The sequence below is a fragment of the Microtus pennsylvanicus genome, chromosome 5, assembly GCF_037038515.1.
Source record: "Microtus pennsylvanicus isolate mMicPen1 chromosome 5, mMicPen1.hap1, whole genome shotgun sequence".
Lineage (NCBI taxonomy): Eukaryota > Metazoa > Chordata > Mammalia > Rodentia > Cricetidae > Microtus > Microtus pennsylvanicus.
The window spans coordinates 127616613-127688701 of NC_134583.1; positions in this window are offsets into that span (position 1 = coordinate 127616613).

The window sequence follows — 72089 nt, forward strand, 5'->3', positions numbered from 1 at the left end:
TGGAGTTCTACTAAATTAAGTCCCTAGGTTGGTTTCTCTGTCTGTTTTGCTATTGGAAATGGTCTTGATTTCTAGAAATCTAATTTCAGATAATTTATTATTGGCATATAGCAAACCTAATGATTTTTCTATACCGATTCTAAGCAATTCTCAAAGTGATGATATTGGAGTCATTGAGATTAAGCATTCTGCTAAAGAGCTACAACATCAGGACAAATCTTCTTTTGTCTATATTGCTGGTAAAACAATGCTGGCCCAATTAAGTTTGCAGATAATGTGATAGTGGGGATGAAGGATGAGTTCTAATTGCATCAACCAACAGTGATACATGTCACTTTCTCTGCAAGTATACTGAATTGGGAAGAAATAGTGACGTCAGTGTCTTGAATGCAAGAACAGTGGAGATGAGTATTTCCACCACGTCCACAGGTTCTAATATTTTACCCTCAATCCATAATATATTGTATATTCTCCAATTTGAAAAATCGATTTTGTTAAATACAGGAAGCCATAGGGATTACATGATTGTTGCAGAGCCTCTGAACCTCTGATAATACCTAACCAACATTCCTGGACTATTGAAGTGTTTCACAGATTGCTATGTAGAAATAACCCAATGATGAAGCAAAAATAGAAACTAGTGAATTCCATGCTTGTAATGGCAATTTATGATGAAAATGATAAAAGTATGATCAAACGCTTCTGAGGCTGTAGCATCATAGGGACATCTCAAAACCTAACCAAACCAAAGAAGCAAGAGGTACAATTATGCATTTATCAGTCCTTCTTATTTGGTCTCTCCCTCTTTCTCCATTCATTTTTTGCACATATAGCATAAAATATACTCAGCAAGTCTATTGTATTTGAGTTGAGAGCAGCAGAAGAAAAAAGGTCGAGGAATCTAATTTTAAGAACTGTCACAGAATTAATGCTGTTCTGGTAGAAACTTATCTATGTGTAGCTTTCTGGTCCCTTCTGTGAATAAATATGAAAAGCAGCAGAAGAAATAGATTGTTATAGGCAATTATAAACCAAGAAAACAAAGCCAGATTCACCTTCTTTTTGTATTTCAAAACTGTCTACGATGATAATTTGTTATGTGGCCTGATAGCTTTATGATAATCTGTCAAAAGGAATTATAGAGAACCAGCTTCTTTTGTCTTTGACACTACCTTAAAGATTATTTAGGTCCATATAGGCTAACTTTCAAAAGGAATTTCCAATTTTAAGGTCTCATGGAATTGAAATCTGGCCTTATTAAGTGACTACTATGTCCCAGGCACTGTGCCAAATGATTTGTTCAATTCCTTCTGCCAAATATTGCAATAAACCAGTGAGTTTGGTAGTACTATTATTATTTTATATAAATCAGAACATGGTCAGAGAACTATTTCATAGTTTGGAAAATATTGAAGAAAATTAGATCTTAATACAAGTTAATAATGTGTATGCAAAATTAAATTGTGCCTAAGTGTGCACACTTTGAGTGTTCTCTGTTGAAATAAATGGAACATGTATTCTTTTATACCCATTCCACCAGCTGCAGGGCATTTGGCTGATTAATTAACATCTTGAATATTGAGTTTTTCTCACCTATAAATGGAAAAAAATGATAATGTTAATTGTGTTTATCTTGTAGGCATATCGTGATTGCTAAATAAGATGGTTAATGGAAAGGCTTACCAGGCTGTCTAGCACAGTATGAGGATGTGCACAATGTTGCTGATCATCACCATTGTCATTGCTACCATCATCATCAGAATTGCCATAGTTGATTGTAAGTACTTTTCACTGAAGCCACTGACTAAGCAAGGTCAGTATCTGAAGATATGTTTTAATTTCAGAAGTATGGCTGAATTCTAACTATTTTGTCATCAACTTTTTGTTAGGTTTCCTCTCCGCTAATTTTATAATTAAGACAGGGAAAAAACAACAGTGATTCAAAGACAGACACTTATGCTAATAGACTATAATTGCAATTTAGCAGATAAGAGCTCAAGTCTTTTGAGGCATAAGCACAGGATAATTAGAACATTTTGTTCAGATTTTGGACAGTGCTGTTGTGTTGGGTAAGGCATCAAAGAATATAAATAATGAAGGAAAACCACCCCATGATATTTGCTGTAAACAAAATGGCATTTGATATTGTTTACAGGTACCTTGAAATTTCAGCTTTATTCAACTACAAACCTATTTATTTTCTGGGAATGAGAAGCTAGGCAATTAAAGTAACAAGGAAAAAAATCAAGACCTATTAGTGGTATTGTGAACCAAGCAACAGTGAAATTCATAAATTATTTCATTGGATGTATTCTTGGCTGTGAAGTTAGAGTATCTATTTCTTCTTCCTACTTGGGAGTTGATATTCAATTTTTTCAATTTTTTTATTTTCCTTTCTTCTTTCTTTCCTTTGTGCAGCAGGGATCATCGCAGTGCTGGATCATCTGTTTTTCTGTTGCTTGTTAAACAGTTGCATAGTGAATAGCATCAGAGTAAAGGGGAAATTGCAATGCAGTGTTGTCTTAGAGCATGCTAGTAAGCATATTTATGACCTGGGTACATTGTGTGTGAAATGCCATGTGACAAAAGGAAAATGTACAAGGAAGAGCAAATATACATCACAGATGGAAAAGAGAGAGTATGCCATACCCTTACAGTTGGAGTTGGAGTCTGGAAGTAATAATAGATGATAGAGAGGAAAGGGGATTTTGAAAGTTCATACTTTTGCTATATTTACACATTCTAGAAAGATTATTTTAGCTGTAATACAAAAAGTGAGTTTAAAGGATATGAAACAAGTATAACAATAGGATCAAAATTTCTATTATTAATGCTAAAGAATACTTGGGTATATGATGAGTGATAGAGAAAAGAAAGAAAGAAGGAAGGAAGGAAAGGAAACAAGGAAGAAAGGAAGACAGAAGGAAAGGAAGAAAGGAAGAGGGAGGGAGGGAGAGAGGGAGAGAGAGGGAGAAGGGAGGGAGAGAGAGAGGAAGGAACAAAAAAAGTAGAGTGGGCATTATCTGTATTAAGAGGTAGAAATGTGCATTTCCATGGAAATACATCCAAACATCTAGTCACTGGCCTTACATTCCCAGGAGAAAATTTTACGGCTTGCCACTATAGGACTTCGCATATGGGTTGGCTGAAACACTTTGATTGGTTAGGGAAACCTGGATATAAATGCTATATAGAAATTTGTTATTTTCTCCAAAAAAAGTATTCAGTTGACTGATAGTAATGGTAATGATGATAATGATACCCATAGCCCTAATAATCAATTTTAATCATATTTATTAGATGCATTTCTATAGTTCTACCAGGCAAAGGATTTTATATGCTTTTGTACCTGATGTTCCAAACTTCCTAAAGATGTAATTATTATCATTAGCCTAATTTTACAAACCAGAAGATATGATTATGGTTCTGAGAGATACCAGAGAACTTGTCTGAGCCTGCAGAACTGATCCATGCTAGAATAAGAGAACAATCTAGCTTAATCCAGAAGCATATAAAAAGTTATAAACTCTGGATCCACTTTAACAGTCAGGCAATGAAGGCCCCAAGCAGTTTTCATTCCTACTACCACATTTTTACTGCTCGTCTCTGCAATTTATAACACTTGCATTCTTGTACTCCATTTTGACACGTGATGGGAAGAGCTTGGTCATTCTAATAAAAGTACTGTGAGCCAACTGAGATGGGAAGATCAGGAATTGTTCTAAATGACCTATAGCTACCATTCCATTCAGTACTAATGACCACACGAGGCAAGCACTATGATATACACATGTGGACAGCTAAGCTCCGGAAACTCAAGTAACTAGTAGAAGGTGGTAGACTATGCACTGGATATCTGATATTTTATTTAGATTGTCTAACTCCAGATCTAACACTCGGAACAACTTCTACTTATTACCTGTTAGCATGTGCTTTGAGTGAAGAGTGCATGGGTCCTGAATTGCACAGGCAGGTGTTATGTCATAGTAGGGATGAAAAATTATGTGGAGACCTTCAAAAGGTTCTGCTGTCTCTTAAAGTAGACCTGGAGTTCTGATCTTTCATTAACTGCATAAGGTAAGAGAAATGTGTTCATGTGGGATCTGAGCACCAACTGTGGCCAGTACTAAACTTTAAGAGACAGAGTCAGAAAGCTCCCAGAGAAGGTAAGGAAACCCTATTCTTTGTAATAGATTCAGAACCACCTCTCCAATTGAAAGAAGTTTTGGAGTAAACTTGTAATTCAAGTAGGAGGTTGCTAAATAATGTCCAACTCTACCTTTGATTCTAGAAACGACCATCTTGATTGGTAATTTGGGCTGAAGAATGGTCTGGCCCAAGTTTTTAAAGATTTTTTTTTGTAACTGAATTGACTAAAAATGGTGTAGCTGCTGATTCTCCTTTAGGAGTGTTTTGGTCATAAAGGACTAATCTGCATAGTCCTTACTGCTACAGAAAGAGAAAACGAAGCTAAAACCCTTCTAACTTTCTACCACTTACTGAGAGCTGATATGCAAGGGCTGTGATGTTTCTTACCTAAAAGTTGAAGCCGGGAGAAAAAGGCCTTAAAAATATCATTATCATGCAATTTACACTAAATAATAAATGTGGCGGGGATTCTATCAAGGATGCTTATTAGAAACACTGTCAACTTGGGTGCTAGGGAGCTCTGTGAATACAGTCCAAATATGACTCATGCTATATTCTTCTCCGCAAAATAATAGGAGTGACTTTGAATACCTATTTTGCTATTTCCATCTGTTACACTGTGTACAAGAGTCAAAATAAAGGCCATCCTATAAGAATCATTGCTAAACTCTCCTTGAACTTTATATAAAGACCTGTGCAATGTCCATGTACACACACACACACACACACACACACACACACACAGAGAGAGAGAGAGAGAGAGAGAGAGAGAGAGAGAGAGAGGCAGACACACACACACATTTAGCCACACTGACTCTTGATTTATTTTCTGTAATTCAAATGAAATTTATGGACCACCTTATTCTGATCACCCACTAGATGTTATGGGTGATAAAACGATGGATAAGATATGGTTCTTAAACTTGAGGAGTTTATTATTTATTGAGGCAGAGTATACACTTGAAGAAAACAGAGTGTGCCAGTTGTTATTCTACTAAATATGCAAGCAATATATGTAGGGAGCTCAGAGGATGACATGATAACATTTTAATGGATTAGTAGGTTGTTAAGAGTTTTGATCCCCTGCCTCTGCCTGTTTCCTAATCCTTTAACCTTGTACAAGTTCTTAACTGCTTCAATCATTAATTTACTAACTTGTAAATGAAGATAATAAAACAAACCATTTTATTGAAGATAGCACAAAAGCTCAGCAGCTAATTTATATTGGGATATTTGAGAAGATTTTCTTGGAATACTGATCATTTGTTTGTTTAAACTTTGAAAGAAACTAGTAGCTTTGATCTGGAAATAGGTGTGATCAAGATATCCAAGGTGAATGTAGAGCAATATATATGTATATATATACATATATATATACATACACACACATATATACACATACGTGTGTGTGTACTGTTACTACACAAGAAGTGGAAAGGTAGTGGATATGCTCTAGCTCAGGCTCTGCTAGGATTAGGATCACTGCTCTAGTTCTATGTAAAGTGACAGCTTGTAATGATCACAAATTGATGTCAATCAGTCTCTGAAAAGAGTGTAATTCTTTATTTTGAATCATTTATCTGTCATTGACTTGATCAGTTTGTTCATATCTTAAACTAGACCTATTGGGAGCAGAATGGGGTCTAAATAAAAAGAAATCTACAGTTACCTTTCTTTTGTGATAAATCACCAAAAGCAACTCGTGGAAGCATTTATTTTGGTTTATAAAGATAAGAGTCCATCAAGGCAGGCATGTATAGTAGAAAGCAGGCATGGCTGCCAGAGAGGAAACCTGAGAACCTACATCCTCTAATACAAGTAGAGATAGTGAACTGGAGGTTGTATGAGACTTTAAACTCTCAAATCCTGTCCCCAGTGTTATCCTTGCTCCAGGAAAGAAGAGCCTCCAGCACCTACCCAACAGTGCCAACAACTAGAGCCCTCTTTCACCAATTATCTGAGTTTCAGAAGGACATTCTCACTAAGGTCACCATACTCAGGGGCAGGATAATTTAGCTGGAGTTCATCAGTGGAGAGGGATGGGAATGTGAGTCAGGGTTCACAGAGGATCAGGTGTCCAGGCAGTGTAATGTCCATACAAAGTGGTAGGATTGCCAGAAAGGAAAGATGATTGACAACTTGATAGAATGTAGAGTCTCCCAGGAAAGAAACCTATGGATGTGCCTTTGAGGGATTATCTAGACTAGCTTACCCACTGGGGTTGCTTGAGAGAAACTCTTTTTAATTTTAATTTTATTTAAATAACAGTTTTTGCGTTTACTTTACATATCAACCTAGGTTTCCACTCCCTCCTCTCCTCCTGCCCCACCTGTTCCCCACTTCCCACCTACTCCCCTCCCCTTCCACTCCTCCTCCATCTTCCTTCAGAAAAGGCAGGCCTCTCAAGGGCTTGAACATAGCCTGGCAGATCAAGTTGAGGAAAGGCCTTGCTCCTCCCCTTGCCTCAGGGCTGGGCAATGTAATTCAACATTTGGTAGCAAGTTCCCCAAAACAAGCTAAGCTCCAGGGACAGGACTGACCTAAGCTCTCTGCCTGTGTGTGACAGTTGGGTAGGTTGGTCACTGTGTAAGGCTCCTAGCAGTGAGATCAAGGGAGAAACTCTTTTGATTAGGCTCACAAAGGTAAGAAGACCCACCCTAACACTGGACAGCACCATTTTCTGGGCTGGAGTCCTAGGGGCGTAACAGGTGGCTAGCACAGTATCATCATTCTTTGCTTTCTGTTTCCTGGCTGTAGTTTTAATCGAACCAGCTGACGCAAGCACTTGCTGCCGCTTCTTTGTCGTAATGGACCATTCGCAGAACCTGGGGCCAGAACTAACCCATTCTCCCTTAAGATGCTTTGGTAACACTATTTTACAAAGCAGTAGCAATAACAACAAAACGACTAAGACAACCTGCTTCCACTTGAGTGAGTTTTATTCATCTTTATTGACTATTTCCAGATGGCAGTGAAGATCCAAGAAGACAGAGGAGTTAGGAGCCCCTCGCAATGGCCACCCTCAATAACTTTCCACTTCCATTTCGTGCTGAAGAAGATTCCCAAGTTGATTAATGTTGCTTTTCATGTAATTTCCTGTAATTCCTAACAAAAGCCTTGTAGCTGTGGTGCAGTGACTCCACCCTTGGCTCGGTTTCCATTTCTACTCTTTTACCCCCAGCAGAGCTGCAGTTTTCTTTCATGGTTTCACTTCACTCAAGCATGGTTCCTTTTTTGTCACTTGGTATTTCTTGCCTCTGAACTCAGTTCATGCCCCTTCTCAGGATTAAGAGCAGGCTGTCTAGTGGAGAAAATAGTATTTTACTTACTTTGCCCGTTCTGCCCCATTTTTCCCATTCCTCAAACTTGAATCTATGCCCATTGAGATAAATTTTTTTATTTGTTTGTTTTATTTTTCCATTTACAACACCTAGGCCAGACCCTTGAAGGTTCTTTTGGAGATTTTGCAACCGACTTATTACACATGCCCAAAAAATGTGGACAGAGGGTGCCTTAGATAATAAGAGGACTTGCACTGAAAGCAGGAGAAGCTGAGTTTAAATCCCCGGTGTCTATATAAAGTCTGATTGTTGTCTGTAAACCCAGTGCTGGGGATGAAGACAGACAGATCCTGGCCAAGGATCCTAGTCAAAACAAGGAGTTGCAGGTTCAATGAGAGACCTTGTCTCAAAAATCCAAGGTGGGTAATAATAGAGGAAGACAACTGACAATATCCTTGGACCTTTGCATGTGTGTATATGTGCACATAGCCCAACCCCCCCCCCACATGCACATGAATACACACCAACAAATCACTAATTCCACAGGTTTCTTTCAATTATTTTCATAAATTTATTTGAAGAATTTCATAGCAAAACAAACTTCTTTGCTTTTATTTATAGGTATTTCCCTTTATCCTTTCTAAAATTATTTCTTTCATAAAATACAGAAGGGGTGGAAATTAATTACCAAGAAAATTTCAAGTATAAATATATACCTAGACTCTGCCTTTCTTCTACATGTAGGAAGTTGCCTATATATGATTATCCTAGTTCACCCATCATACATAATATCTAAGATGTTTTCAGTACCACAGACCAAATATCCTCTAATGCTCACCACCTCCATTTGGGAAGGAAGACAGTGAAGTTAAGAGGTGGTAGTTAAATTCCCCATTATACAGACTATGCTTAGAAGTCAGCCCTCGTCTAGTACAAGTCAGGGCTCAGACATTGAACCTTATAGCTTCTATAGTAAAAATTCCATAATTCAGAATTTTTGTACTGCTATGGGTACCTGTTATGCAAAATGAAGCTCTCCTCTCATAAAGGAAAAAAAAGAAACTGTCAGAAATAAATCAATACTAGAGTCTTAGAGCAATTCTTTATGCTCCTTCTGTATGACACACCGGTGAGTGTTCAGCCCATTCATCCTTTCTTAAATAGCCTTATGCGTATGGATTGCCGATTAAGAATTTTGTTGCCAACAGAGCAGTCAAGACCTAAATTGCCCCTTCACTTCCTACAAATCTAGGGCACCAGGCCAAAGAGATATTTATGACTACTTTAGATCGGTGAACTGAAGTCAGGCATGGCCCAGAGCTGAGTCCAAACCACTCTTCATTCTGGAAACACAGCTGTGGAATAAGCATGCCTGAGAGAGATGGCAAAGTTTTTCTTCTGGTCTAATACCCACAAAAGGAGGGAACAGTAATTACTAAGTAAATACTTAGCAAAATAATTTCCCTGTGAATCACCCTGTGAGTCTCAAGCCTGTTATATATTTAATGGTTATAATTAATCAAGCAGTTGTCAAACAAAACAAAATGTGAAAACAAGTATTTTATATCTCAGAAATAATAAATATATGTGCATTGTTTCCGTTTTCCTGACAAAGTAGTGCAAAGCTCAGAGGTTGAGAGCTCTCATTGCTGTAGGTCACATAAATCATTATTGAAGGAGCAGAGACAAAAATTCAAGGTGTTAATGTATAGTATGTTTATTTACAGCACTACAAATTCACTGGCCAAGGGTCTGGGGAATAGCAGACCTGGGTGTAAGGTACTGGTGAAACAAGATGTACTAGTGAAAACACAGTCCCCCTCCCCTCACACACATACTTATTATTTTACAGTGCACATATATTTATTATTTCTGAAGTACAAAATTGTTTAAAAGTATTATCTAAGTATTAACATCTCCTTGTTATTTGTCTCCCCATTAAAAGTTAATGCAATTGTTAATGTGCTGAAAAGGTTACCCAAGAAGTCTTTGGACAATCTGAAAAATACACACACACACACAAATTTGGAAGACATCTGGAATACTGTTGCCACACAGTTCTTCCCCCACATCCCACCCCATCCATTCCTCCCAACAGGTAAGGGCTCCTATGGGGAGTTAACAAAATCTGGCACATTAAATTGGGACAGGACCAAGTCCCTCCCTCCTGCATTAACGATGAGCATGACATCCCACCATAGTGAATGGACTCCTACAAGGTAGCTCATGCACCAGGTATAGATCCTGGTTCTACGGCCAGGAGTCCCTCAGATGGTCCAACCTTCAACATGGAGGGCCTAGTTTGGTCCCAGGGAGACTCCACAGTTGTCTATCTAGAGTTTATAAGCTCCCGTGAGCTTGGTTCAGCTGTCTCTGTAGATTTCTCTATCATGATCTTGACCTCCCTTGCTCATATACTCCCTCCTCCCTCTCTTTGATTGGATTCCTGGGGCTCAGGCTGTTGCCTGGTTGTGGATCTCTGCAACTGGTTCCATCAGTTACTGGATGACTGCTCTATAATAATAGCTGGGGTATTCACCAATCTGATTCCTGGGGAAGGCCAGTATGGGCACCTTCTCTACTATTGCTAGGAGTCTTAGCTGGGGTCATCCTTGTGGATTCTTTGGAATTTCCCTAGCACAAAAGGTTTCTCCCTAGCCCCAAAGCGGCTCTCTCTATCAAGATCTCTCTTTCATTGCTCTCCCACTCTGTTCCTCTCTATGCTCAACCATCCCATTCTCTCATGGTCTCATTGTTATCAGTTTCTTATCTGGGGTGCATAGATACCTGTTTCCATCTCTCTAGGAATAGTGTCAATCAATACCTTGTTACTTCCTAAGGATAACTCTGCATACTAATGAAAGGCATAAACAAGAGTTTGAAAAATTTCACATTCTAAAAATTAACTGCCCTCCTGAAACCATAAGTACCCTCTTGCAGCTTATTGGCATCTTATGAACTCTTTCATTTAACTATTGTTGATTTGCCACAGGGAGAATATTTTATGCCAGTGCTACTAGGCAATTCAGCAATTGCCTAGAAACATGGGCGATAGAACTCCCTTGTCAAAGGCTGATTTAATGAAAAGAGACTACACAGTTATAAGATAAATGACAGAAACAAAAGCTCATCATGAAAGAGTCCCAAAGAAGAGAAGGCTAAAATATTCTTAACAGTTCAGTGATTTTTGTAAGTCCCAAATTCAGACCTTCACACTGTATATAGCATGATTTCATCTCAATTTTTAACTCAGTAACTATTGACAGAGCATCTATTATGATCATCAAAGAAAGCATGAACTTAACAAGATTCTTTTTTCTTGAATCTTATATTAAAGTATTGAAAATATATGTTAAATGAGGTAAGTCATCAAGATGTACAGATCATACATAGGATTAAGCGCTGAGAAACACTATGTGGCTAGAGATTCAGTTTTGATAAGGTGAACAGTTAAGGCCTAAGGAGAAGGTATTTGAGGGTAAAATGAAAGAATGAAATGATGGCCTTCAAGACAAATGAAAGATGACTCTCAGGTGATGAGAATGGGATTTCCATATAGAGAAAACAACCATTACAATGCAAAATTCTGTCTAAGAAACCAGGCTGGGATAATCAATGAAGTGGTGGTGGTAACAGTTGGTAAGAGTCAGAAAGAGATGGCTGGCCAAATGGTTTATGGTTATGCAGACAAAAAGAACTCTCTGGTGTTTCACTATGAAAGCATTAGGAGAGAGCTACTTATTTAATGAGAGATAAAAAGGAATGCCATTAAAATGGTATATTTAAATTTTTACAGTTATTTTTCTGAAATCTGAAGGCAACAAGAGTTGGTTGTTTGTATTTAAAGCATATCATCAAACATTCTCTTACTAAATTATCCTTTTATATGTATATTTTTAAATTGATTTATTTTTAATATATGTGTTTGTGTCTGGTAATTCATAAGTGTATCACATGCATGTAATACTTGCAGGACCAAGAGAGCACATCAGCTCACCTGGAAATGAAGCTAGAACTGATTGTGAGCCACCTGATGTGCATCCTGGGATCAAAACCCATGTCCTCTGGAAAACCAACAACTACTCTTAACCACTGAGCCATGTCTCCAGCCCTAATCTGACTTTTAAATTAGACAAAGATTGTGGGTAAAGAAGCCTTATCTTTATGTCTTAAGAATTTTCCCTTCTTTCTTCTTTGGGCAGTGCATTGAGTTTTCTTATGTTTCTGAAATAACTCAGTACAGGCCTTTCATTCATCAATTTAAGAAACCGGAGAGCTAATTTCTGAATATTTATTAACAATGAAAAATACTGTATTATAATGACCTTCTCTGGAGTTCCTTGACCTCACATTCTTCTTCACTGGGGGTTCTCTATAACTTGGCAGCAGAAGGATCATGTAGAAAACAAATATATTTAGACATCAGCAAAGCTTTCTACATATTACATCTTTGAACTTTGTAGTAGGAAGTTCTAATTGGTATCAACATAGCAGTCTAAATCCACGTAAAACCTGAGAGGACTTGAAAACAAATTCTAGACACTAAAAAACAAAGTTTAGCTGCATTTTTCCCCCAAATGGGGTTTGCATGCTACAGCTCCTTTAAGACAGGCTGTTGCTACCCTAACAAAGGGTCAGAATGCTGTTTTGCTCCTTCTTTGTAATTAGGAGAATGCCTGGGATAGAGATGCTATTTCAGGCCTATGTGACAGAGCAGGAAGATAGGAAGATATGACAAAATGGGCATACAAATGTGTGGTCAAAGGTGTGGACATGACTAATGCCATTTATCTGGTTACCTAGGAAACAAAATGCTAATGAATTTCCCCCTCGGTTTATGTTTTGGTATAAAGGTTGTTTGGAGAAGAAAGGAGAGGATATATCAGGATGTGAATTTAAGATTTCATGAGGGATCACTGAGACTCTCCCTCCCAATAAAGTCATGTGAGTTGTGTCTTTATTACCACACCTCCATGTCGGTCCAGAGAGATAGTTTATGTTGGAGATGGACTTTGACAGTATCTTGATTTCAAAATATAGATCTAAGGATATGTTGCTTTGGAAAAGGGTTGTTCTTTTTGTTTACACAGAAGATGAGAATCTGTGGATTAATTCCAGGCTAATGTGGCTTGATGAACCAAGACCTCCTGAAAGGTATCTGTGAACACCCCAAAAATTACTTTGCCCAATAAACAGCAGGAAGCAGTTTGGAGAAGAATTATGCCCATATTCCCAAATATTGTCTAAATTATTTGTTTACATTTAAAGGAAGATATTCTATAAATATTTCATTGGTATGGATTTTAGTTTATTGATACATTTTTAAGGTCAATTTTTGTTACATGTATATTTCTGCTCTTTATTAAGGCATTGTGTTTGTGCAGTTCATTTAAAAATGTAATATATAATTAAGAAATATAGGTTAATAGATAATTATCTAGATTTTCTAGATGTACAGAAATATATTTCAGATGGACAGGGATTCTTTAAATCTTTCAAAGACTACAGAATATGGCATTTAAAGTGTTTTAAGAATTTAGGACTTTTCATGACAGAGAAACACATCTGATCTTGGCAGTATAATCTACTTCAAGAGGAAGATGGGCATCAAACAGGGGTCTTATGAAGTTGGTTAGCCATTTGGGCAAGAAATTGTTCTTGCCTGGAATGCTTGATAAACTGGACATGCAGCACCCACAGAGCAAATGACCACTGAACTTGCCTAAAGGTTAGACAATCTGTTTGGATTCCTGCTTCATGAAAGAATAGAAAGTGTCTGCTAGACATTCTTCAGGATACAGAAGAAATTGACTGACAAACTGCCAATATAGGCAGAACAGTCTTTGAAATTTCCTGCTTCATGGAAAAGTCTACTGGATACTATGGGCCTGTAGGCTGAAGATAGCTGCCCCAATGTTACAGAAGAACTTTGGATGACTGTCCAGGCAGCAAGATGTCTCTGACACTTCTAGATTTTTTGAATTTGTTTACAATGTACTTCCAGTTTACGTAGGTAATATTATATCCTTCTAGAATCTTTGATGGAGTTGAAGAATTTATAGTTATAATTTTTCTTAGTTTTGATAAAAGATAAAGTAGATATATTTCTTACTTGATACCTGTTTTTTATATGTAATTTTACTATGTTAAAGATAAAGCCTTCCTTTTAATTTAAACAGAAAAGGGAAGGTGATCTGGCATTTCCTTCTGTATGCTGTGAATACCATTGATAAATAAAGAAACTCCCCTGGCCTGTTGATAGGGCAGAAAGTAGGTAGACAGGGAAACTAAACTGATTGCCGGGAGAAAGAGAGGCAGTCGGAGAGGAGCCATGGAGCCTTCACCAGAGACAGACATGCTGGAATTTTGTTGGTAGGCCATGACCTTGTGGCAATAACAGTTTACTAGAAATGGGTTAAATTAAGATATAAGTGTTAGCCAATAAGTGGGCCAAGCAGTGTTTTAAATAATATAGTTCTGTGTGATTATTTCAGGGCTGAGCAGCTGGGAACATCCAAGCGGCCTTCCTACTACAAACCTATAGCCATGAAGTTACATTACAAAACTATATGTGAATCACAATGAAAAATGTATATTTTGGCACAGAAAGCCCAGAATATTTTTATAGAAATGTGTACTGTATACAGTGTAAGACCACTTACTGCTCTTACAGAACATTTGTGTTCAGTTCCCAGCAATCACATGGCAACTGAAAAAGTCAACTTTAACTCCAATTGCAGGGGATCTGAGGTGCTCTTCTAGAGTCTATCAACTGAATGCATACATGCAGATAAAACACTCATAAACATAAAAATTAAAAATTAAATAAATATTCCCAGCAGCAATTTTGAATTTCTCTGAAACGCAGTAATTTACTGAGGGCAAAATAAGTTGCTAAACTGGTAAATGTTAAATATTACAAATGAAGGACTATGAAGGGGTCCATACAACTTTCTAATCAATGCTTTCGAAACACCTGCCAATGTATGAACACAAATTATATAATAATGATGCTATGCTATTGCTGTTGGGGTCAGAATCTGAAATCAACTCTGCACAAAAATATTTGACAGTTTGTATTCAGCTATGACTCATAATTCCCAAAGTGTGGCATTGATGGTAGTAGGAATGGCTTGGGAACTGTCAGATGATTTTGCTTTGTAGACAGAAAACTAAGTGAATATTTCAGGAAGGCAGCTGGGGAAGAGAGGTTGTGACTCCAGTTGCTTTATTATTTTATCCAATTTGATGCCTACCTCTCTTCCTCTCACCTGGGGCCCTCTACAGTGACGTGTGCAATTTTAAAGAAAACCAGAGGGTAAAATGAATCAAACTAGGGTTTTGATCCCTGTACCCCAATCACTGCCAACTGAGAGTAACTGAGGGAACTTAGTCTTATTAAAGGGCAGTAGGTCAGACCACAGAATCCACAAGGAGGCTCTTAAGGCTCAGGGTTTTGCCCAGTATCATTATCATTGAGAACAGCAGTAAAATGACTGTGCAGTGGATCTGTTGCCAAAGAAATGCAGTAAATTGTGTTGCTGGAATTGAGAAAGCTGAACACATACAAATAGGTCTGGTACCATGGTCAAATACAAGCCTCCAAGCCTTTCTCTACCATCCTCTTCGCCAATTTTTTAAGATCTCTTCCTCCCCCAAGTTTTACCACACAAGCTGAGCCAGCACAAAGGGTGGTGGTATGTGTACTGTCCCATTAAACCCATGCTTGGCCAGAAACTTGACTCTAGTACACAGTTTCTTCAGCTTGGCACTATTGAAATGTAGAACAGTGTAGGTATTTGTTGTCAAGGGCTGTCCTGTACCTATATGACCTTGAGTAGTGTTCCCAGCTTCTATCCACCAGGTGCCAGTAGGGTATCTAGTTTTGACAATCAATCATGCCTCCCAGTATTGCCGAGTGCTCTCTGGTAGGAAAACATCACCCCAGGTTAAGAACACTGCATTAGTAGTTGAAACTGATGGACTGACTAGTGCCCTTCATAAGATAGTTCATGGTAGTCATTGCTTCAGACATTTCCCTTTAGTGTGAAATGGGAAAATAGCAAAAGTTGAACAGTAACACAACCGGGGAGCTACATTATTCACTATTCTTGAACACTGAAATGAAATTATGATTGTTCTTACTTGAGAAACATACAGTTTGGCAGGTAAGAACTATTGTGCATAATCTGTGGTCCTCATTAGAAGGGTAGGTGCCAGTCACTTGAAAAGTCTGTAGTCTTTCTTACCGGTTTATTGGGTGACTTATAATAATTCCTGTCGATTTTTTGTGTCAATGGCCATGCGATGCCTGATGCTATGCAGTGATTCAAAATGATCTTCATAAAAGGCTTTGAGTCCTTGGAATGAGAGTTCTATATCAAAATAAAATGTCACAAATGGATTCACAGCTAGCTACTTAGCTTAGCACTTGAACCTGTCAGCACCAGAGTAAAATGCATTCTATAGAGACCAAAGAAAGAAACATCAGTTCATTTGTACTAAGAAGAAAGATCTAAGCAAATGTGTTTTAATACTAATACTGCTGCAACTCTGCTTTGTTATATATATATATATATATATATATATATATATATATATATATATATATATATATATAGTCATTTCATGCCCATTTAAGCAAGCATTGCATCTTCTGTTTGCAATTAAGATTTCACAATTGCTATTTCCACCTTCTCACTGATGAGGGAACACAGATGCAGATTCAATAGGTTGACTACCAATTTCATATAGTTACTGCATTGTAAACTTGGCTTGTAAACACTCATTTGTGGTTCCTAATTACTATAATATATATTAGAAAATCAGGGAAGTGCTGGTCAATCAAAGATGAAGAATCTTTGCATTTTTCTTTCCTACTAGAGCGACTGAAATCTAGTGTGGAGTTTATTGTGTAAAAGTCATTCCTGAGAGCAACATGATACTTCTTGCATGATGTAGCAGCAGGTGAAAGTGAAGTAGTTGCTTTAGTCAGACTTTGTGAAGCTGTGGTGAATATCTGAAAGAAACAATCTAAGAGAGAAAGAATGTTTTTTTGGCTCATGATTTCAGAGGTTTCCACCCATTACTGGCTGGTTTCTTTACTCCCAGGCCTGTAAAAACAAAAAAATCATGGTGAAAGGAGATATTGACTTCATGACAACCAAGAAGCAAGGGGAGAAAAGGGAGAGAGGGTCGGCGACCAGTATAGTTCAAATCATGCTGTCCTGTGACTTGCTTCCTCTAACAAAGCTCAACCCCCATCACTTTCTCAAAAGACTATAAGGTTATAAACAGATAGATGGGCTGACCCATTGATGAGATCATAGCCCTCATGATCCCATCTCCTCTCTGTGATTGTGTCCACCACTATGATCCAATTATGCAATGCGTGAACATTTTAGCCTCTCTCTCTCTCTCGCTCTCTTTCTCTCTCTCATTCTTTCTCTCTCTAAAACAAAAGAAAGGAAGGTAATGAGGGGTACATGACACTCTATAGAGAAGGCCAGAGCAAGGCCTGTGGGGATAAATATGAAAGAATATAAAGGATATGCGGGAGCATGAAAAGATATTAGGGAGGAGGGCGTGGCCTGTACCAAGATTCATCTGTATCCAGTAGTCTCTCTGACTCTGGGTCTTGCTTGTTAATTTTAATGCTGAATTCATCTGCTACCTCATTTAGATGAGCCCTTCTAGGATATACACGTGCTTCCTCTTGTTCCAGATCTTGATGCTGGTACTTACTTCCATTTGTCTGTGTACACTGAATTCACATTATTCTACCTTACTTGAGTTTAAGCTTCCAAAAGAAAGTAGAGCTATTGTATGCATTGCCCTGAAGTAACAGATGCCAGAGAATTAAACAAATTATATAAAATAACTCACTCATTGTATCTTCTGATTTTTTTTAAGGTGTACTCTAAGATAAGGTAAAAATATACAGCCTTGAATACACTTTTATAGCTGGCATCCATGATCAACTCTCAGTCAACTTAAAGAAAATCTGGTTCAAATCAATTTGGAATCCCAGTAGATCTGCTCTTGAGTTTTCCAAGGGCATCGAGGGATTCTCAAACTCAAGCACACAGTTGTTTAACATATTCAAGTACAAGTTCTGTAGATTCTATGTAGATGGAAGTTTCTGTCCTGCCCAGTCCCACAGCCGTTCAGTCCCGACAAAACACACAGAGGCTTATATTAATTTTAATATGTTTGGCCTGTCACTCAGGCTTATTATTAACTAGCTCTTATGACATAAATTAACTCATAATTCTTGTCTATGTTTAGCCATGTGCCTTGGTACCTTTTCTCAGTGCATCATTTTTATCTTACTTCCTCTGTGTCTGGGTGGCTACTGACTCTGTCTTTCCTCTTCCCAGAATTCTCTTAGTCTGTTTGCCCCAGCTATACTTCCTGTCTGGCTAATCAGCATTTTATTAAACCAATAGGAGTGACAAATCTTTACAGTATACAAGAGCATTTTCCACAGCAATTCTAGGCAGGGATCTGGAATGCAGGACTAAGAACCCTTGTTTTCTGTGATAACTACAACAGTGTAAAAATCAAGTCAGTCTGGTGGAATAAGATAGGACTTTGGAGCATTAGAGGAGCAGGAAACAGCACCAAAATATTGATTAATTTAATTTTAATGATTCTGGTTATACTCTTATAGATTCAGAAATCCCCCAAATGAGCTGTTTCTTAAATAGCTTGACCTTATCTCTGACAGGAGCCCTAAAAGAGTAATTTTGTAGTCTGTGAAGATTAAAGTACATGAGATGATGATAATGAGACTTTTAGCTAAGAATCACTGTGTGGTATCTTCAAATTGACCAAATCCAAACATCTCTGAATGATCCATTCCTTAGTGAGTCAATGTTCAATCAGTGTCAGTACCTAAAGGTAAATCGTGTTAGAAGTTATTTCTTAAGACAGTCAATTGCATTGATTTTCTATAAGAAAAATGGGTTCGGGTGAGGGAAATCAAGGTGAACTCAGAAAAATATTTGCTTTCTGGAACTACACTGGGCTACAGAAAAATTCCAGGATGGAATATTTAAATAAAAAAGGAAGGAGTTGGGATTTCAGAGGCAGACAACGGCGTTCCATCAGTATGTTGCCTGAAGCCCTCAGAGTCCTTAGAAGAAACTGAATGAATGATGGATGTGTTGTTGTCAGTTGAAGAAGAAAACAAATTAATGGAGAATTTGGGGAACATAACTGTTTGTGCCTTGGGATTTATCAGCTTTGGGTAGTAAACTAAATTCCTGATCTCATGCTCTTTAGGTCTTTGTGTACCAGATAAACCATTGTTTTTCTCTGTTTGGGAGAGAACAGATGATGTTATAGGAGAAGAGGTGCATTCAAGGAAGAGTGAGAACTCCTTTCCAGTGAGGAAGGCGTATCTGAAGGAAAAGGCACTGTGGCTGTAATTATGACTCCGGCTGCAACTACACAAATGGCTTGTTCTGAACTGATATTTGTAGCTAATCACTTCCAAATAACAAATGAATAGCACAGTAAATGTTAGCAGGATAATTTTCTATTAATCAAGAATAATGAGTGAGTGCACTAATTCCCTCTTCAAACACCCCTAATTTTAATGCTGTTGCATGTTGCTTCTTCAGATTGATTACCAGTGATTTAGAGGGAATTAGATGGTAGGGAAACTCAAAATAACAGGCAGAAGAGTATTATTTCCCTATTCATTCATGGAGAAAGCAACTTCTTCTATGTAAATTCTTATAGATGCTGAAGATTGTATTTCCAAAAATAATTTTTATCCTGAGAGACAGAGAGATATAGATAGATAATGGATGACAAACAGACAGACAGACAGAAAGATAGATATAGATAGATGACAGAAAGAGGAAGCAGGAAAGCAAATAAGTCTATTAGCCTTTATTGTAGAATGAAACCACAAAATATGAATATGTAAAATTTGGAATAAATCTGTGTTTCTTCAACTTCATTTACTGTGAGGCATTTAGAAATGTGCTGAAATCCACTGAATTTCATATATCACTTATGGTAAAGAAGAACACACAGTTTGGTTATTCTGCAAAGCATTAGGCTGGGCTCTATAGCTTGGGTCTCAATTTTCCAAAGCAATGTACTTTCTGAGAAGTAAGAGTTGATCTTGATCTTCCAACGTGTAAATAAAATTTGAGGTCAACTACATATGAAATAAGAGCAAAGAATGAGACTGTATTCTCTCTCTTTGTGATTTTATTCTCATAGAAGTTCAGAGAAAGAGGGACTAGTTGGGCAATGGGTGTTTCAGGATACTTGTGGAATTATAGGATCTGATCTGAAGACATAGTGTGAAAAACACATTTGCTCTTCCAGACCCACCGTCTGCTTTCCCTTCCCCTCTTGTTTCTCTCACCTGGAAAGGTGACCTGCTTGGATGATGCTGGAGGCCTTCATTGCTTTCTAGGCTTTTGTAACCTTTCGTCCACTGAAGGGCTCAGGATGAACTAGGAGATGGCAGGGTGTGGAGGTGATCCCTGACATCCACTTCCTCCTATGTCTTGCCTTGATTGCTTTTCTCTGTTCAACTGCATTTTTTTCCTAATGTCAGGTGGAAACAGTAGAATGACTCTGGCAGTGTGTTGTCATCACCTCTGATTTCTCCAAATGCTGCCTATGCTTGTTTAGCACCTTTGCTAAATTTTTCTTGAATTATTCTATTGTGAGAGTATCATCACATTCCTTCTGGGTTACTGACCAAGACACAGGGTGAGGTAAAAATATAAGAGAGTAAGAATAACCTTGAAGATGCACTTAATTTTCCTTATTTCACTGTTTAATTTAAGGTGCCGTTTCACTTACTATTAAGTTAAAATCAAATAAGGGATGAAAATCATCTGAGTTAAATCATAAGGAAGTTTCAGCTACAGAGTTTTCATAGTTTTGTTCTCACTTCCGTTTTGTGTTCCTTGAAGGTAAGCATCAAGTTCATTACTTTTCTGCAATAGTTTTGAGCAACCAACTTGTTTAGCTTGATGGACACTTTCAAGGTGATAGACACATGTCATGTCTTCCAGTATCAAGACAGATCACAAGAAGCCAAAAAATGAAAGAGGAGAACCATTGCAGAAAGATGAGCAACAGGAAAATATCCAAGGCTAATTCCATATAAGAAAAGCAGCAAGGTCTTCTGAATGCCTCTATAATACTCTAACGCCCTAAAGTTATTTTCCTGGTGAAGCCTTATCTAAGGACCTATCATCTGGAACACAGGCACAGCTGATTCCTTTTAAAATACTGTTAAAGGATTGGCTATGTCTCAGTGGTAGGGTGCTCCTCAGCATGTGTGAGATTTTGGGTTCAATGGCTAACATGTTATTCTTCCCACCAAGTACTATTGACATGCAACTTCCACAACTTGACCATAAATGGTTGTAGCCAAGACAGAGAACCTCCCTTGCATCAATTAACGTTCCTGTTTCTCCATCTCTTAAATACCTTACAGAAACCTCAGATTAGCCTAACATCCTTCAGGACCAATTTGACCTTGTGACTGCTGCAATACTCCACAGAAAAAAGGATTAGCTTTAACTACCACTAAGGATGGGATGTCCATATGCTGGTGAGACCTATGATTGAGCTACATCCTCTATCCATAGGGACTTTTTTCCTGCAGGCCCCAAGCAACTGCTTCCAAGCACAGAAATATTATTACCCATGCAATCACACCTTAAATTTGGTGTGATTTTGGTATCAAAATGTTTTCTATGTTGCAAATATAAACCATGGTAGGTGGGGAAGTGTGGAAGTTTTAAAGCCACTCATCCACTGGGATGGAACTCACTGGTGCCATTTGCTAGATGAGCGACCTAAAAAATGAGAAATATCTTGGGTCTAACTTTGTCTATTCTCAAATAAAAATGGCATTTTAAATGAACAATGAATGATATGCAATTTGAAACTTTTTGTAAAGCTATTCCCTAATAACAAATACTTAGTAATTTTTTATTTTTATTTTCTTCATTCCATTGAAGAAAAAAAAATAGGCCTTCATACACAAGGATTTATCTTCCATGTGACTTGGGAGATCAATATAGTTCTGGTTAATTCCTCTTTTGTGATCAAGTATTCTCTTTTCTTGTGTATATCTTTAAGGGTGAATAACCTCTGGGTGCTATGCTGTTCCCGCAGGACTTGATTGCAGGTATCTCAGGGAAAGAAATTTCAGTGTTTGTGTAGGATTAAGGAATATAAATTGACTTTATATAATATTCAAATATCAGGTTTTGGAAGGCAAAGGACCTTCCAGAAAGTGCACTTTGGGCAATACATCTCTATGACTTACATTTCCAGACTCGCAGACATCACATTAAGATGGGAGAAAATGAGTGTCTTATTCATGCAATAAATCTTTCTTATGTAACCGGAACTCCTTGAGAGCCAGGCGCTAAGAGACAACACACAGTATTATTATTATCTGCCTCACAAACAGTGCAGGCTAATTTTAGTGACCTATTTTGCCTGTTTTCATCCTTCATTTGTATACTTGGCCTTGCGAATAGAGTAGTTTGAATACACATTATAGCCATATTTATGTGTGTTCTTGCTAAGTGCTTTTCTTGAAGATGCATTATCAGGCATTCACCATAAACCACAGAGATAGAGCCATTTGTCCTTGTTAGGCAGGCAAACAGAGGGAAGTTGTTCTTAGCATTATCCCGCGCCTTAGGAGCCTTTATTTAAGTTTAAGGTAATACAGAGAGAGGAAGCTGTACTAGCTTACCTAGGGTGTTATGGAAAGTAATAATTTTAGGCATGCAAGCTGGCCATTGTAAAGTTGAAAAAGAAAGCCAGGAAGTGCCAGAGAACTCATCTCAAGTGTCTTCAATATGCCAGGGTCTGCAGTGGATAATCCTTACATGGTGTATTCTGTAAGAGACAGATCAGAGGGATGGGTACTATTATCCCTTTTTGCATATTGGGGTAAAGGCTGGAAGATTTAGATTTTGCTTGACTGCAATGACAGTTTGGCCCAGTTGCAACTTTGGAAAGAAATAAAAGAAAGCTTGACATTGTACCAGTTCCACTTGAAGCATCAGAAGGTAGAAATAATAATGATGGGCATCGGTAAACAAAGGCATCTCTGTGTCTATATATAGGTGCTGTCTCAGGTCTATGCAAGGTCATAAAGCCCATGTCTGGGATTCTTAGGAAATTTTATAAAAGGAAAAGTATAAAAAGAAAGAGAGACACTGGTTGTTTACTCACTGGGAGTTTAGTAAAAGAGGTGGAAACTGCCAATATGCATTTCTTGCAACCAAGACAAGAACAAGGACTAAGTGTGGAAATATGTTGGAAGAGAATACAGGGTGAAAGAGGGGGAGAATGGTTCTGGGTTTGAGAAAAGAAGTCATCCATGGGGACAAGAAGAGGAAAAAAAAACTTCTCATTTCCCTCCCTAGTGTTTCTGTGTTGCCAATACTGCAAAGTCTTTGTTTCAAACGGACGTTGGTAATTTTTTTACCTTTTCAAGACTCCTAAGTATTTAAAGTACCTGTAAAATTAACTATGATATGGGCCAAATAGATTTAGAACAAAACAAGGAAGGGAAGGAAAAGGTAAGGGAAGTTGAGAAAGAAAAATGAAGGAATGGAGGGACAAGAAAGAATGGAAAAAGAAAAGGGAGAAAAGAATGGGAATAAAATGGAAGAAGGGGAGAAGAAAGAAGAGAAAGAAAAGATCTCGTCAGTGGTTGTTTCAGTATTGTTATCTTGGCAGGATCTTGAATAGCCTAAGAGACAAACCCGAGACATGCCAATCAGGAGTTGTACCCAAACTGCAGTGGCAGAGATTCATGACCAGGACCTTACATGCCGAAAAAGCAGAGTGTGAGCTGAGCACCTGCTTTCACGGACCAATGCCTATGGCCTGTGCATATGCTCTGTCCAGCCACCTCACTTGCATTCATGCATATTCGGTCATTTTCAACTCAATCTCCTGGAACTGGAAGCCAAATTAAACCTTCCTTCCTTCTTCAGTATCATTTGTCAACCAGGAGAATGCAGTCCACTGAATCAACTAAGCAGGGCTCATCTGGGCTCACAAAGATATAAAAAGCAAGCACAGGATCTTCATAGGCTTGCATTAGGTCCTCTGCATGTATAGTATAGCTGCTAGTTTTAGTGGTTTTGTGAGACTTTCAACAATGGGAGCTATTGAGTTGCCTTGTCTAGATTTAATATGAGGGCTTTTGCCTTGTATATTGTTTTGTGGTTTTGGTTTTTGGTTTCCCTTAAATGCCTACTCTCTGGAGTAGGGAGATGGATCTCAGGGAGAGCGAAGATATTGGAAAGTTGGGAGAAGTGGAGGGAGGGAAACTGTTATTGGGATGTGTTATATAAGAGAAGAATCTATTTTCATATTAGAAAGTTATATTTTGACTGTAGCAAGAAAAGTAACCAACAATGGGAAAATAGTGTCTATTGAATATTTGCTGTGGTAAGTGTTGAAGAGCTTACAACTTTGTACTAGAAAAATCTCTAGAATGTTATGAAGAGAGTTTAATGTGTTATTCTGGATGAGAATCTGGAAAACAAAAATGCCAAGAAAGACCTGTATGTCAGAGACCTATCCCATTAGTTATATATAAGAAACAAATATTCTATCAGAAAAAAGGGGTAGAGGCTACTTGTGTGATATTCTGGTGTACAAGCTGGCTTCACTTTTAGAGAGTCCCAAGAACCTAAAGAAGTTGACTTTGAAGGTAACAGATTAATTTGTTCAACAGAATACATTTCGAGACATGAAAACGTTCAGGTTGTAGTGTGACTGCTGCCTGCTGCACTTATTTATGTCCACAGCAACTAAAGAATAAAGCAGTGGACAGAAAGACACAAAAATATGTATAGCTAGTTAATAAAAAATGCATGAAAGATTTTTAAGTTTCAGACAAGGGAGATTCTGAAAAAAAAAGATTGTAATTATCATTTTAGATCTATTTTTATTTAAAAGTTTTTATACAATAAATTTTTGTCATATTTTCTATCTCTTAAATCCTCAGGGTTACTTTCAAGCTTCTTTTCTACTCAGTTCCACGGAATACACACACACACACACACACACACACACATATATATATATATATATATATATATATATATATATATATATATATATAACCAAACAAATAATAAGACCAAAAAAAGGAAATAAAAGCACAAGCCTGTTGCCTGAGATTTCTGTCCTGTCCAATTCTACAGCCATTCAGTACCAAAGAAATACACAGAGGTTTATGTCAATTATAAACTGGTTGGCCTATTTGCTTAGGCTTCTTATTAACTAACTCTTACATCTTAAAGTAGCCCAAAATTCTTGTCTGTGTTAGCCACATGGTTTGGTTCCTTTTATCAATGAGGCATTCTCATCTTGCTTCCTCTGTGTCTGGGTGATGACTGCAGACTCAGTCTTTCCTCTGCCCTGAATTATGTTCTCGTTGCCCTACCTATACTTGCTGCCTGGTCACTCCACCAATACTTTCTTTCTGATTACTGGCCAATCACTGTTTTATTAGAACAATACAAGTAACAAATTTTTACAGGTTAGAAGATCTTGAAGTGCTGTGTAAAGACTTGTTGCTTGTATTGCTTTAATAGACAGTGATTGGCTAGTAGTCAGGAAGGAAATATAGGTGGGGCGACCAGGCAGGAAGTATAGGCAGAACGAGAGAGCAAGTGCACACTTTAAAGTTACATTTATAACATAAGAGACCACAACCAAATGGGCCTATATCTTAAAGGCTATTGGCTGAAGATGCTCCCACAGTACAAGACAAACAAAATGAAACAAAACAAAAATCCCACAAAAGACATGGAATTTGTTTCATTTTTTCCAACTATTTCTGGGCATGAGGCCTGCCCTGGAGCATGGTTGATAAACCCAGACTTATTCTATTGGGGAAAATTGATTTTTTTGGTCAGTAGGTGACAATTGCAAATAGTTTCTTGATTAAGAATAGGACCCTGTATTTACTCCCCCCTTCTCAGTGCTGGCAACCCCGACTTAATCAACCTTCAACAAAGAAGCTTCTTATTTCACAGAGATCCAGAAGCAAACCATGTGCTGACCACTCAGTCCTAGAAGGATGTCTTCATCAAATCCCTCACCTCTGGCTCAGGATCTATGCAAAAGAGGAGGTAGACAGATGGTAAGAGCCAGAGGTAGTAGACAGCTCCAAGGAAATCGTCTTCCAGACTTGAGAGGATTGATGCACATATGAACTCATGGAAGAAGTGACAGCATGCACAAGGCATGCAGTGGTTGTAATTATTAAAGAGAAATCTTATATTAAGCACTGGTATAATAGGAAATGTGCCTTATAGAGAAATCTTATATTAAGCACTGGTATAATAGGAAATGTGCCTTATTGGTAAGACTTCACCTAGTGTCAGTAGCAAAACCTGGCAGCATCATCCATGTGGTAAAGGTTTAAAAAGCATTACAGATGCAATCTTGTGGAAGTCATGGAGTATTGTGTCATGACTTCATAGATTTGCTGAGGCCAGGTAATATGTGGTGGCAAGGTTGCAGATTCTGCAACAAGGCATGAGAAAACACTATGTAAAGCGTGGATGTGAAGCTTAAGATACAGTAGACCGTAGGATGTTGGAGGTGCCAGAGCCATGGAATATTTGCTAAGGAAATCAGCTAAAAGGAGAGGCTGTGTGTGCTGCAGACAGCAGAGCTTGAGAAGCATTGTCTTCTAAGCCCCTGGAAGCTTAGATGATTCCATCACGAGTAACACGTTTCTGGAGAATAATGTGGTATTTGTGTTGCTGGAATTTAGTCCTGTTTTGGTCCAGTTTTCCTGGCTATTTTTCAACTCTTTGCTTTTAGGAATGGAACATTTACTTTGTACCATTGTGTGTTAGAAGTCTATAATTTGTTTTCTGATGCTATGGGGTTTTAGAGATGAGTCTTGAACTTTTAAACAAGGTTAGAATTGTTAAAGATTACAGGGAGAAAGAGTAGAAGGTTCAAAATTGGTATGTTTGGGTGTTAGCTTGAAAAGCCAGGAACTTGTGGTAGTTAATATTGATTGGTCAGCTGGCAGGATCTAAGAGTTACATAGAAGAAAAGCCTCTAGGCCCAACTGTGAAATATTATATAAATGAAGTTAGTTGAGGTGAGAAGAACCCTCCACACCTTCACTTGGGTAGCAGCACCACTGGTGTCCTGGACTGAACATGAGTTCCCATGGATCATCGCTTTCTGAGTCAGAATGACCAGTCACCCCCACATCACCCACCTTTGGTGCAACAATATACTCTCTCTCCTACAACTGGGAGACAAAATAAGGCATGTGTGCCAAGCATTTTATCAAAACAGTAAGATAAGTTGCTAATAAAATCTGTAAAATATTTTCTATATCAGGATAATCTGAAATAGCTTGTGCAAACCAACACAGACCAGGCATAGGCTCATTCACTAGTCCCTCCACAATGACTAAATCAGTCTTTGTGAAATGCCCAGAGGAGAAGGATTGTTGATCTCTGATTCTCTCCTGTGACAATAGACTGTTTGTTACCAGATGCCTATTGTTCATGTCTACAGTCAGCACCTAATCATGTCTGAGCAGAAAAGAAAAATTCAATTCTGTTGGATCATAATATATTGTCAGTAAAATCGAGTATAACTCCAACATTCAAAGAAAAGTAGTCAATAAATCTAAGCAAACTCCTGGTAAAAAATATCTTACGGTGGTTATTTTTTTTCTGTTAAATAAGTACAATTTGATTTCTATAATGACACTAATTCTAATGTATTTCATTTCTTAATTCCATCTATGATTAGTCATCCTGAGAAGTAATCATTTGTCAAGTAGCTTGGGGTTAGATTTCTCATTAGGCATTAGTGCATGTTGTGCGCTATGGTAGCCTAATGCTTTCATCTCCAGGTAACCTACTCAGCGTCTTCAGCTCTCTTTATAGTCTTGCAAGGCTGCTCCCAGGCATCTGTGGGTTTGCCAGCTCCCTGATCCGAGCACTATTTCAGTTACACTTGGCATCTGAATGGCTGGTGTGAGATTTAGACTGACTCGTTAGTAATTTTTCTATTCAAACATGTTCTGTAGCAACTGCCATTTAACATTTCAATGACTCTCTTGCTTTGGATTTGTTCATAATCCATTATACTGCCTACATGTTGGAAGGAAGAAGGGTCAACTGATGTTTCTCTGACTTTGATAATGCCCTCTATATTTACTCTTCTTTTAAAATGTATGTATTATTGGTTTGTGTCTCTGCTTGTATATTGTATGCATGTGTTACTCTGTGTGTGTGTGTGTGTGTGTGTGTGTGTGTGTGCGCGCGCGCGCGCGTTCAGAGGTCAACTTTTAGAAATCACTTCTTTCCTACTAATGCAGGATTTATGGAATCAAATCATCTGGTTATAAGGTTTATTCTTCAAATGAATACACCTGTTGAACCATTTTGCCAGCCATTTTAAAACTCATTCACTGTGATTTAACACATAGCGGATAAAAATGAACACAAAGTTTGATATAGGTATTTTATTGGTCGATAGCATATGTATTTCTGTTCTAGCTTCAAAAAACTCCTTGTCCATTTGTTTATACTGTGATGTAATTTCAAAGTTTTTTAATCGGAGGTTTAAACTAAACCACTATGAAATTCTTAGTACCTTACATACTGGTTAGTTTACTGGACAACCTTTGTCAATTCAGTTCTTTTGAAGAGATGGCCTTAGAAGACTGTCAATTGTCTTGGGTTGCTTGACTTATTGGGGAGTATTTGAGGTAGTGTAAGTATTGCTGGTAACTTCAAAACAAATTAACCCTGAAATGTCATGATTTGGCCAAATAACTTCTCTAGAACTAGCCTAGACTCTGGTGTTCTCCCGGTAAACTGTTCCTGGATGCTGTAACTCCAAGATTTGGGTTCCTTTCACTTGCCTGGCAAATTCTATGCTCTGCTAGTCCTTGGATTTCATTACTCTCTGACTTCAGTGAGAGAAGGAAAGGAGAAAGAGAGAAGGAAAAAGAAATCCTTTATTTGAAAGACAAAGGTTTGCAAGAGGTCTTTTAGAGGCCATAGTTAAAAGAGACATGTTATCTGTCATTTAGCCTGACCATTCCTTAACCCACACCCTATCTACAGCATCATACCGTTTCAACAAATTGCAAAGATAGTTTGGCATTGTGTCCAACAGAAAAAGAAATGGTGGAAGGGCAGAGAGTGCATCTCAGCTACATTCTTCCCACATTGAAATGACATTCAATAATATGCAAAGGGAGACACCCCCACATCCTATCTAGACTCTACACCCAGAAGGTTGTCTGAGTGTAAATGGGCTTTCTCAGTCTTCTTGGCTAAGACTATCCTTGCCTGTGGCTTAACAAAATAGATAACTTATTTCTCTTCCTCAAATACTTAATATGCTTTGGTAGAATGGTGACCGGTTAATCTAAGTGATGCAAGCTCTGGGAAAACTGAGGACAAAAGCACAGATGTGTGTAGGCTCATTCATTTCCCTGCCACCCAGACATGAAATAATCACACAGAAACCATATTAATTACAACACTGCTTGGCCAATTAGCTCATGCATATTTCTAGCTAACTCTTACTTTTTGAACTAATTTTTATGAATCTATGTATTGCCATGAGGCTTGTGGTTTACTGGTAAGGTTCTCCAGCATCTGTCTCCTTAAGGAGCTACATGGCATCTCTCTGACTCCACCTACTCTTTCTAAATATATCTCTGTTCAGATTTTCAACTGGCTATATTCTGCCCTGCCATAGGCCCAAAGCAGATTCTTTATTAACTTATGGTAAGAAAACACATTTACAGATACAGAAGGGAATCCTACTTCAGATGTACTTGATTGCTCTATGCCCTTCTCCTATGCCTTGACAAACTTTCTCTGTGCCTGACTTTGTACAAACATCCTCTCTTTTGGGGACTGCCCACTAGGCATACTGGATTATGATGACCAAATGTTCCCAACTTAACTTCTCTCAAAGTAGGGGCATTCTTCGATGGTGTGAGGCAGATTTATGAGGATAGGAAGTTCAACCCTCACTGTTGCCTGTGAAGTTTCCTTACAGTTACTACCATATGCCAAAATATCCATATTTCTTTCCAAAACTTACTTTTCAAGCCTCCCTTAAGTTTGTAACCCTTTGCCTTTCTCCCTGAAGCTAATTGTGACTTTCAGACTGCAAATAAATGTTGTCATCTTAGTTTGATGTTTGTCTCCATACATTTTATTTACTTGAGTTTTTCTAAATTAATAGCAATAAAACTTTTAAAAATTATATATCTCACTGTTTTCGTCTGGATACAGCTAGCTTTTCTAGAAATACATACCCTACTCTCCGACTCAACAATTCCTTTTCTTTACTATTTGTAAACCAGCCAATCATTCTCAGGTCATCTCTTCCTTGCAATGCCTCGTCAAAGCAGCTGATAGTATCTACCACACAGTAATAGTAATAATTTTATGCTTCTAGCTGTTTTTTCTGCTACTGCTGCCTTAGAAGAGGTGTGGACTATTGCTGACACTCTTATGAGTTATAGTTATACCAAATATTGCTTTGAATAACAGAAGTCCTATGTTTCAGCTGTCAAATTAAATTTCCTTTCAGACTCCTGAATTTTCAGTTCTGTATTAAAACAGTGCCCCCTTTTTCTAGTTACCAGTTGCTATGTTGAGTGGGTTAAATAACACTTTTGTTACAAAGGAACAAATAAAATTTAGTGACTTAGCTTTGTTTATTGCCCGTGGGGTGTGTGTGTGTGTGTGTGTGTGTGTGTGTGTGTGAGAGAGAGAGAGAGAGAGAGAGAGAGAGAGAGAGAGAGAGAGAGAGAGAGGAAAGAGAGGGAGAAAGAGAGGAGTCAGGGACCTAGAGAATGTGATAGGCAAGTCAGAAAATGAAATAGAGCATATTTACCAACACTCTCTTAAATACAGCTTACTCATATGGTCCAAATGTCTTGAAATGGGCTAAAAGTATATTTATATGTCTTAAAAGGAATGATTTGTTCAGCACATAATTCTAAGACACAGGAGAGTCAAATAAAATAACATGTGTAGAACCCTTGGCAGAGTGCCTGACACATAGCTGGTATTCAGGAAGTACGTGGTCCTGGTAGAGAAAGCATTTTATGTACTGACTGGTCTTAATAAAATCCTAAAGAACTTCTATTTCTTTTCCACATGACTTAATCAAATATATCACAGAAAGAGCATGGCAGTTTCAATTATCGAAACTCTGACATTGCATATATGTCAAAGTACAGGATACTCTGCACAAAGAAGGAAAAAGTGGGTTGCTCTCAGGTTTGCATGCAGATAGACTTATGTACAGTTGAGCATATGGATGCATACTTCAAAAAGCCAGTGAAGAAATGACGGAGATATCTTTCAGCATGGGCTAAATGAAGAGGTTCTGAGAACATCTTCAGGTAACTGTGCGATGTGGCTTTCCATTAACACCAGAGAGAAATAAATACCATACATGAAATGATCCCACATTGTCCTGATAATGAGGAACTTACATTTTGTGGAGGAAATCTCCTTCTCTCCAACTTTAGAATATAAATATGAAATAAAAACTATCACTGAAAATATTCCCTTTTCTCTAGAGTCTGGGAGGACACAAGTCATTGATATGTGGCCTACCTTTAGTATTTGGGCACACATTAGTTTCTACAGCCTCTTTGTGTATGTGTGTTTGAAGAGAATTTTGTCTTTGTAGAAAATGTCTTTTGATCTTTATGACAGCCAAAAGTAATAATAATGTTAATGAAAGTAATAGCTTGGGAGTAGTTTCTGGAGAATGTCAATCATGAGGAAAAATGTCAGAAAAATATATTAATGTCTCCATGCAGAAGAAGCCTCAGATAGAAATGGCATTTGAAACAGCCAGCAAAGGGCAAATTTTCTACAATAATACCCCATTAGAATCAGATTTACTATGGGCACATGGGGACTCTTGAAAGGTTTAACTGAGTTTTCTAAAGGTTTGCAAACTAAAGAGTCTGGTTTAGGAATATTTTAAACATGCAGCATTTGGTCTACATCTCAAGGAAATGAGATGCATAGTATCTTGTTTATGTCAGTACTTTCCCCATGAAAACTATAAAAATTGTGAAAAACATAAAAATCATATTTCTTTCTTAAAGGCAATTGTTTTGACTCTAATTATTTTGTTTCCTTCTAATGTACTTTATATTCTTAAAGTCAGAATATTATTAAATCTAAAGACAATTTCTGGACTTTTAACATAACTATGCATATTTGGGGCATAAAGGTAGAACTTGGAGAAGCAAAAATGCGGCACCAAATATTGAAAAATTTCATTTCACACTCAAAGAGCTCTTGTTAGTGATCTTGCATTTATTTGTCTGCCCTGGATGCCATTTGAGATTAAAAAACTTTGAGACATCAGAAAATGAGCAAAGTTACAGAAACAGAAATAGTTATGGCTAAATTCAGAAATTCATATAACAACAAGAGCCAAAATGGGTATCCATGAAAGAAATTCAAAGGAAATCAAATGAACAAATATAAGAAATAAAATCAAATCATAATGAAAGGCTAAATAAGATAATGGATGTGTAGAAACTGAAGGTCAACTGAACACATAGAAAGTTTTTAAAGTTAAAGTGAATGGAAATGTATCTCAAGAACATCACATATGACTTTAAATGAATAACTGTCCATCTTTCACTAACACCTTGGGAATCAAAGTGGTTGAGGGAAACTTCTTCAGTGAAAGAATTTTAAAGTATTTATCCCACAATGAAAGACTGGTCCTCTATATATGCAGGATATCCAACCATAGAAGCACAAAATTTGAACTGACAACCATTTGTTCTAGAGATGGATCATCACTAACTGCTGTCTTTTACATGCTATTGTTGTGGGAGGCCGCGTGTAGATTTCCCAGCTGCCCAGACTCCTGAAACAATCACACAGAAGCTATATTATTTGAAATAGTGTTTGGCCAATAGCTTAAGCATATTTTTGGCTAACTCATGTCTTAAATTAACCCATCTTCATTAATCTGTGTATCGCCACAAGACTGTGGCTTACTGAGTAAAGTTTTGGAGTCTGTTTCCAGTGGGGCTACATGGCTTCTCCTGACACCTCCTTCTTTCTCCCAGCATTCAGTTTAGTTTTCTTTGTCTACCTCTCTCTATTCTGCTCTGAGCACACCCAAGACAGTTTATTTATTAACCAATGGTATTCACAGAATACAGAGGGGAATCCCACATCTTTCTATAAACACATCCATATTGATAACTACAAAGATATCCTCTAACAGTGATGAATTCCCTCTGGTAACAAATATCCTCTTGTACAGAAATATGGATTTTAAAAACATTCATTTTTAAAGGGAAGGATGACTAGGCACACCATTCATTATTTAAAAAGTTGCATGCATACACACACACACACACACACACACACACACACATATATATATATAAAGAGAATGATATATATATATCATCTATCTATCATCTATCTATTCATGAGTCCTCTTTTACCTAAACAAGTGTTTTTTTGATTTTCTTCTATAACCATGAGAAAGTTATCAGTGGTTTTCCTGCCCATTTCCTGGTATATCATGGGGATTTTTGTTGTGGTTTTTTGTTTTTTTTTTTCAATTTTGACACATTTCTTCTTCTCTTGTTCATTTTCAATGAATAACTTGTGTCCATAACTGTCCCACGTTACTTGCTTTATTTTATTTCCCTAGCCTTTTAGTCCTTCTCTACACAGTGAAAACAAAACCAGTATCATGAATGATTTAGCATTTCTGTTTTATCCACTCTAATATCATAGCTGCCACAATATCATGACAGAGTCAAGATTCATCCGGGCCAGACTCATTGTGTCTTAGTCACAGATGGCTTCTTTGTATTCACCTTTGCATTTCCTTCTCTCTATTGTCCCAAGGAGTGTGATTGCCTGTTGATGGGCCCATTCTTGTGAAGCCAAGTAAAAACATTTGCAGTTATTTGTAGTTAGTGATTGCCATAGCTTACTGATCATGCATAGTCTAAAAGATTGCACTTGACATGTCTTCTTCGTATCTTACAGCTCTTATGCTATTTCCATCTTTTTGGCAATGTTACCTGAGTCTTAAAGATGACTTTATAAATGTTTTGTTTAGGTCTGAGCTCTCAAATGTCACTTGTTGCCAACACCCTTTGTAGTCACCAGTCTGTTCACTGAAGTTCACTGGACAATGAAGTTTCTTTGACCAAGTCTGAGAGTGGCAATTATCTATAGAGATAAACATCTGTGTTTAGAGGCTGTTCAGTGCTATTTGATATTAACTAAACTGCAGCACTAAGTTGTCTACTAAAGTTTATGACCTCCTCTATCTTTTTTTTCCTAAACCAGGTATGGATTCCCTCCATTAGATTGGACCTCAAATTGAATCAGAAAACAAACAAACAAACAAACAAACAAAAAACTGGTTTTCCCCATAACAGTTATGCCACAATTGTGCTAAAAATACATTTTACCTACAAGGTTTTTTTGGTAGTTCACAGGACATCAACAGTCTTAACCCACTGTGAATCTTGCCTGTACATTTCCAAGAGGAGTTCATAGAATATATAACTTCTTCAGGAGAGGGAGGGGGAGAAGAGTGGAGGGAGGGGGAGAGGGGCGGGAGGAGGGGGAGGGAAATGGGAGGCTGGGAGGAGGCGGAAACTTTTTTTTCTCAATAAAATAAAAGAATATATAACTTCTTGTGCTACAGTGAATTTCTCTGATAGGAAATAGTTCACATTGCCTTGAAAATAGGGGTATCATGTCAACACAAGATGAATGGCATGTTGGTTCATATTTTTCCCCTGAGTACTTTCATAGCTGGCCTCATTAAGCAACAGCAACTAAAGAATATGGATGCAGCTGAGGACTGCAGTCTGTTGAGGATCACAGTTCTGCAGTCTGTGTTCTTTCTCTGGTTCCAATTTGTTTTCATGCAAGCTAACCTCAGGTTCTAATTACTCATTTTGGCTGATCTGTGTACATTTTATCATTAACTTGCAAATTTCAGACTTTCTGTCTATAAGTTTTCACAAGTCTACATAGAAGTTCCCTGCCTTGGTTTTGAGTAGTCTTGAAGATACAATTTCTCTTTTTGAAATTTAAATTATTTGCAAATGAAATGAAATCATTTGAAGGGATTTTTATTAGCTTTGCTGCTTATTCTTACTCTTCCCTGACTGCAGAATTGTGTGTGCTGTTAGTGAAAGGACCAATATAGCACTTTCCTTTAAGTTCTGCGAGAGCGCTTGATTATACAGAAAGTAAGGGTATATTTTGAGAAATGTATGTGTTACTTTATTTATAACAGAGAGACCTGGACTTAGGAATGACCCTGTGATGATTGCAGGGCAGTCTCAATCCCACTTTGGTGAGTGAGGAACAAACAGCCATGGATTGTGTCAGCCACACTCACTCCTGGCTCCATCTGGCTGAGAAGCTCACATCAGCGCTTTCCCTATCTCAGTGTATTCCCACAGCTTAGATTTGCTGCTGTAACTTTCTTTGTCTTAGTTGCTTTTTTATCTGTGTTATTACCTTGTAAAAGAGTTCTGATACTTTAGTGGTTTTTATTGAAAGCCACTTCCAATCTGTTTTGGAAATAGGCAAGGTATGAACAGTAAATAAATAATGAACTAGGGGAGAAAGAGTTTTTATAGCTTGTTGGCAGCAGAACCGAGACTGGAAGCTAATTTTCAATTTCTGTCCCAATCCTCTCTCTTTGTAACAACCTGTCTTCCCATGTATTTGTGGGTCTACCATCTTTTACACTATAGCTTTGAAGACTCAGTAAATTACCACCAATACAGTGTCAGGTTGACTCCCAGGTGTTTTGCTCACTTATGTGCCTCTGGAGGCCAAGGCTTAGTATTAGAGACATTGGTCCTATCATCTTACACGATTATAGCATTGCTCACTAACTAGTAGGGATCCTACTAGACTTTTTATCCCTGGAGTATAAGTTCAGCACAGTGATCTACAGTGTCTTCTACTCCAGTGAAACAAAGATCTTGTTTACCATTCACTCTTTGGGAGTTCATATGGAATGAAAGTTGTTTCCTTGGGTTTAACTATTACAGTGTTTGAACTGCTCCAAGAAAAGGAAATATTTTATTCACAGTTTATGCCTCAATCCACAGGCACTCCTCTCAAACTACATTCTCAGATGTTAATTTTCGTTTTTATATTCACCTTGGCAAAATATTTGATAAAATGGAGAGAGCATTTAAAAATAGCACATGTTTAAAAGGATTACCAGTGAAAGATAAAACATGATAGCAGGGTCTAAAATAATAAGTTGAGTAAAATAAACTCCGATTTCTCCCAGTCTTCATTCTTGATTCGTACTGGTTCCTCACTGAGGCCACGCCCATTTAACAGTCCAATGATGGTAATTACTTACCTCTCACATATGTGCATGCCGGAGGCATGCGGGAGACTTTCTAAGCCTTCTTAGAAGCATATTATCTCAGGCTCTCGTTTTTCTTATTTACACAAGATGCCAATGGAACTGTGCCTAGAAGTCCAATTTTCAGCGATGAAACCTAAAGTTTCAAGATAGTCTCTGGTTCATAAGACTTTGAAAACTGTTGCCTGCTATTTCCATGTATCTTATTACTTCCTTTGATAGACCTCTCCCTGGCCCTGAGCTTAAATGCATAGACTAGTACGCACAGCGCCGTAAAATTCTGCCCAGGCGGCAGGCTTGCTTTGAATCTGGCCTGACACTGTGTCTGTCAGTACCAGTTCCACATCGTGGCTTCATTCCTTGGTACAATGGGCAAAATTTGAGCCTTCTCTAACAAGGCTGGAAAGAATGGGAGGAAAAATGTGAAGAATATAATTTTAATGAGTCATGAATGATAAATTGCTTTCTAGAAAGAATATAAAAACTTATGTTTAATTTGACTTTGCATTGTTAATTCTCTAAGACTGTACTTACAGTTATGTGAAGTTTTAATTTTTCAAAGCCCCCTTCTTTTCCTCTGATTGATTTTCATTTCAAAACTCTTGAATTCCATACCATTATAATTTCCGACTTAGGTCACAGAGGTAATTTATAATTTGGTTTCATATTTTGACTTTTGTTTTCATCTTGCTGAGCTCAACTCTAGCTCCGCTTGTTATGTGCCAATTGTTTTGCACATTTTTCATGAATTCATTGATTTATTGCTGTTTTGAATCATTGGGCCTTTGTAAAAACTGAAAGTCATGCTTGTTTGTCATTATGTAATGTTTTATCATGAAAGTGTTCAAAACCACACAAAGGTAGAGACTGTTATCAAAAATCTCTGTACGTCCGATATCCAGTTAATGACGTGTTGCTGATCCTGCTTTGATTATACAGTTGTATTCTTCATGCATTAGATAATTCTATTTGTATTTCTGAGGGATAATGGCTCTGATTAACCTAATACCATTGTGATAATGAAATCAATTACTTTATAAAGTCAATTTAAACTAATATTGACTTAATATTATTTATTACTGATTTGGTCAGAATAATTTTAACTGATTTACCAACTACATTCATATTTCACTAATTATCCTGTAGTTATTCTTATATTTGGCTAGCTTGATTAGAGTTTAAACATTACACCTGATTAATTTTCATGTATTTTTTTCTCATTGACAGCCCCACTCCTAATTCTCTTTTCTTTTCCTACCTTATGCTTATTCAATATTTTTCAAATTATTGAGGAAGAAAGCAAGTTCTAGATAACTTTCTCTAAAGTCTTGTTGAGTTTCTTACCATCTAGACTTCGCTCATTCCATTCTTAGAGTGTTGTCAGAGAGATAATCTATTTTTTGAAAGTTTTGAAATGTACATGGTGTCTTGATTAAGCTCTGATTTTTTTTTTATAAGAGTGTGCTGTAGGCCAGGTTGGCGCTGACCTGGAGCCTTTTATCTCCAATAGCAGAGTCTTGGCCTTCTCCTTTTTTTGATGTGAGGTCTGATCATCTGCAAATGTTAGTAGCTCAGCATTGCCCGTATGAAGTTTTCCTCTTCTAACTTCTAACAAAACAAACTTCTGCATGTCACTTCTGTAAACTGAATGGAATGGATTAAAGAACAAAAAATGTTAGAAGCAGACCATTGCATCTCCAGCTCTGCGATTACTCTGGTATTGGGGACTCTCACAGTGTAGAAAGTTGTCCCTCTGCCTATCCTCCCATGATCTTCATCTGGAAGACATGGTGCTTTCTTTCTCGAGGATGTTCGATACAGCGAACAGGTCATTTCAAAACCTGTCTCTGCTTCTGCTTGCTCTTGAACTCTATTCAGCACAAGAATAGAAAAACCCCTTTCTGCATCCAAGTCCTGGGCTGGTCCAAGGCATACTTGTTTCATCTTTGGGAAAGTATAAATAAATAAATAAAGTCAAGAGAAGCAAAATAGGCTTTTAAAGAAATACACTAACAGATGTGAGACCATTGAAAATGTATTTTCTCAGTTTGGAGTTCTCTTCAAAATGAGATATTTATAGATTAAATAGAGTAGAATCATGTTTTGGGAAAGTGGGTAATAGTAAGCTAACTTAATGATGTAAAGGGCTTTTAAATAATGATTTTAATTATACTTAGGCTTCCAGAGGAATCTTTCTCCTGAGTTAAAGTACTGTAGGGAAGAAAACAGACATGTTCCAGGTGATATCAGAGTCAGAGGACAGGGTGATGTGGAGCAGAAGAACTGTCATCTATTTCCAAAAATGACCTTCCTGGGTACAAAAGAAGGTACCCAAAGCTTGCTTAATATTTCCAAGCTTAAGAGAGCATCACTATCATCGTTATCATCATCATCATCATCATCATCATCATCAATGTTTCATTTGTGTACTTAGCAAATATTTAAAGATCTACTATGTGTCATAAATAAGAATTAATGAAGGGAAATCATGATTTTTGTCTCTCCTATAATATGCCTGTGTGTTTAGCTGGGGTGACCACCAATAATTAAATATACAAATACTTGTGAAGTACAAAAGTAAAACATGTCAGAAAGCAAAGGCACCTGTTAAAATGTTGGAAAGTCCAGTCTAAGTGTAGCACCAAAGATAGCTCCTTAAGGCATCCGGGAGAATAGATTAATAATGAAGTTAAATAGACAAAGAGGAAGAGCTTGAAATCCAGACGTGCTGATTATTATTATTATTATTTTTGCCAACTTGACACGTCTGTGGGATTGTTTTGGAAGAAGGAATCTTAATTGAGGAAATGCTTCTATCAGATTTGTCTATATAGGCAAGTTTCTAGGGCTTTTTTAAATGACTGATTGATAAAAGAGGGACCAGTCAGCTATAAGTGGTCCAAACCATGGTCAGTCAGTTCTGGCTTATATTAGAAACCAGGTTGAGTAGGCCATGAGAAGCAAGCTACTTACCTCTAAGGTACGTAGCTTCAACTCCTGGCACCAGTTCCCGGCCTTCCGTGAGTTTCTACCATCACTCTCCTCAATGATGGATTATGGGTGATTAGGGTGTGCAAACCAAATAAGCCCTTTCTTCTCAGAGTTGCTTTGGGTCATGGCTTTAGCACAATAATAAAAGTGTGAAGATGATGCAGAAACTAAAACTAAAGAGTCACATGGAACACCAGCATATCGAGAAAATCAGGGGAAGATTTTATTAAATACTGCGCTGGAAAAGGACGTGGCAACTAACGTCATCCTGAATAAATATCACCTTGGATCTTATGCAGGCATCAGATGGAAGTCCAAGTAGGAAGTTTCTAAAAATCCACCCTTTGCCTGGGATAGCAGCTTTGGAGAAACTAAAGATTTGCATAACCAGTAATGAATAAATATAGAATAGATGGTAATAGCCAGGTCAGAGAGCTAACTATAGACATATCAATGAGGCTAATTTGAATATATGGAGAAAACAACAATTTCGTGTTCTGAGTTCTTCCTAATGTTCTGGGTGAAAGTTTTATTTGTATTCAATTTATACTTGTCTAACACATTTAAATAAAAACAGAAGGCTATTACTGGGTGATGTGGGATGTCCTTCTGTATGCTGTGAATATGTCTTATTACCATTTGTTGATAAAGAAGCTTATTTGGCTAATAGCCAGACAGAATAGAGTCCGGTGGGAAATCCAAGCATAGAGACAAGGAGAGAAGGTTGACTCAGGGAGAGGCTAGCAGCATCTGGGGAAGCAAGATGTGTGGGCATGAACCTTGTGGTAAAATATAGAATAATAGAAATGGGTTAATGTAAGTTGTGAGAGATAGTTAATAATAAGCGTGAACTAACAGGCCAAACAGTTTATACTTAATATTAAACCTCAGAGTGTTTATTAGAAAACTGGTGAGCAAGAAAGAAACCTTCAGTTACAATTGGGTGGAGGATCCCAACTGTGAAAAGCTGAGGTTTCCTGGGTACTCTTGAGGCTGAGGGGATCAATATTTCGGTACAGCGTTTTACAGTTTAGGACTGTGCTCTGTGGTGTTGTGTGAGGGAATAGTACCTGTGCTAGTTCTGCAATTCTCAAATGATCTTCTATGTGGGCATCTTGCAAAGACACCGGAGCTATCGCTGTAGCACAGACTCTTGGTCCTCTGGTATAGTTTGCTTAAGCTCATGTTTTGCAAGCTCATGCCAACTGATGCCACCATTGAAAGCTGATTGGGTTGTGATGGTAATAAACACATCAGTGGGTGAATCCATTTTTATTACAGATAGAATTATTGCGCTTAGAAGGTGGGAACTAGAGGGAAATGGTCTCTAAGGTCATCTCACTGAAGGGTGTATCATGTCCCCAGCTCCTTTTAATCCTATTGTTACTTGGATGGATGTGTTGAGGTATGCATGCCATGCTCTTCCATGTTGATGTTCCACCTCACCAGAGGTCCAGGGGTGATGGGAAAAGTCACAGTTAAGAACAGAATCTTTGAAACTGTGAGACAGAATTAATCTTAAATCTAAAATTATTTTTTAAGTAATTTTCCCCACAGTAATAAAAGATTAAGAAACTTGTCCCCTGGTTCCCATATGAGCCTAATTCTTGTTAGCTGTTTTACATGATGAGTTTCAGTACAGATTTTACTAAAGAAAATAATTTTTAAGGCATGTTTCAAAGTCACTGGCTTTTAAAGAGTACCTTTGTTCTGTCATGAGGGAAGTTGGATGCTTCTAACTAAAACTGAATAAGCTTGGAGAGCCATTTATCCCTTGGAACCTGGGTCTTTTCATCTGTTGGGAGAAGCTGTTCTTCTGCCTTGTGCATCTCCCACAATTTTTTGTGAGGAACCAGAAATGACAGTTTGAAAGTGTTTAACATGATATGAATAAAGCTTCTTTCTTGTAAAGTTATAGGCATTATGTACAACACAGAGATTAAAGTTATACAATGCCACTTAGCTGTGCATGCATACAGAAGGTACTATTAGGGACAAATGATTTTAGACATTAGATGTAAAAAATTCCTGAACTTACTTTTCAAAGTTAGATACATAGTGTGTGCTAATTCCTTACTTCTAATAAAATCTGTATGTTAGCATGAGATATATTTCTAAGTACCTCAGGCAGGAGAAACCTATTATAGGAAAGAAGAGCAGGCTGTGCCCTTTAGTAGGATGGGGACATTGTTAAAATGACCTGAATCTGTAAATTCAAGGTGTTTATAGGAGGACTCCTATAACTGCTGGCATGTGCAAAGCTCAAAGAGGAGAGACTCAGAGTTTCCTTCCCTGTTGGCTGTTAGTAATCTGAACATTTCAGGCTTATGTCATAGAACAGATTATGCAATACCGGTGGTTTTCTGCTAAATGTGATTATCTTTAGCTTGAGTTACTCAGTCATACCACAAATCCAAACATCTCATGACATTTCACAATTCGTCAAAATGACCTCGTCAACTTATCTCCCACGAGTAACTTCCACAAGAATGAAAAATGTAAGTTAAGTATCCCATTAACGAGCTAAACATCTACTGTTTTTGTATCTTAATGGCTCTGTGAGTTAAACTTTGTATTTCTAGTGGCCAAGTCAGAGGAGCAGCAGATGACAATTGTAGTTAGAGGTGTTAGCCCACCAAATGAAAATCCTTAATGGGTGCATCTTAGACAGGAAAGGAACCAAGACCAAAAACTCTGGAACGTTTTTTGCTTCTGCTGCCGCCATTTTTTCTCTAGTATCTGGCATAGTGAGAATGGTTGTAGGGAGATTCCCATCACCTGTAATTTAGTGTGTTTATCTCATGGAAACATCCCATTTTACTGAGCATATTTGCCTCTGGAATTTTATGAAGATGATTTCTTCTTAAGCTGTCTAATTAATAACAATAATGTTAGTTTAAATAGAGTTTTGCTGATTAAAATATATTAGGAGTTGTCATACAGCTAGGGCCTATGAGATTCATAGATTATATGAGATGCATAGATCACAGTTCAAGTTCATTATTAAGGAAAACAATTGAGTCTCCAGGAACCAGGCTGACTCAAATTCTTTTCGTTTTAATGTTGAAAGTTGCAGGCACAGGTTTTGGTGTGCATCATAGCTGACACAGTAATAAGTTCAGATAAGAACTTCAGTTTAAATAGGATACATTTAAAATAACCTTTGAGATGAAAAACCCTAGAAAATAATATAAAGTTCACAAAGATACATAGTTGAGTTTTAGATTCATTAGGTTAGCTTCAAAAACACTTATCAAGAAGCCCAGTTGTTACTAGCTGCTGTACTTTCCTTGTTAAGATTGGTTGATGATCAAAGATAATGATTAATTTATTTTTTTTTTGCCCTCAATCTTCTGATACAAGTATTGATTGAGTGGGTGTATACTCTATGTATTTAAAGTATAGCTGACTGGTTAATTTTCAAGTATAAAAGCTTGTGATTCCTTTAAGATTCCTCATAAAACTAGGCTGTGGTGGTGCACACTTTTAATTACAGCACTTGGGAGGCAGAGGCAGGCAGATCTCTGTGAGTTCAAGGCTAATTGAACTTGGTCTACAAGGGATAGTTCCAGGACAGGCTCCAAAGCTACAGAGAAACCTTCAAAAATAAAAAATTCCCTATAAGATTACCTTTCAAGATAAGTAATAAAGTGATTGATCCTTTTTTTTTTGCAACAATATGCAACCTGCAAGTAAAAGAAATGAGTGAAAAAAATACCCTACTGCTCACACTCTGCTAACCTATTACAAGTTATTTAAATATATGTGGGTCCTTGGGATGACTTTGTTTTAACAATATAAGGGAGATGCAAAACACATTTTACCTGCATTCATTATAGTCATTCACTTGGAAAACAGATATAACCATATTGGCATTTTTTATTACCTGGAAGATTTTTGGGGGTATATAACTTATTGAGGAAAAATAAAGAAGAGAAAATACAGAAGAAGGATAAAGAAGAATAACATCAGAAAAGTGTGTGTTTCTTTTCCCTTAGTCCCCTCAAATAAAAACAAAAATCACAGTATGCTAACTCCATGGATTTCCCTCTGAGCCCTGCACTGTTGGTGCCTTATCGCCCAGGCAACAAAACCTGGTGCCCAAACAGGGGCATGTAAGCGGTAATCAAGAAGACCGTCAGTGGCAGAGAGGTTGCCATTCTTGGAAATTGTCCAGAGCAAAGTATTCTGGGGATTGTCCAAAAAAGAAGAGGCAATCCCACAATCATCACGATGGATAGGGTATCATTCATGGCCATGCAGTCTCTTGGCTAATGATGGTCAAGTAAAGATAAGTCATCCGATAGTTCCATAATTTTCTTATGTTTTTCTCTCTTATGTTTGTTTCTCCCTTAGAATGTGTCAAGGAGATTCTAAAGCAAAACAGTTCTGCATCGACATTATTAAACTTTAGAAAAAAATAATTAAGGTCAGCACTGATACACTGACTGGTTTTCTTAAGTTTGTACAGTCAGCCCCTGGTTTTAGATGTAAAAATATGGAATATAGAAGGTGTTATGATTTCAGCCACAATAAGGCTCACACTTCTGGGTTTAGGGCCATACATGTGCGGACAAACCTTCAGGCAGAAGTGCCTAATGGCCCTGGGTTGAAACTTCTAGGTCTGGTCATGGATGAGTGAGGCTGTCTGGGCTCCGTTGACCTGACCACAACTGTCATCTGTAACAGGGAGCCATGGGTATCAGGATGGCCCATCTCCTTTCTCTTGGACACCAGAGCCACATATTTAGTGCTGAGCGAATTCTGGGGCCTACCTCTCCTTCTAGTTTCCCTATTGAGGTAGATAAGGAGATGGCCTTATCTACCTCAGCAGACCCCACCACTTCACTGTGTTTTTAAGGGTATTTATCACACTCATTCATTTTTAGTCATGCTGACTAGCCTGGTATGTCTTACGGGAAGAAATTTTTTTTTAGCAAAAGTAGGAGCTTCCATTTCATTTGCTCCGTCCATTCACCTTACCTCAGACTTGCTAACAGCTCCCCTCTTCCTCCTTTTAGCCTCCCGACCTCCCAGCTCCAATGTTTCTTTTCCTCTACCAGTGTTTCAGGTGGACCCCAAGGCTGGGACACCCAAAATGCTAAACACCATTCTTCCCTCATCATTATCGAATTACAAGACCCTACTAAGTATATTACCAAAGCTCAGTACCCCCTCTCTCTCCAGAGCTTTAGGGAACTTAAGCCTATAATCTCTGACCTTCATCCCACCTCTTCTCCCTTTAACACCCCTATACTTGCTGTTAAAAACCTAATGGAAACTATTGCCTGGTTCAAGACCTCCAGCTCATTAACTCCACAGGGGTCCCTCTTCATCCTAACCCTTATACACTTCTTTCCACTATCCCTCCAGGAACCCCCCACTTCTCAGTTCTAAATCTCAAGGATGCTTTTTTCTCTATTCCTTTCAGCTCTTGATTTCAAAATACCATTGCCTTCACCTGGACTGACCCTGACACTCACCTCTCCACGTAGCTAACCTGGACCATCTTTCCCCAGGGATTTTGGATCAGCCCATACCTATTTGGTCATACTTTAGCTTCTGATATACTTTCACCGTCTCTCCCTACATCTAAACTCATACAGTATGCAAATGATATTTTACTTTGAAGTCTATCCTTGAAGATCAGCAAAACTGATACCTCCGCTCTTTTAAATTCTTGTCCAAAAAGAGCTATAGAACCTCACCTTCTAAAATCCAACTGTCTACCTCTCAAGTCATTTACTTGAGATTATTATCCCAACCCAAAAAGCTATTACCCTAGACAGAAAAACGCTAATTCAGTCCCTTGCAGCTCCTTCTACAAAAGAAGAGGTTTTATTGTTTTTAGGAATAGCTGGCTTCCTGCGTTCCTGGATCACCTCTTTTTCTCTTCTCACCCACTCCTTATATGAGGCAGCTCTCGGCTCTCTGCATGAGCCCCTTCTCCACCCCATTACTAAACCATTCCAGAGACTCCAGCAGACCCTTATCCAGGCCCCAGCTCTTCATCTCCCAGATTTAATTCGTCCCTTCTCTCTCTATGTAACAGAGAAGGAGGGATATGCCCTTGGGGTCCTAAGATATCAGCTGGGACCCTCCTTTGCACCTGTACCATACCTTCCAAAGAATCTGGACCTCACTGCTCAGGGCTGGGTGCCCTGCATATGTGCTTTAGTGGCCATTGAGCTTCTTATTCGTGAGACAAAGAAACTAAACTTTGGGTCACACACCACTGTCTTCTCCCACTACAATCTGTCCCATCTCTTAACTTACCAAAGCTTGCAAACCTTGCCCTCTTCCCTAGTTCTTTCCCTCCAGGTGGCGCTAGTAGAAGATGCCACACTCACTTTCCTATCCTGCCCACCCCTTAATATCTCAAATCTCTTACCTCATCCTAATGTTAATTATTCCCCATCTCACTCTTTTATAGAAACCTTAGAGGATCTACTGTCCTACCCCTCACATATACAGGAGAGAAAACTGTCCCAGGCCACTTATGCCTGGTACACAGATGGCAGCTCCTTTTTATTTGAAGGGACCCACAGAGCAGGCTATGGTATAGTGTCAGATGCTGGGGTGGTAGAGGCACAGGCACTTCCTGTTCATACCACTAATCAGCAGGCTGAGTTAATAGCCTTTACTCATGCCTTCGGTTAACAAAGGGACAATCTTTAATGTTTAAACAGACTCCAAATATGCCTTTTATATCCTCTTGTCTCACGCAGCTATCTGGAAGGAGCGTGGGCTTCTTATGACAAAAGAAGATCCACAACTAACTCAGGTTACATTATGTACTTGATAAAAGCCTCCCATCTCCCCATGGCTATAGGAATTATTCACTGTCGGTCTCATCAGACCAACAGTTCCATTTTTTCAAGGGAAATAACCAGGCTGACCAAGCAGCTAGAACAGCAACATTCCAAAGCCCAAACCTACCTCAGTCACCTCAGAGGGTTCATATAGTACAGCCCACATTCTCACAGACACCCGCTGACACCCGGCAAATTCTGTCCTACCCACATCAGCTCTTTCTTCGTAATAGCAAAGCTGTTTCATTTTGTCAAGGCTTACCTCCAACCCACCCCTGAGGACTTAGAGTTCTTAAAAGTTACCACTGCCTCTTATAAAATCTGTCAAAAGTCAGATACCAAGACCAAATATTGTAGCTTCCCTTTTCCCACTCACCAGTCCAGGGGCTCCCTTCCAGGAACTGACTGGCAGCTTGGTTTTACTCATATGCCCACAGTCAAACGAGTTAAATGTCTCCTGGTTTTGGTGAACACGATTTTGTTTGGGTGGATTAAAGTGTTTCACACCACTAACAAGAGGACCCAGACAGTTTCTGATGTTCTCTTCTGAGAAATTATCCCCCAGTTTGGAATCCCAACCTCTCTTCAGTCAGATAATGGCCCAGAGATTACCTCCTAGATCTTTCAAACTTTATCTAAGGCTCTTAACATTCCCTGGTATTTTTATAACCCATACCATCCTCAGTCTTCAGGGAAGGTAGAACAAACTAACCGTTCCTTAAAAAATGTTCTTGTTAAGATGTCACAGGAGCTCCACCTCAACTGGGTAGAACTTTTGCCTCTGGCCCTTCTTAGGTTTAGAAGGGTGGAATGTTATGATTTCAGCCACAATAAGGCTGACACTTCTGGGTCCTAGGGCAATGCATGTGTGGATAAGCCCCCAGGCAGAAGTGTTTAATAGCCCTGGCGTCCCATGTGACCCACAAACATGCATGGTTGTATCATCCACATATGGCTCAGCTAAGCCCTTGCATGCGTGCATGGTTGCATCATTCACGTATGACTCGGCTAAGCTGTTGCATGCATGCATGAGGGCTGTCATCTGTGTATGGCATAGTCACATCAACCCCCTGTGCACATGCACTAGGCAGCTTTTAAAAGCTGGATGTGACTTCCCCAAGCCTGTACACGCCCCCTCTAATAAATCCAAAGCAGGTTTGTAACATGTTTCGTGTTTCCTTCTCACTCATGCCCGGTAATTCAGTAGGGACAGATATTAATAACTGGTATACTGAGAAAGAAAGAAAGCACATGCCTCTTACAGCATTTTCTATTGGGAGTATGCTTAGACAGGCATTGGTAGGTGATAAAAAGCCCATGTGTGCTCCAAGCCCTCTATTCCCCCTCCTCATGAGATAACACTTGCATTATCTCATTTAGGATCTAAAAAATAGCCATCAAAGTATTATAATCCTTCTTGTCTCCCCTGCAATGCCTGGCTGTAAACCACTCCACTCTGCCCCAGGAGAAAGGTATAAAGTTATCAGTGGGAATTGCTGCTGCTGTGGTCAGGCCCAACAGCAAGGTGAATCATTGGGGAAAAAACGGAAAGAATTAGCTTACCAAATGTTTGTGGGTATGGAAAGTAGCTAGAGGGACTGCTCACTGAAAGTACAGCAAGCCTTGCTGACAGTGTCTATGGTGCTAATCCAGGCCCCTGACACGAAACTGGAAATTCTAAAAGGTGATCTCCAACCTTTCCTTAATCCCAACACTTAATTCTACTTACGTGTTTCTTCAGCTGCTTTCTCCCCTTCCGTCTCTGAATACTTGTCTCTTTCCTCCCTTTTTATTTATTATCTACCAAACTATTTTTCTTCTATAAAACAGAAATGAATACAATTTACCACCACAACTATAGTCATTGCTTATGTAAGTAACTAAAAAAACCTAGATGAGGAAAATTAACCACTGGTTTCGGTTGCCAAATGTGACCTCTTTCAGAAGGTGCCTGACTGGTGTCTACAGGTCTTTGTTTAGTTGGCCCTTGTTAAATGCTTATATTAGCATATTATGGTATGTGCAGACTATCTCCTTGAAGGGGAAGAAATCAAATGCTGAGGTGAATAGATAAGGGAGATGGAAAGTACATAATAAGGGAACGTATAAAGATGTGGATTACAGTTTATAAAAATGCCTCTTATTGTATTAAATCAAGGAGTATCTCACAACTGACCTTTGTTTATGTGATATCTTTTCCTTCAAGTAGATGGGGGTAATTTCTTCTCCCCTCTCCTTTTCTGATCACATGGCCACTGTACCAGTCCTAGTTCCAAACACCCTGCTGCTTGTGGGAATCAGCTCAGGCCTAGCACAGGTTCTATCCAGACCATGACAGTGGGCACAGAGGTGATCATGGAGTTCTAGTTAATGAGCTGTTCTTTACAACTTGAACTTACAGGAAAGAGCGTGGGTGCTAGGTTACACCAGTGGGTGTATATATACACATCTGGCTTGTAGAAGTTAAACTTCCCCCTTGGAAAATGAAGCAAAGACTTAGTGAGGAGAATGAAAGCCAGACTGATTCCCGCATTCAGTTATGCCAGGAAATAGAACATATTCTATTTCCCAGCTTCACTATTTCAAAGAAGCTATGAATTCAGTTTTATCTTTTGAATTATTGTATAACCACAAAAATTAAATAATTAACTCCTGGATATGGGTGTTTTATTTCCATATTATGTAATGATAACGTCCTTTTATACGGATACTCTTCAACACCGTGCCACATGAATATTTAGTTTGACTTTAAACATCAGTCTTCACTGGTGATGGGAAATCAGTGAGGATGAGGGTTCTCGACTGGGAAATTTGAGTAAAATAATGGCATCATGCTTTTTATACTCACTTTTTGGATGAGAATCTTAGTCTGGACTTAATCTCAAAAATAAACTGTGGATAGCAAGCAATCTGATTCTTGAGGTTTGTGTCCTGGGGTATTTTATTGTGTTTTGAAGTAAAAGAATATAAGTATTCCTTTGAAAATCGCTGACAAGGCATTATTGCTTACAGCGTGGTTCTCAGATAAGGTCTTGATTGGAGATAGCATTTGCAGTTTTCATAATTGTATAAATAGAAACAGGAAAGGATTAGTTAGATGGTATTAAGTAGCTTATACCAGTTTCCAGGGGGATTAGGGAATTATTCATGAATGATACACTGGTGGAGTGAATAAGCAGGAAAAATAGGAGCTGTGGGGGAAACCTGCTGCAGGAAAACTCAGGCTGCATGCTGGAATGCTCTGGGCCATATGACCAGTCCTTCTCCACAAGCATCGTTAGAAGTAAATGCCAGTTCCCATCACTGTAGCAACAGGAGGCCATATTAAGATGGATGGAGCCCTCCTCTTGTCTGCCTTCATCTTATCCTCACAGAAGTGTACACACACATTAGGCAGAGGGTAGAGAGAATCCAGAGGCTTAATTACATGTATGTCTTTGAAATAAAACTTTTGCATTTTGTAGTCTTGTGGCATAGACCACTTGCTGTAAAGTACCTGTATTGTGAGTTGGTGCTCTGATCTACATTGTCCCCTGAATATTTCATCTGAATTGTTTCCTTTCAGCTTTCTAGGGTAGGTACAATGCTTCTCCCTCAAAGGCAAAGACAGCTGGACTCTGACATTGGTGGGAATCCTGATCCACATTTCATGCTTCTTTCAACTCCTAACTGCTATTTTTTCCCTATCATTTCTGGACATTAGGGCTATTCTTCATTAATATTTCACCTCTTTTGTTATTTCAGTGTAGAACAGAAGAGCTGCCAAATTTGTCACATTTAAAAAGACATCACCCACATTAGCAACTGCTCAGAGAGTAACACTTTAAGAATGGAATCAGCAGCTGGGTTAGACTAATTTCTGCTCTGTGATTTGAAGATTTTCTTGAGTGACATGTTTTGAGATTTGAGCAACACACGCACGCAGAGACAGAAACAGAGAGGGAGACAGAGATAGAGACAGAGAGATTCATCACAGCTATCCCCTGACTGAATCAATAGGTTTATTGTCAAGACTTTTAAAATAGCTAAAAATTTAAAAATACGATGATCATAATTATAGCCTCAATGTCCTTAGAAAATGTCATATGAGGTGGAAGCCTCCCGGGTTTTTCTGTGTGCACAATAGCAGGTCTATTGTTGTCCTTATTCTGAATAAAAAGAGGCCACACATTTAAAAATGAATAAAAGTGGAAGGCATAGAAACTAGAGAAGCAAAAGCAGGAAATGTGCTACTGTCACCAATGAAAACCAGATTTTCACGCTTGCTTATTTCAATATCCTATGCACTATAAAATTACTTGCATAATCACCCCCCACACACACACATGAAAATGAAGAGACTAACGATGACTCAGAGGTTAGGAGCACTGGCTGCTTTTCCCGAGGACCCAGGTTCAGTTTCCAGCACCCACATGGCAGTCCATAACTGTAACTTCACTTCCAGGATATCTGACACCATCACACCAACATACATGCAGGCAAACACCAATGCACAAAATTAAAATAAATCATCTTTTATAAAATACTAAAAAAAAATAGTGGACAAATTGATGTACAGAAACACTTCAGCTGGTTTTCATTCTTGTTTCAATTATCATACAGTTGAAATTTTCCATGAAATATGGGAAGGAGAATGGTAAAACAAACATCACATAGACAGAAGTTCTCAGATTGGTTAGAACAGATATGACCCCAAACAGGTATTTTTTGTTATTTGTATAATATAGTTACATAACTTCCTCCGTTCATTTTTCTCCCAGCAGCCTATACTATGGCCACCTACTCTCAAATTGATTGCATCTTCTTCTTTGATTACTGTTCTTATACATACACAAGAGAGGAGGGAGATGAGGGGTGCAGAGACAGACAGATTTGTTTAAGCTTGCTGCATCCTTCTTTTAATGTTTTTGTGTATATGAGTTCAGATCTAACCACATTGCATTGAATAAACAATCGGGAACTTTATCCCTAGAGAGGATAGCCCTCCTCTCCTAGCATTCTTTAGTTGCCTGCTGTTCTTTGTCTATTGGAAGGACCCTGTGAGATTTCCCTCTTTCCTGTTACTATGTCTACTGATACTGCCATGGCTTAGGTTTGGTTATGCAACCATTTATTTCTAAAAGAGTGGATGCCAGTGTAGACTTCCTGATATTCTGGTTCTTTCAATCTGTTCATTCCCTCTTCTGGGATGTTCCTAAACCCTAGCTGTGGGAATTGTGATGTAAATTTATTCACTGGACTTGGGTTCCCCATGATCTGTTGATATCTGCATTGTGTCCAGGTGTTGCCTTCTGTGATGGTGTCCATTTTCTGTAAAGTGGATCTTCTTGGGTGAAGGGTGAGAGATAAATTTAACTATGATCATACGGAGAAGGCTTAGGATGTAGTTAAGCAAAGTGATCTAGCAAAGTAGAGGAATTTCTACTAAGATCCAAGACCTCATTAGCCCCTGGAAATTGGTTATGCTTCTGGTACTCCGCATGCTCTCCTTCATATTTTTTTTTGATCTCCTTCATATTGAGTAGACCTTAAGTCCACTCAGACAGCTCTTGGTTATTATCAGCGGGTGCCACTATTGAACCATGAAGGATTTCTTACAATGATGCCCATTGTTATGGTTCAGAGATTCCTGCTGCTGCTAACCTTGGATGCCTTTCTGAGGTTGAAGGCAATACCCTATTACTGAAGACAATTGCTGAAGACTTAGGGCACAGGACCTGGATTTTTTATGCTGGATCTGACCTGGAAGCCTCCTTACTATAATCCAGTTTCCACAGTATCAGAAAATGCTATGTAAGCTACCAAAGGAGAAAAACAGTAGTTCTATCTAGCTGTAACACTTATAAAACAAAACTATATGTTTTAACCTTGTTGTAAATCTTACGGAATAAAGAATTTTCTGTAGAGATGTCTCACCAGGTAAAATGCTTCTGTGCAAGTATGAGGCTCTGAATTCGAAACCTCAGAACCCACGTAATCCACAGTGTTCCTTTGATGAGATGAGAAATCAAGACAGGAGAATCTGTATGCTCATAGGCAGCTAGCTTGATTTACACCTGGAAACCTACAAAGGAATGATCCCGTCTCCGACAAATCAAATGTTGTTACCATGTAAGTGCAAGGACTGCATTGTCTGCACGGTAAACTGCAATTCAAGAGCAAAAGGGCATCATTACTCTTTCTAAAATATGTCAGTTCTTTTCCTAAATGTCAGGACATAATCTATGATGACTAATATATAAGTGGTCATCAGGAAAGAAGGTAGACGTTGGACCCTGAATGTGCCAAAATTTTATGCTAGGTAGGGATATCAGAGGTGGGAAAAGATTAGATGCAAGCCATGTCAAGTTAGCCACACCTGTGTAATTATCTCAGTGAGTTTCAACAGGCACATACCGTGATCCTTAGTGCTGTGTGGAGTTTTAAATCTTATGCCTCATGAACTCATCCTCTGCCTGTTGGGTGTCAAATTAACTATTATCCATACTTCACTCTAGAGAACCTACTTAAGCCTGTTTGCAATGGAACTGAAACCAAGTTCTCTTAGCAATTATTTCTAAACTCTAGCTAGTATCAGGGTTGGGCATGTAAGGACTGACTCTCTCCCCTCAGCTTGCATACTGCAATGAAAAGAAGAGATGGAAGAAATTCTGAGGGAGACAATAAGTTTCGGGTAACTGGCACACAATTATGATGATCAGGTCATTGACAGCTACTCTTAGTTCTCGGGTATCCTCATAAACAGTTTGCATAATGAGTGCTTTCAAGATGGATATCAGAAAGTCTGTTGTGAGCATCATTTTACACTGAAATTCAGCTAAGTAGTCAGGTTATAGTGATTTGTGAATCCAGCAAAACTCCAGAACTCCGTTTTGGTCTGATGTTATTGTAATTAATTTTCTTTTCATCCAAACTTTTTGAAGGCTTGTGGGATCCATGCAATCATTATAACCAAGTATTGATTTCCAATACCACCATGATAATTAATTACTTTCCTCTATTAATTTTGATAAAGATGCATAATGGCTACATAAACACACATGTGTGTATTGGCACATGCCAACACAATTCTGTTAGGGTAGGGTAATTTGTATGTTGCGTAAATGTTTTTGGGATAACTTTTAAGCATAGTGTTCTAATAAAAATGATTAAAATTTAAAAATAAAACTGACCCAAGGATATAGACCAGATTTAATAACAGAAAAGCATACATTTCACTATTTTATATTAAGGTACATTGCTATGAGGTCTATAGCATTGATCTATGTCCTCCTTCATGCCATTTCTACATACGATCCTTCGTGTATCAAATTCTTTCTCTGTCCCCTCATAGAATAAATGAGAAGTAAATTGAATAATTCACCACCAGACCATCCTCCCCTTTGCTCTCCACCCACAGGTAGGTGGCAGACACCCACGACCAACACCCTTTAGTTACCACCTCAGTCTTCCTTATGTTTATTTCTTATATGCCCTGTTAGATGCCAAGTGTTGTCTCTCTCCAGCCTGAGTTCATCTGCCACAGGCTCACATATTTCGGAGGTACTCAATAAATATCTGCTGAATACATAAATATACAATGACCTGAAGGAACCATTAAGGGCAGCCTCAATATTCCTGGTACTGCTTCTGTGTGGGAGAGATATTGCATCCTTTCTGACTTTGTGATTCAGAACTCTGAGCCTGAAGACTCTTACGTTATTTGACTCTGGAAGCAATATCTTTTGAGGTATTCATTTTAAACATGAGTCATAGGTGCCTTAACGCTCCTGAGCCATATCCCTTAGAAATCGTCATTGTAAGAAAACCCTGAGGACAACACAGAGTAAGAGCATCATGATCCATGTCACCTTTGTTCTCGTCAGCTACACATACACACACACACATGCATACATGCACACACACACATACATGCACACACTGCACATGCACAGAGACAGACAGGCACAGTCAGAGTCAAAGAGACATAAACAGAGACAGACTGAGTAGGGCTTTATCCTTTATTATCATTTACTTTGTTGCTTGATATTTATATAGTGGCAGATGTGCCGGTGTGCTGTAAATAGACATGCAGTAACAGGGATGGCATACTAAAAGACTCAGAGGTGCAACATCTGGCAAAACAGATGCCACATTGCAGTGGGGTACAGACTACCCAGAGAGTGCTTATCTGCCAAGATTTGCGCCAGGGATCTGACCAATGCTTGCTGGGCACTGTGCCTTCTGAGCAGATGGGAGTAGAGTCAGTACGGATATAAGGAAAAAGTGAATAGTCGCCTGTAAGATGGAGAGGTGCCTGTGCCAGGAGTGTTGATGCTGCTCTTTCTCTTAAAAGTCAACTTTCACTGTCACCCGGACACCACACAGTCATCAAACACTGTCGAGTAGTTTTCACCCCAAGTTTCATCGTGGCAGAGTGTGCCTTCAAATAAATGCCTTCCCTTTCTCATGGAGATGACAGGAGGATTAATTAGTCAATGCTCACTGGGATCCTGCAAGATCTATGGCTGGAGGAACTCACCAAGTGCATTCTTAATAATGGAATGAGGTCACACCCCATGAAAGCTCTGCAGCATGTTCCATTTTCTGTACAAAGCAGTCTTTTTGCACCAGTTTCTCTCTTTTACTGAAATATTTAACAAGTATAATGCGGTGTAATTTGTGTTAACTACCAAAGAAAAATGCATACCAGAAAAAAAAGTACACGAGGGAACCACGTAATCCACACATCTCTTCACTTCTGTGTGGTCTAGAAGTAAATGTACTTTCCTCCCTTAAAAAAAAAATTGTATTTGTTCCTATCCCTATTTCTTACCTTTGATTCATTGTATCTTTTCAGTTAACTGTTATAATAAAAGAAACAAAACCTATATCTAAGAGTCACTTGTCTCTGCAGATATGTGGTGAGATTAACAAAATCTTTCTGAAGTATGAGCCTCTGGAGGTAGGGGGGGCTGTACTCAGTAGGAATAAATGGGAGACAAACAATGAACCCAGATAATAGGAACTTGGAGTTAACATAATATTCCCCACCTAAGAATCCTTTAACTTTTAATTTGTTCTAAAATTTGACTTTCTAGCAATGCTATTAACTTCCATATTCTTTTATTAACAAATTTGGTAGTCCTCGTTTAGCAACATTCTCTTGAACTTCAACTCTGTTAAGTTATTTTATTTAATACTTGCAGTTTTTTTTACCCCATTTTATTTAAGTAATCATAATTTTATATGACACAGACATTGTTTTATCTTTCATAGGCTCAATTATATTACAACACTGTAGTTTAATATTTACTGATCCTCAAATATTTAATAATATAAATAGCAAATAGAGATTTTAATGTAATAGTCATTATTCTATTTGCTTTAATAACCTGTCTTATTTGTTCAACTACTTTATAAGGTGGGTAATCCTATTTTTGAGAGTATACAAATAAAATGGTAAGAATTAAATAAACACACCGAGATTTTAGAAAGTCTACCTTAGAAGACAGGGCCTGGACATTGGTTGATACCAGCGGTATTTATTCAGAATAAAAAAAAAAACCTTTTTTCCTTACACGGTACTTTATGAATAACCTTAATACCTTGAATTGAATAAAACATACACTCAGATGGTGTTTGAGGGTTTGTCTAGTGAATAGAATATGCTGAACATCACAGATCTCAAACAAAGTGTAAACTTCCTCTTGAAAAATACAGAGCTTCATTTGTGTGCCAGAGGCACTCATGATGGTACTGGTCTCCAAGGTTATTTGGTGCCTCTGCTCTTCAGCAGAGATGCTGTGGGGACTAATTAGGCATTGCCTGCAATGGAGAAAGTAATAATATAATTAACAACAGACTATCTAGGAGTGTTTCTGCTATTATGAGATCATTTGAGCATAGCCATCTCTATGGTCCAGAAGCAGTAAATAACTTTCAGCCAAATAGCTATGACATTCAGGTTTCAGGCATTTTAATATATGAGGTAATTCAACGTACTGTAATAGCCTGAACTGTAGACTTACTTTCTTGATCGACTCTATTAATGGTGAATTGCTTAGTTAGTTAACAGGATAACTACTGGGGAAAGGGAAGTAAAATCATAATGGCACATGTTTGCAGAAAATGACTTTTTTAATCATAAAGATTTATACTTAGCTCATTCATCTATTAAACAAATACTGATCCACAATTATCTGAGTATTAGACACATTTCTTTACTGCCACAGAGACTAAGATAAGAAGCACAAATTTCTTAGCCTTGTGGAGCTTACATTCTTGTAAGCAAGACACAACATCTATGTGTTTAATTTGCCACAGTCATGTTAGATAATGTCAATTTCTATTAAGAAGGGAGAATAGGAAGTATAAAGAATGAAAGAAGGAAGTTGTAAATGATTATTAGAGGTCTCTATTTAGATAATGTAAGTGAGGACCAGGGTGTCAAGGTACATATGACAAATATCTGAGACAAGATATTTAAGTAGAGGCATTAACAACCAAAATACACCAAATTAAGAGAGATGTCAGTCTTTTCCAGAAAGTCTAGATGGCCATATTGGGATCTAAAGATGAGATCTTCAAACACATAGAGTTGGGAACTGAGCCCCATGGGAGCTTGGGAAACATGTGTAGCTGTAGGGAGATCTTGGAGTTAAGTTTTTTTTTTTTTCTGGTTAGAGCCTTCTCTTAGAAAGAACACACTGATTGCACAAAAGGAGTCACTCTACTGGTGTGATAGACTGCAGGGAAGTAATTTGATGAATGCCTGTCTACGAACATGATGAGTTGGGGGACAACAGTTTAAGGATGGAGAAGATGAGAGCTAGGATTTGGTTGTAACATGATTTATAGCCTCTGTAGTAGAAGACTGAAAGTATCTTCATGCATGTGGATAATATGAATCTATGTTGAAAGGTTAGGAGACTAAAACAGACTTTAAAAACTGATTTTCTTTGCTGTATTTCCGTGATTTAATATACTATGTTCTGTGGGAATTTCTGAGTCTAAAACATAAAGCCCTTATTCTTTTAAAACTCTTGTGTGGATGTTGTAAAACATCAAAACAAAACAAGAAAACAAACCAACAAAAGCCCCAAAGAAAGTCCTTAGGTCTTGGATTATGGTGGTTCCCTTTTCTTGCTACCTACAGCAGCATCTTTGAACCTTGGTCTCCTGTTTGAAAAGTGTGAGTGGAAAGCAAGAAATAGAGGATTTCTAATCTTCTGTCCAGCCCTATTCTTTACGTTAATGATAACGTTTGATAAGTTGTAAAATATAATTTAATGTAAGTAGGCAGTCTATCACCTCATACATTTTCTGTTGAAAATGATCACTGATTAATGATTTTTACAAACAAAAGTATAGAAACTGATATAGTTAGGCAGCTCATTTTCAGAAGGAATGTAGCAATCCTTGAATCTCATTGGGAGGTGTCTAGTAAATATGGAATCTTCCTAGGGGAAATATTTCAATGGCCTCTTTACCCAGTACGTGACAATAATTACTGAACTGGTTCCCTCCACTCTCACTTTTACTCTCAAGAATTAACGATTGGTCAGCAAGACCTTCTGACACTAGATGATCTGTCTCATGACACAGTTACTGAATGTACCATTATGATGGATATTTCTTCCCTGATGTGAAAAATCATATGAAATTAAAATACAGAGGTGGAGAATTCAAATAATCTAGGTGAAAGAAGACAGATTTGAGACGTGACATATCTTTATAATCATGAACACTCTAAAGCTGTGGTCATCTGAAAGTAGGAGACTTATTAGAAAAAAAATAGTTACAGGAGATGAACAAAAGATGAGAGAAGGAATGTGGGTGAAATAACTCAAATTCATTATTCAAATATATGAAATTGTCAAACAATGAAAGAGCTAATTAGAATCTTTTCAAAATATTTGAATATTTCAAATGTTAAATAAACATTGAGGTAGATACTCACAATACTTCATTGCAGATTGGAGTCCAAAAACACCAGTACTTGGTCCCCAGGCTTGCACATTGTCATTTCATCAACATGTAAAAGCAGAGGTAAATGGGATAAACAAGGAGGGAAAGATGCAGTATGTGACAGCATGCCGATCCAGAGGTGTTTGTTTGACTGAGAATGGATCTTTAATGTTGGGAATCCTTCTTAGGAAGCTGTAAACACTGCATTTCAAGCAGCCTTTGTAATTTGGAGACTTACCCATCCATCCCAACCAGCTATTGGCCAATGTTAACCCCCATATTCTTGGTTTACCAAAAGGGGACTCATTCAGTGCCCCAGTCAGTAGAGTCTGTGGGAGGAGACAAGAAATAAGTGCCTGGGGAAAAGAGGCTAGGGAGTATGTGTTCTATATCAACGGCAGTTGGGTGGATATATAAATGGATGGATGAATTCTTTACGATATAAAATAAAGTAGGAAATTCATCTGATTTAGAAACTTGTTTTTTTGGTGGACAAAATCACTCAGAGGTGTTCTTACAGATGTGACTTGAAGTGATATCAGGAGTGGTATCTGGGGGACCAGGTATTTTCCCAAGAACTACACATGCAGGTTAGAAGTGGGGAAGTATTTCAATAGCTGCATGTGTCAGGAGGATGTAGGAGACTCAGCCAGCAGGGAAAGAGTTCTATATCAAGTAGATCTCACAAGAATAATCAACTTAAAACAGGGAATGTGTGGGTACTGTACGGTAGTCTACCCTGTGCTACCAATAGAACAGAGAATGATTGAAGAAAAAGATGGCCTTTATAATCAGAAAAAGTATACTCAAAGTGAAAGAAATTGGAAAAAAAATCATTTGTAGAACAATGTGGAAATGGAATATACAGTGTGTATTATAAAATATTCAGGAAGTCATATAAAAGCAGCTGAGAGTCCTACTGTGGTATCCAATGGGTTCACACAACAGCTCATGCTTGACACATTTCCCAGTAGTAACGTCTGTTTACATATGGAATGTGTACCTTGGGGTGAAGCAGTATGTAATACTGTAAATATTAATCCTGGACAGTTAGAGAAACAGAATAAGGTTTGTAAGTTTGAGGACATGTTTCCAGATGGGGGATGACTGATAAATAGTCTGATTTTTTTCATCTCTTCAATAGAATATTGTCAATACTCTCAAGGTTAAAGTATGAATTACAAATTTTGATAAATGGTTGCTTGTAACTCTCTAGGTGTCCTAAACACATTAGTTTGAGAGGTATGACTATATATAAATAAGGATAGAGGAAGAACTTCTTAATTACAAAAAGTGAACTTCACTATCATGCACATGGCAGGTATTCTTGCATACAAAACCAATTTGAGGTTCTATGGAGAAAAGCCTGTGTTCTCCAGAGCCAACACTAATTCAGTGGCAAAATTGCTATATTTAAAATAGGACTCCTGCGACTAGAAAGGCTCAAATCATAATGAGCCTCTGAGGCATCTTATAAAATTCTCATTAGAAAGTAGCATGGCCACAAGGCTGCAAGGATACTAAATCTAAGAACAAATAACTCGAATGACAAACCAAACATTTAAATCCTGTACAGTTTGCTAAAAAGCATGAATTCAGTTGGTCAGGTGCCAAGTCAGATGTAAGAGAAAGGAATACAATATTACCATAGTGGAAACATTATTAGGGATTAAGCAAATGAATAAACATGTCCTCCCCCCTCTGGTGAATCTCTGTGCCAATTATTGATAAATTTTGCAAGCATGTGGTATTTTAACAAAGCTTAGTTTTATGTGATGTATAATTGTATGAAGCTCTTGGGTGTTTTGCTCTGAAAATTGAACGGTGCTCTGTCCTTGTTTTTAATGAAAGGCAAGTAAATAACGGAAAACATCAATTTGGTGTGTGGATTGTGTTAATGAGTGAGCAGAGGCAACTGCCAGCTCTTCTCTGTGGGACAGGTGACACCATGTGTAGCAAGCTCTTCTTCCATTCTGATGAGAGAATAGTCTATCCAACAGTGCCAGTAAAATTCAGACACTCAGAGAAGACCTGCTTGTAGACGGCTTTTTGAGAAAATTTATATGAAATAAACCATATAACCAAGTTCTCTAATAGTTGATTGTTTATGTTAATAACAATTAAGACCTAATTTATATATTTATCAACCCAGACTGTTGCCCTTTCTCATCAAACTACTTCTCCATCCATCTATTCATCCATGCATTCATCCATCCATCTTTTGACATGGTTATTTACAGCATGACTGTCTTAGTTACAGTTTCTATAGCTGAGAAGAGACACCATGACCATGGCAACTCTTATAAAGAAAATACATTTCATTGGGGTAGCTTGGATTTTCAGTGGTTTAGCTCATTATCCTCATGGTATAACATGGTGGCATGCAGGCAGACATGGTGCTCCAGAAGGAGCTGAGAGTCCTACATCTTGATAGGCAGACAATAGGAAGCAGTCGGTGTCACTGGATGTTGATCGGGCATAGGAAACCCAGAAACCCACCCCCACAGTGATACACTTCCTCCAACAAGGCTATACCTCCTAACAGTGCCACTTCCTGTGAGCTTATGGGGCCAATTACATTCAAACTACCACACCATTCTTATATTTGAATATTATAATTCATCATAGTAACCTTTGTAAAATTGTTAAAAATACCTAAATTATAGCTTTCTAAAATAGAAAACAGTGCTAATAATGTTTACTTACCCCTGTAGAGTTGTTATGATGAGTTAAGAAGTTAAAGAATTTTAAATGTCTAGCATTGTGTTTGAAATATATTAGTCACTCATTTATGAGTAGACATAATGGTTATTTCATTATAATTATGTACCTGTTAACATTGACATTCAAAACTGTGTTCAATATTCTGTTAATATGTTTTACTCACTAACTACTATCTATACTGTAGACACCAGAGGAAGCAATATTATTATTAAATAACTCTTATCTCTATGGAAATGGGCTGTTCCTTATAGTTCCTGTATGTATCTGTAATGTGCCTACTTTTTCTTTGGCTAGGCTGTTTTGAGAACTTTTGGGCTTACTTTCTGAACAAAGTTCAGAATTCAGAATACTTTACCTTGGACAGAACGGTCAGGACCAAGCAGAACATAGGATGTATCTAAACTGCTCTGGCACACTTTATTCCAAATGAGCATCAGTCTGAACATACTACCTGCTCCTCCTCACACGGACTGCCCTGAAAATAACCGTGCTTTCCCAAGAGACTTAAATAACAGACCATTTCCCCAGACCACCCCTTCTTACGAACATGTTTATAAAACATGCTCACCATTTGGATCAGTTTTTATTTTCTTCACGTGAAAACTCCTCCTCTGCACTAGTCCTTTCCTGTGTGGCAGACAGACACATGCCACAGTTTGCTCCTCTGCACTAACCCTTTCCTGTGTGGCAGACAGACACATGCCACAGTTTGCTCCTCTGCACTAACCCTTTCCTGTGTGGCAGACAGACACATGCCACAGTCTGCTCTGTCTTCTAAGAGAAATTCTGCAGTGTGAGTTGGACCTCACTAAAGGCAACGAAGGAATGCTGAGGGTAGTGAAAATAGCTTTTCTCAGGGAAGAACACACTAATTGGTTATCTAATACACAAAGGTCCTCATTGAACACATGCATATGACTAACATTATACAGATTAAATAGATTATATTTAGGAATATATGTATGTTATATATAATGTAATAACAATTTTGTAAAATGTCATGAATTTGAAAGAGAGAAAAAGCGGTATATGGAAAGCTTTGGAGGAAGGAAAAGGAAGGAAGAAATGATGTCAATATATTACAACTTCACACATAAAATAAAAAATGAAAAAAGCTAGTGTAAGCTAACTAGATAATAAAGGACGCAGAAGTTTGAACTCTGCAGTGAAATTTAGGATGAATTAAATTGTTTTTACCACAGGCAAATGTAAGATGATATAACAAAGCAAGAGGAGTCGTGAAGTTTAAATATCCATAATGAAATGAAGCCTGATTAGTCCTGTGTGTAGACTATGTACATAAATGTGGATAAAACACTGAAAAGGTACAATGCAACAAAAAGCTTTGTCACTGAATTCTACATAATGAGGTCTATATTTATAATACATATAGGATAGAATCAGATAAAGTTGTGAAAAGCATGGTAAATAAATCTACATAAATAAGTCACTTAGTATTTTTACTTACATTAGTAAAAAAATTATAAAAAGATAAAAATATGAACAAAGCACCAGCAATAAGGACTAAAGATATTGGTGCTAAGGATATGGCTCAGCAGCTAGGAGTGCTTGTTGTTTTTCCTAGTAACCTCAGTACTCTTCCCATAACCCATGATGGACAACTCACAATTGCCTGTAACTACCGATGCAGGGAATCCAATGTACTCTCCTGAACTTCTGTACATAAGGTGCTCATGTAGATACATTCACATTATCATAAATAAAACAAAGCCTTTTTTTGGTTGTTTACCAAATCCTAGCAAGAAGTTGATAGGCAGATATTTTGAATGTGCATATCAAGTTAGCAAGAAAACCCCAAATATAGGAGGGAAGGAAAGGGTGGAGGGAAAGAAAATGGATGGGAAAAGAAGAGGGAAAGATGAGAGAAAATCAACAGCAGAAACCTTTCAGTCATTTGGAATCCTAACCTTGGAGTTAGATGTGGATGTGAAAATGAGGTAATCTCTCTCTCTCTCTCTCTCTCTCTCTCTCTCTCTCTCTCTCTCTCTCTCTCTCTCTCTCTCTCTCACATACACACACACAAATATAACATATATTATATATAGATTATATATAGTAATATATAATCATCCATTATATATAATCATCCATTTGATATATTTATATACTCTTTATTATGCCCCTAGCAGTCTAATAAACTTTAGAGTAAAGCAGTAAATGAAAAGACAATGGTCTCTTATCCATAGAATTGTATATTAAATGATGAAGACAGGTAATGCAAAAATAAGTTGACTTTACTCTCAGGTGGAGGTAAATGCTATAAGAAGAAGAATGCAATCATGTGACTGAGCCAGCTTGGTAAATGTTCTCTGAGGGCTACCGTTGAAGCTGGATTGAAGAAGCAACAGCGGGGTATGCAGCAGGGCAGCGGGTACAAAGATCTGAGGATGAGGTTGCTGGAGCTCTACAGATAACAGGGAGAGAAAGCAAGATACGTACAGTCAAGTAAGCAGAAGCAGGCCATTCCGAGCTTCATGAGAGTGGCTTTTATTTAAGTTAAATGGGGGATAATTGGAAGTTTTTGGTTTTCCCATTTTCTCATCTTATTTTCAGTTGTTCATGTAACATTTATTTTTAATGACTACATATTAGTCCGAATGTAGGCCTAATTGAGTTCCAAATAGCATAAAGAGTATAGACCATTTCCTTCTTTCACAATGATATAAAAGTAGCAATTAATAATAAAATACCAAAAAATAACCCAGTACTTAAGCAATTTTGAAAGAAATCTCTCTTATAATTCCATTAACTCATGAGAGTTGCAACTATAATTTCTGGCTATTTTTTAAATAATTGAACTTAAAAAAACCTCCATTTTAGCTATGGGTCAGCCTTGGTAGCATGCTCAACTCTTCTCAAACCAAATAAAACTCCTATACAAGATTTGTGGCCTGCAGGAGCAGATGTTCTTCTTTCTGTTTCATCTTAAGTATCCAGGTAAATCCTGCTTCTTAGAGCCCCTACATTTATCAATGCAGGTTTTTCCTGCTGGGTACCAATGGAAGTAATTGCTGCTTCTAGACCGTCAGATACAATTGTTGCAAGCCTGGTTTGTGCTTTAATTCTTTGAGTTGTCTAGTGAAGGTTATTATTTTCTTAAATTTACTCACCTGTCTTTATATACATTATATTAAGTACATCAGAATGATTATGAAGGCATAGGTAGAATGTGACAGAACTTTGGCATAAAAGGATTTTTATAATTGAGTGAGTTTATCTGTTTATCTAGTGACCTATATGACACTGGGATGTAAGGGAGAAATAAACCTTGGCAGGAATGACTTGTTTCAGCATCTGCCACTACTCATACTCTCTAATACAAAAATTAAGATACTTACTGTAGTTTAGTAAGTATTGAAAAATGATAATAAAAGTATTAAAAATACAGCCACTTAGGTAATTAGGATCTTTCTGCCCTCCTTTCGACCATTTTCTTTCAGTCATACATTCAGGAATTGTGTGGGAATATCTCCATTGTTTCTTAGATTCCCAGAGTTGTGGCTATCTGGTACATTTACTATAAAGAAGCTTATTTCATGACTGGCAGTAGCTATACTTAACTGTTGGTGAAAGGATAAGATTTAGAATGTAATAGGGACTTACCCTAGTCTAACAAAGTGGCAATAGTAGATTATTTTCTAACTGACCATGGCTTCCCTAGACCCAGAGCACTGACTATTATCAAGTACAAAGCATGATTTCCCTCCTTTTAGGGTGACTTTTTATCTAAGCATACAACTCTTTCACACACTTTGCTTTGCTGAAGAGAAGTATTTGTGGTTAACAAGGACGTTATATCATCCTATGTATTGATTCTGCATCACCCAATACTTTGAATCTACACCACTCTATATATTTATATTGCACTACCCTACATAGTCAGTCTTTATCACCACACATGTTGAAATTGTAACCTCTTACATTTTGACTCTGTACCAACCTGCATATTCAGTCTGTATCACCCCAATTGACCCTATACCATCAACAGTACATTTTGCACAACCCTACATATTGACTCTTTATCATCATACATATTGAACCTATCTACACTACACATCGAGTATAGAAGAGGCAATCTGTGTATATTTCCGATATATTAATCTACAGGAAATAGAAAGTTGTGCTGGAATATGATGGGAAGGAGATTATACCTCTGGAAAGATTTGAACTGGGTGAATGCTGCAATAAGGAAAAGACTCTGGATAGAGTTAAATAATTAGAATCTTCATAGCATTTTTGCCTTTATTTTTGTTCTACTTGAAAGGTAGACATTGTTTGCCATTGATCAATACCACACCCAATACCCTCAGACTTAAGCAGCTAATATTGTGCACCCCGGTTCAAATTAACTCTCAGCTAGATGTAGTAGGAAATATCCTCTTGGAAATATTGCTTTTCAATCATCCCCTTACCTTACCTTTTCTATAGCTATAGTTAGGATTAGTCAATTTATCACATTCTTAGTCATATGAGAGGCACTAGTTCCTAAATTTTTGCAGTCATTAATTAAGCATATGTGGACCTTGACAATTTTAGAACTCTTGGAAATGATTTCTCAATAAATATTTTCTCATGATTGCTGCTTTCATTATTTATATGCATGTCTTTGCTTATATACTTCCTAGATTATGCAGTTTGACTTCTCCCTCTACATGCTGAAAGTTTTATCCTCCTTCAAAGTTAGATAAAATGCTACAAATCAGTGTAGTTGCCTGTGATAATCACGGTCAGAATTAATCATTCCCTTTTGTGCATTATTGAAAAAATTTAGCTATGTTTTTATTTTAGCTAGTATTTAGATTATTTATTTCACTCTCAGAAATTAGATTGTAAGGTTAATGATGGCAGAGACCAAGGACCATTTCTTATGCATCTTCATAATTCCAGAGTGCCTATGACTGATTATTAAAGCCAGACATGCTTTTCAAGTGAACTTGGAAGTTGAAGATGGGACCTAGGCCACTAAAAACATAAATTATAATGCAGACTGTGATCATTTAAAAAGTATTTTGTCCTCCATGAGAGTTACCTTGATTTCTTTGGTAACCTATTTAAGGTCAGCTATATCTAAGGTCACTTTTTTTCTATTTAGCAAAGCCACACAAAATTAAAGAGAGTAGCTTTAATAAAAGGAATTTTATGCAATTATTTTTATAGAGTTATAGTAAATTTACATATTATATATATTTGTGTATGTATTTAAAAAACTGAGCAGTCACTTTACTCTGAAGGTAATTTAATTGTTATATATTGCAAACCTATTAAAATAGTTAATATATGCCTACTGTCAAGGAAATTTATAGGTTAAATCAAGGACAGACATATGTAAACCTAATGTTATAGAAAGCTAAGAGTTCCAATGACTTTCACAGTGATTTTCTCAGAGCTAATAACTGCTAATATTTATTAAATTACTACTCTGTAGCGATATCATGCTCAGAACCTTATATAAATTAACTTGTAACACTGAAACTCATTTCCCTGAGTTGGTAGGTAGTATCACTAGGCCTGACTGTTACTTAAAGCATGGTGACAGGACAGATGAGGAAAAGGTGGATTCTCTTGTCGTCTGGATGTCAGTCCTTATTCACAAAGAATGAAGCTTGAGAGGCAGAAAATGAGAAGCTTCCAGTAGCAAGTCTGACAAATGATCCCTTGGCCAGGTTATAAGTTATGCTAATAATCTTGCATGGATTGGATTTTAAATTGTCTCCAAGATTCATATATCAAAACCTTGGTTACTGGCTTTGGGGCTACTGGGAGTTGGCAGAACCTTTAGAAAAGAAACAGTAAAAGAAATTTAGGTTTTGTGTGGCATGACCTTGAAGAACATATTCAAACATTAGCTTTTTTCTCTTTGCTTCCATAGATAGGATAGACCTGTGCAGTGAGCTGATTTTTTTCATTGAATCCCTGCAACGATGGATCATCCCTCTCTAGGGAGACCTCTGAAACTGTTCTCTAAGACAACCCACCTGTCAGATGTTAAGTTTCTTAGGTTTGGTTTTTGTTTTTGTTGTCACAGCAATAGGAAGCTGACTAATGTATGGGCCCTTATATAATATATAATAACGACAGCATTGCCTTCCTCACAAATTCTGGAGTTTTCTTGCCCCAAATCCATACCATCACAAATCACGATAAAAGAAAATCAGATAAATTCCAAAAAGATGATCATACTAAAGTGTAATTGTGGGGCTAAGAGACTGGCTCCAGCCCCTACCCAGAGTCCCGAGAGTGGAATGTTTCTCAGGAACTAAGGGGGTATAAATAATTTCTATAATAGCTTTACACATACAGGCTAATGCTCTTTATTTCAAGTGTTCATTATTGTTCTGTTTCTACTCTAATAACCCTGTCCTACTTCTAACTTCTCCTACTTCTAAAAACTCTTCCCCTAAAGTAGACTTGAAGTGGTAAGGAGCTGAGCTGCTACCATGGCAACACCAAGGTCCAATAGTATGAAAACCTCTACCAGCCTGGGGATGTGTGTGTTTGTTTGTAAAGTGCCCATGACAACTTTGGGACTCAGATCATCTTCACCGGCAAGTAAAGAATGGGCAAGCTTTTTCTTAATAATCTTGGTTGAATATTTGTGACTCTGACCTTGTGTAAGCTGTAAAGTTTTCTTTTTACAAAAATCCTTTAGTCTAGTTGAACTTGAAAATGAGCTAAGTTATTAAGGTAGGCTTTTAGTAGTCTTTGTGGGACACTAAATCTAGTTATGAAGCACATCCCAGTATATGTACTATATATCAAAACTATACAACTAATTGATTAACGAGTTTGACCATCCACGAATATGTATGCCCATAAGATTGAGATGCAATAATAAGATTGCATGTTCGTACTGTATGAAAATGCATGGTAATGGGGAGTTATCAGAGCTGTTATTGCACAAGCGAAATTACAGATGAAAGCAACAGTTTTCAGAGTAAGCTGTCATTGCATCATGGTCAGCAAAGAGCTCGTGACAAATGCTCCTGACTTATAACTGATCAGTGTTCATCAAAACTGCCAAGGTCTTTAAAAGTAAAGTCTGTTACAAGGAAATTGATAAGTCAAGAGCAACTTAAGTTAATGAGAGTAAATGCGAGGTGGTTCCTGGAGCAGAGCGAGCACACTGAGTAAAATATAATGACATCTGACTAAACTTTGGGCCTAAGTTAATAATATGATGAAAATTTAATTTGAGAGATAATAAAAGTGACTTCCATACCAACAAAAAAGTTCTTGGGAGATGTAATTAAGATGAAGTTGGATTAGGGTGCGCTTGCATACAAGGACTGACATCATTATGAGAAAGTTCTAAGAGATATAGTCATACAGAAGGAATATGGCCAAGTGTGTCCAAAAGCAAAACCTGGGGTGGCACGGCCACAGGCTAAGAGACTCTCAGAACCAATAACCAGGAGCTAGAGATGGGCAAAGCAAGATCTCTCCAGAGTCATCAAACTCTTCCCGACAGCGAGAGTGCCTTGTTTACAAAGCCCTCAGAACCATAGAAGGGTGAAATTCTCCTAAGTAAACCCACCTAATTTGTAGTAAATTTATGGCTACCCTAAGAAAGACTGTAAACACTGTAGCAATGTAAGATGTTAATATCAGTGGAAGGAGCAAGCGTGTGTTTGGGCTAAAGGTGATAGACCTGCTACAAGCTGCAACATAATACAGTAATTGCTCAGCCATCTTTTGACAAGCAACTAACATATCAGAACCAAAGGATCTGGTAAAGGCTAAACCGAAAGGCAAAGCTTTTTGGAGTTATTGCTTTGTGAATAAGTGGCTGTCCTTTGCTGTAGAGTTTTCACTGTGGCTGACTTCCCTTTCTGTTACATATTTGGGAATTAGTTCCCTGGCCCAGAACAGTTTCCCACTGCAAGGCCTTGTCCTCTCTCTTATGTAAACGCAGAGATCTGCCTTCCTACAGTGACCTTTATCAGCAGGCATTTGGTCAGTATTTAGGTAAAGAACATCCCATTTAAGATATTTCCAGATGTCCAAAGACATAGAATTACTACCTGCCCAAAGCTACTGTTCTGGTTTTATCCCACTTAAAAGATTCCTAACCCCTTATGCTCACTTACACCTAGGTTTATTGATGATTTTAGTTCTGGACTCTCAAGGACAGCAGAAGAGATAACTAACTGCATCCCAGAGAAAGACCCACAATACAATACACGATCAGAACAGTTGATAACAGCATATCCCGGGACTGATAATTTAGAGGCCTGGGTCTCTTCTTTGCTTAGAACAGTGAGTGTAACTCCAGACCTAGGTCCTTAGAAACTGCAGCATCCGGTGTATGTGCTGTAAGATCAAGAGCCATTAGCTTCCCCCTGACTGTTTACATAGGTTGCCTGGTTACCTGGCAACTGATATGCATACTGGGAGAAAAGAAGCAGCACACTGATTTAAAAAAACAATCTGTGACCTACTCATAATTTTACTAAAAATAAACTTTTTAACCTTTTTTTCTACCACGAAAAAAATGTAGCATAGCACACTAAGCTTCTCCTCTAGAATTCCCTGATGATATAATTTTTTTCTTAACTAACTTTCTCCCTTAAGGAGTTCGCTGGATGTGTACTAGTCACTCCCATATGTGTATGAAAACCCTTATCTGTTTTTCTATCGGACAAAAGAATTCCAGCCGTGGAACCTGCTCGGGAATATGACTGGGAACATTTGTAATGGGGAGAATGTAGAATGATGTCGAACTAAGAGCAATGTAGAACAAGGAGAATAAGTAATGGGTAGAACAAAGAGAAGGGGTGTATTGAAGAGAGAATAAGGAGACATGGACAGATGATTCCTGTTGTGAGTAGACTTCTTTACCCTCAGATTTTAACCCCCCTTTAACTATTCGTGGTTTTTTAAATTGAACCCTGAAATCAGATGGGTGCTTTTCTGTACTATATACTATTTTTCTGTCATACTTACTTGTCTGAAATATGAAGTTTAGCAAGTAAAACCAAATCAAGCAAGTGAAAGAAAAGGGACCATGAACTACCACATCATTAGCCAATGTATCTGTAATAAAATATAAAAAGTGATCATGCATGTAACCGAGAATGTGGAGATATTGGAAGTTTAATACCCTGCAGGTGGGAATGTAAAATGATGCATTTGCTCTGGAAAACAATCTGGAATCTGAACCTAAACATATCATATGACCTAGCCGTTCCATTCCTACCTCTGTGCCCAAGAAAAATGAATATACATCTATACAAAAGCTCACAAATGTGTGTGGAGAAATTATTTATAAATAACCAAAAAAGTAGAAACAAACCAAATGTCCATCAGTTTATTAATGGCTAACATAATACAGTATACTCATAAAGCAAATGTCCATCAGTTTATTAATGGCTAACATGATACAGTATACTCATAAAGCAAATGCCCATCAGTTTATTAATGGCTAACATGATACAGTATACTCATAGAGCAAATGTCCATCAGTTTATTAATGGCTAACATGATACCGTATACTCATAAAGCAAATGCCCATCAGTTTATTAATGGCTAACATGATACAGTATGCTCATAGAGCAAATGTCCATCAGTTTATTAATGGCTAACATGATACAGTATGCTCATACAGCAGTGTCATCCTCGTACTTGTGCTTAGTGCTCTAATTAGCGGGGTGGTGAGGACAGTCACAGGGGCCAGGCATTTCTTTATTACTGTATTCATTTGTAATGTCCAGAAGAGGCAATTCCATAAGAAAGAAAATGGAATAATTATTGTCTACCGTGGGAAAGCAGAAATAGAAGCAGAGAGTGACTGGTAAGGGGTGCAAGTCTTTGGGGAGGTGGCAAAATATTGTAAGTTAGTTATGGTGAAAGTTTTGTTACTGCTCATACAAGCATGTAAACTGTGCGGTATATGATTTATATATCAATTAGGGTTCTTTTTGTTTGGTTTTTAGATGTGCCTCAGATAAAACATGTACCTTGGCTATTAAGTGACAGAGGCAGAATTGGAGCTAAGTGTCCTCTTGGCTACTTTCTATAGGGTATCTTCTCTCAAACTTACATAAAAACACTGAGGTGGACAAGCTCCTCAGAAGAGAGAAGCAATCACGCTGGTGACTTTCTTCACCCGCTTTGCTCAGAGTTGCTCCTGGTAACAGACAAGGGCAGGCTCTGAAGGGGAAAATGTCATTAAATCCCTGATTACACGCACAGCCTCCTGGAGGGAAGGAGACTATTTTTTCTCCTTTTGCAATTCCGAGAAGGGTTATATTTAGGGGAGCAAGAAAAGAAGCCTACTCAAAGGAATATGATAAACACATTCCTGGTACCCGCTTAAGTTATTTAGATGCATGACAAAGCATCATTTAAAACTAACTTAAAATGAACTCTAATGAGGCAGCATTGCCTTCCATGTCACAGCCTGTCAAACTCCTGCTTCTCTTTCAAGCTAGGTGCTGCATGCCTGTCAAGCAAAATCAAGACTTTCCCCCCAGTGGCTAAAGTATTTATACATGTAGGAAGGATTTGTCAGGGTGGGTTCTGTTCAACAATGATGCTTTTCAGATAATAGCAACCAGACTCCGTACTATGAATGAACCTCACTGCCACTGTCTTCCCCTGGCCCATATACTGGATGGAGGCGTCAAGGGGGGCATTCTTCTGAAGCATGGTGCTGAACTAACTGACTAGTCATTGAGCCTGGGGCAGGCCCCTAAGAAAGAGGAAGCAGAGGAAATAGAATCTTATGTGGCATGCTTAGCAGCAAGCAGCTGTGCAGGCATCTGAGTGTATGGACAAGCAAGCTTCACCTCAAGAAATGCTGTATAGGTCATTCTAAGAAGTTGGACCATTGTCTAACAGGCCGTGAGCCCCTGTGGCTTTGTGACAGAGAGAAACCATTTAACATTGGGGGAAAATTGTTCTGAATGATTTTGCAGTGTTGATTTGAGGAAAGGATGGGAGATAATACTATTTGGATATCACCCACAGAAGTGGGCTCTGTCACAATTTTGTTTATTGAGTATAGAGACTGCTATATGCAGACTTGGGTTCAAGAAGCATTCTGCTTCTGACAGAGTGTGTGTTCAAATGATAAAGTTTTGTAATCACTGTTTTAGTTCTTCTACTGTAAAAGTAAAGCTAAAATAGTACTTCCTTTCTAATATTTGAATGAAAGGAAAAATAAGATAAAGGACACAAGTCTTTATTTTACTTTGTTATAGATGAATAAGATGGTCATAAAACAGTGAGTATTGAGACTGATTCTTTTCTTAAGTAAATATTCTACTTAAATTGTGTGGGTATGTGCACAAGTGCAGATGCCATGGAGCTAGACAATGCCAGGTGCCTTGGAGCTAAAGTTACAAGTGGTAGTGAGTCATCTGATGTGGGTTTTAGAAAATAAACTTAAACCCTCTGTGAGAGCAACAAGCATTATTAATTACCAAGATAGCTCTCTGCACCCCCGAAGAATGATACTCAATGCATTAGGAGCTCAATGATAGAACATGCCATGAGTCATAGGCCCATAAGTAGTAAGATTGAATTAATCTTGGTAGCCATTGCAATGGCATTGAAAAATTTTTCAGGTATTCATATATCACAGAAATACAAATTTTTGTGTTGCTAAAGAATGAACTATAAATTCCAGAAATTTAAGAAATTCACAGAGTAGTCAGAAATTACACTGAGAAGAGAAACCGATTAGTTAATC